The sequence below is a fragment of the Macrotis lagotis genome, chromosome 2, assembly GCF_037893015.1.
Source record: "Macrotis lagotis isolate mMagLag1 chromosome 2, bilby.v1.9.chrom.fasta, whole genome shotgun sequence".
Lineage (NCBI taxonomy): Eukaryota > Metazoa > Chordata > Mammalia > Peramelemorphia > Peramelidae > Macrotis > Macrotis lagotis.
In genome coordinates this window covers 116,238,174-116,310,262 of record NC_133659.1, presented here as the reverse complement: position 1 = coordinate 116,310,262, position 72,089 = coordinate 116,238,174, and positions in this window count along the sequence as shown.

Below are 72,089 nucleotides of genomic sequence, written 5' to 3'. Positions count from 1 at the left end.
GAGCAGGACAATTTTAATTCTTCCATAGGATACTCCTTCCAATATTTGAGATAACCCATCTGTCAGCTCAATTGATTAATTAAAGAAGCATTTATGGTATGTCAATTAGATGCCAGAACTAAACTCAATGCTGGAGATAAAATGACAAAAATGAAATATTCTTGTCCTCAAAGTGTTTACATTTTACTGGAAATATTTTACTGGGACATGATTACATAAACTAATTTACAACAAATGCAGAATAATTTTGGAAGGGGGAACATTAATAAATGGGAAAATCAGGAAGGGTTTATGTAGGAGGCAGCATGAGTTGATCCTTGCAGGGAATTTGGGGTTCTATGTGGAGACATTATTGGATGTGATCACTCTTGGGTCAGTTTATAATTAGTCATCTACCAGCATGAATTATAAACACATTCATAACATGCTAAAACACTTTAGTAGTGCACAGTAAAGAATACCTTTCATCAGCCCAACCTACTCATTTTACAGATGAATAATCTAAAACCTATAGAAGTTAAAAAAAACTTTTAGAATCCTGGAATGTGACTTTACACATTTAAAAATGATTATTCATATCCTTAGCTGAGCACTACTGCTGCTCAAAAATCCTAATCAGCTCTTTTTGGCAACCTGTCTCACTATATGAACAATTATTTCAACTATTCTTATCTATTTTTTTCTTCTAGCTTCAAATTCAAATCCTTGTATACTGTCCCTTAAGCACTCCTCCCACAGATAAGATTTAAAACTTTAAGTGCATGATGCCCCCTCCCAATTCCCCTTGTTGCAGTTCAACTCTTTGTGACTTCATTTGAGTTTTTCTTGGCAAATAGATTGAAATGATTTGCCATTTCCTTCTCCAGGTCCTTTTCCAAATGAGAAACTGAGGCAAACAGGATTAAATGATGCCCAAGGTCACACAGGTTTTAAGTTTCTAAGTCCATTTGAAAATGAGTCTTTCTGATTCTAAGCTAAAAATGTATAAATTATGTCCCCCCTTCCCCCCAATTCCCCTACTCCCTCAAAACTTCTTAACATTATCCTTTGCCCCTTCTTTCTTTCATCTTGTCTTAGGGGATTATTCTTTTTAATATTCATGCAGCAATCACTTAATTCCTCTTGGTTCTCCTTGATCATCACCTTCCTTTCCCCCCATCTTGCTTTAGTTAAAATTAATCGATCAATCAACAAGCATTAAAAAAATCCATTTACTATGTGCCAGACTGTGCTAAACACTGGGGGTGAGGTGGGTGGGAAGCAGTATTGGGAAGGGGAAATGAATTGCAAACCCATTCCTCTGGCCTTTAAGGAGCTTATACTCTATGGGAGAGATAAAATAAATTGGTACATACAAGATTAATGTTTTTTAAAAATTAATTCTTTGTTTCTACCTCAATAAATGACAAATTTATTTAAGACATAAAGCCTTACTTTATATTTTGCATGATTTGTTTATTGATGGGATATTCAGTTTATAATAAAAATAATTTCTCATAATTGAAGGTGAGTCTTTTAAGTATTATGTGCAAAGTATCACAAGTTTGCCATAGGACCTTTAGTTGTATAGATCAAATAATTGCTCAGAGTTTAGTAAATTGATGTCTAGAGTAATTGCCAAAGTTATGTCTGGCTTTGCGATTTATAATCATTATGAGCTTGAGCAAATCATTTCACATCTATCTCTAGGCAGGGTGGGGGCAGGACAGGGAATAGACTGATTGGTTTTCCCATCTGTAAATTGACAGGGTGGCAGTACTGGATGATTTTGAAGGGTTCTTCAAATTCTGGAGTTCTAAAATCCTATAAATGGGTAAAAGTTGGGCTGTTTTCTGGAATCCAAACAAAAGTCAGTGAGTTTTTCAGACTTAGTCATTGGTGCTGAGGCCAAGTGAGAATGAGTTCCAGGGTTGCTCCCTGGGGTCCAGATAGGAAATGTCGGTGGATGTGTATTGGTTTCCCCACCTTCTCTAACCAGAAGAACAAATAATTATAGTCAGAGTAAGCAACAAAAAAATCTTACTACTCTCCTATGAGCTGTCACTGAAATGAGCAAATGAAGGACTCCCCCAAAACATAACCACCTGAGAGATGGTAAAGTCAGGCCCATGACATTGGGCAAGCTATTCGGAGATGATCCAATAGGATGTTGGACTCACCACTAGCAGAAGGGAGCCAACAGAAGCACCAGTTGGGGGATCCAAGAAAGAAAAAAAAATTAAACAATAATCATCAACTGGGAATTACATCTTCTCCCCTCTGGATAAATGACTCCAAAGGAGCTATCCCAGATTACTGAACCAGGAAGGTAGTGAAGTAGGGCATATAATTCATGTTGCAGGCCATTAGGATGAATCAAGTCTCCCTAGTTTTATGGAAACTTCATCTCCTGAGCACCATTTAAATAGTCTGTGGAGCCCTAGTGCATGCAAACAGTAATATCCCGAGCCACAGCCAGCAAATAACCTTTTTCCCCCCAGCATTAAACTCCAAAGGCTCCAGAAATTAACGTAGAGTTAATTTTAGCAGAGACATAATAAATGAGGCTGCCTTGGTTGAAGGGAGAAGGGGACTATACATGTTGCCACAAAAGTAGGACAGCAGCAAGGAGGAAAGCTTAGGACAGCCTGCCAGAGCTTGTCTTTAAGGATACGTCTATTTGTGCTTGCACTACATACTTAATGAAGAGATTCTACTATTAGAATGTGAACTCCTTGAGAGCTGGTTTTGTTTTGTTTTTCTATCTGTATCTAGACTGTTTAACATATAGTGAAGGTCTTCCCTCCCCACCCCTCCTTCTCTTCCTTCCTTCCTTCCCCCTTCCTTCCTCCCTCCTTCCCTCCTTCTTTCCTTCCTTCCTTTTTCCCCTTCCTTACTATATAGATATTTATACAAATATCTCCTTTTACAGGATTCTACAGCAGAGATATAACTAATAATAACTGACATCTGTTATAGAGCTTTGCAAAATAATTTATATACAGTATATTTTGAGCCTCCTGATAACTCTGTAAGGTGATTTTTCCCATTTTAAATATGAGGAAACTAAAGCACTAATAGATAAAGGCTTTGCCTTTGGTCAGTCAGAGATGGGATATAAAACCAGGTCTGTGACTATGAGAATATAATACACTGTGCTTTTAATTTGGGGAGGGCATCTCTGTGTGTGTGTGTGTGTGTGTGTGTGTGTGTGTGTGTGTGTGTGTGTTGGTGCAGAGATGAAGTCTCAGGTTTGGGATAGAGATTTCCTAGGCTCCTCTTGACTCAGACATTGAAAACTCAAATTTTTATTTTATAATTTTTTAAGCCAAAATATTTTTGATGTTCTATTAGGACATTCATCTAAGAGCAGGGTTATTATAACACTGGGAACTCATTATTATTATTATTATATTAATAATTGTGAATGTTTATATAGTGAGAACTATATATCAAACACTATGCTGAGTTTTATAATAATTATCTCATTTAATCTTCACAATAACCCCTGGAGGTAGGTGCCATTTTTATTCCTTTTACAAATGAGGAAACTGAGGCAAGATTGACTTGCCCAGGGTCACACAGCTTTTAAATGTCTGAGGATGGATTTGAGTCTTCCTGATTCTAGGTCTTATGCTTTATCCATGTGCCATTTAACTGCCCCTAAAATTTTAAAGTCCCTAAAATATTAAGTGTTTTAATAACTATCTTTTAATATAATTGATTTCCTTTTAAATCATATATATGTACACACACATATTTATATATATATATAGATAGATATATATAGATATAATTTAAAAACGTTACTCTGAGAAGAGATTCATAGTCTTTATGGCCTATGGATCCATAGGCAGAAAGGATAAAAAATAGTCTTTATGTGAGAATTATAAACCAGGTTATTTAAAAAAAAGTTATTCTAATAACAGTGTTTATTTTGCACAAGCAAATCATTCAATTGTATTCCTTTTTTTCTAACACTTGCACCACTAGCTTTCAGTGAACCCAAATCTCTGACCTCCAAGGCCACCAGCCTCAACAAAACCAGTTGAATTATAAAGCAATAAGCAACCTCCTTTGACCACCTTGAGAAGGCAGCTCACATCTCACAGCTGAGCATCTTAGCAGTGTATGAAGGCTAAGATGTAGAACACACAGGAAAAAAAAGCATCACTGCCTTAACCACAAATTGGGACTTTAGATTAAAGTGTAAGATGAAGTTATTTGGCTTTGCAACTTGTTTCCAATTTTTAAGACCAAAACGTTTATTAGAGTAAGTGCAATCCAGGGCTGATAAATGGGAACACATCTGCTCGGTATCCCTGACACAAACCTCACAATATTAATTATCCTGATGGTTAAAGCTGAGAAGTGAGGAGAACATTATTTATAGTGATCTTTGCTAAGTAAATCATTTTAAAAATGGCTTTCTAAATGTAACATTTCCCTTTTAAGAAGCCCTCTAGAATTAAAGGGGCTTTACAATGGAACATGAAACATATTGCATCGGGAGAGACAGAAGCTGCCTTGATTAATGCACATGATTATCAGTGATGCAAATCACTTTCACTTATTAAGTCTTGTTTAATATCCTAATGAAGGCTTCCTGAGCAGATTTGGTAATTCCAGAGAAAGTGACTGTGAACTAATGCCCTTTCAACATGTTGAGAATGAGCAGCACTATAAAGAAAACCTCATTTACTCTAATTCCTCCCCAACACAGGATCCTTTTCTCAGCTTCTACTGCACAACAGGGGACAATTAACCTTTTCAGTACCAGAAGTGATTCCCAGCACTTTCCAGCTGTGAGCTGTGATCTCACAACAGGTCATGATGGATTGAGTTTGTCTTCAAGTTGTATTCCCATGAGAGAGTTTTGGGGAAAGAAGTGGACTGACTGGACATGTTGGGACTGGAAAAAAAATAAGAGAGATTATCCTGATAATATTAATGGAAATTTTTATGGTGTTTTATATACATATAGATATATATTATCTCATTTATAGTAGAAAAAGCACTGAATTTTGAATTTTATGATCTGAGTTTTAATCCCACCCAGCTCTACTACTAACTACCTGTGTGACCTCTCTGGGTCCCAATCTTGTCCCTGCTGCTGACAAAATATATCCATGTCTTCCCAATCTTAAAATAACCTTACTTCATCTGATCATTGCTACGAGGTATCATCCTATATCTCTCATCCTCATTCATAGTTGAACTCTTTGAGAAAGTTGCCGACCATTTCCTCTCCTCTTGATTGATTTTAAATTCTATGCAATCTGTCTTCTGACCTTACTGTTCAACTGAAATTGCTCCATCCAAACATATTAGTGATCTCTTAATTTCCAAATTGAATGGTATTTTTTTCCAATCCTTTTCCAATCCTTTTTCCCCAATCCTTTGATGCATTTGACACTTGATTATCTTCTTTTCCTATATAATCTCTCTCTCTCTCTCTCTCTCTCTCTATATATATATATATATATATATATATATGTGTGTGTATATATATATATATATATATAAATTTTGTGAAACTACTCTCTTCTGGTTCTTTTCCTATTTGTCTGACCATTCCCTTTTATCCTTTGCCTTATCTTCATTCAGATCATATCTAATAATCCTATGACTCTGTCCTTAAGTCCTTGACTTTCTATACCAGTGTTTCCCAACTTTTGTTCCTTCTAGTCTAGCCCCTTTCAACAGTAACAAAGCATGTATTGTGGACCCCCAAGGTTATTTAAAATACTACCACTAGATTTGGTAATTAAGAGGTCACTGATACTTTTGCTCTTTAAGAAAATACTAAGAGCAACAAGAAAAAATGATTCAAATATGTCAGAACCACAATTAGAATTAAACAAGACCTAGTAGTGGCTACTTTAAAAGAAGTCTTGGAAGGTAAGATATCAAAGAGCAAAAGACCTGGGGTTGCAGTTTAAAAAAAAATCATACGTAGCAGAGTTAAGCAAAATCCTGAATGAAAAAAATGGACATTCATCAAATTGCCAGACTTTCAGGATTTTGGTGAAAAATACCTGAGCTTAATAGAAAATTTGATATACAAGAACCAAAGAAAATATAAGGTAAACATCAAAGGGTAATTACAAGGAACTCAATAAGGACAGATTGTTTACTATCTATATGTGGAAAAGTAAACCATATGTCCAAGATTGTTAGGAAAGATGGGGGTAGAGTTGAGTAGGATGATATTCTTAAAAGCAAAATGGTCTAGGAAAAGATTTAAAAAAGAGTTACCATCTTATACAAATGAGGTGTGAGAAGAATCGATACAAAGGAATTAGATGGGGTAGGAGAGTTAGTAGTTCTGGAAATCTATTCTCATTGGGAAGGGGATAAAGAAGGAACAATACATATATACATATATAGATCTCTCTATACATGTATATGCATATATATAGTTATAAAAATTTTCTAAATTCAGAAAGAAATTGGAGGGGATAGGAAGGGTAATGAGCTAGGTCAGGAAATAGGATAAGAGGGTAAAAAAGGAATATGTAAATTAATTGGGGGGTAAGAAGGTATGAAAGAAAGGGATTCTTTGAAGGGCAGTTGATTAAGGAATAAGAGGACAAGTAGCAAGTAGAAATAGGGTAGAGGAGTGAGGAAGGGTTGTTGCTTTCAGGAAATGATATAAAAATCAGATACACAAACTAAATATATATCTCTGAATATGTATTCATATGTATCTATATATATGGGTGTGTGTATGTATATATTATATATCTATATATATCAATGTCTACATATAGATGGTGAGTATATGGGTATATATGCATATTTGAATATATGTATATATATCTATATACACATATATGTGTATATATATCTATATCTATATCTATATCTATATCTATATCTATATCTATATATATGTTTAATTATAGCTGTCCTGGGGGGAGGCAGAAAGAAAAACATAGTGCACAGCTGAGAATAGAAGAAAACCTACAAGGAAGCAAAGAATAAAATGGATGATTTTGAACACAATGTGTAATATTTATTATATAAGCTTTCTTGGTATCTTGCTTTATATTATGAATCCTCTCTTACATTTTGTTGAACATGTGATTTTTTAATTTGGAGAAACAAAAAAAGAAAAAATACTACCTATAATGACTTTTAGTGTTATTCATTAAGTCCTTACCACTACAATAATAAACTTTACCAAAAAAAAGTTCCAAAAAGCCACAGAAACAAACCTACAACCTTCAAACATCTATATACTTATTGTCACAGAGAATATATATATTCCTATATTTATATTTATATCTCTCTATATATAATATATATGTAACATAATTGTATAATTATTTACTACTAAAGTTTCCATAAAAATTTTTAGCTCAAACCCCTAAAACCATGGTCTTGAATTCCAAGGAGGTTTAACAACTATGAAATGAGAACCAATATGCTATACTATCTTACTTGTTAATTTGATCACTTTGCATGCATTTAATTATCATTTCTATGAAGATGATTTCCAGATCTATCTATCTAATCCTATCCTTTCTACTAACCTCCTCTTGAACATTTCAGCCTGGAAAACCTCTCAAACTCAGTTGGTCAAAACCGAGATTCATTATCTTTATCCCCAGGTTCTCCTATCCTCCTGACTTCTTTATTATTGTTGAGGGCATCAACATTCTCCTAGTTATCATTTGCTGATTCTTACTGCTTCAACATTTCTCATGGCCCTCCCCTTCTGTGCACTCTAGTATGGGTTCTGATGACCAAACAACTAGACTATTATTAAAACCTTCTGGTTGGTTTCCCTGCCTCAAGTCTCTTCCCACTCCAATGTGATCTTCCACTTAGCTGCCAAAGTAATCTTCCTAAATGTACAAGTCTGACCATGTCTCTAGGATCAAATATAGAATCTTTTGATAAAGCCCCTCAAATCCTAGCCCCTTCCTCCATTTCTAGTCTTCTTATATTTTACTTCCCTCCACATACTCTATAAGTGGTCTTTCTATGATGATAATTCATCTTCCAACCCAGGTCTTTTGACCTGCTAGGCTCTATGCCTCCATTGCCCTTTCTCCTTACCTCTGCTTCCTGATTTCAGATTTGTTTTTTGAAATTTCAATTCAAATCCCACTTTCTATAGGAGACTTTTCAAAGTCCATGACTCTCCATTTTACACTATATATCTTGGGTATCTAATTGCTTGCATGTTTTCTTCTCCATTAAGACTTAAGTTTCTTGAGGGTGTGAACTGTGGTGGTTTTTTTTGCATGGCTTTCCTTGTCTTCTTCATTAAGATTTGAGCTTCTTGGGGGTGTGAACTGAGATTTTTTTGTCTTTGCATTCCAAAAGCTTAGCATAGCACCTAGCAAATAGCAAACAAATTGAATGAGAGAGGAGTAAAAGGCCTCTAAGGTCTCTGGAGATAGGAATTATTATTATCCTCTTTTTATGGAAAAGAAAAGTGAGAGAAGACAGCTCCTGAAGGTTTCTTAGCATAAAAGTGATCTTCCCTCCTCTGCCCATACTAATTGGAAAGTAATAATGTGTACACAATGTGAATGGGTTTGTGACACCAGGACATCAAATATTTTAGTTTAGAAATGGCAAAATGCTAGTGTGGAGAAAAGGAGGATCCAGTTGTTGGGGGAGTAAGTCAAATGAATGGAATAAAAGTTTTTGTCTATTCTGTCTATTATATATATATACATATATAATATATATCCTGCCTATAATCCTTTTCCCTTTTCCTCCATATTCAGGGCTGTGTCCACATTGACTACCTCATCTTGGCTATCTAATACATTCTCAGTTCTTGAATCATATTCCTAGTGAAATTACAGAATCAAAGAACTTCAAACCTGGTAATTAAATGAACTTAATAATCACCTAATCTGATCCTTTTATTTTACAGAAGGAAATTGAGAGTCCAAAAGGTAAAGTCTTGTTCAATCAAGCTTACTTAACTAGTTAGTCACTGAGACCAAATTAGTACTCAAGTTATCTGACATAGTCTCATCTGGTTATCCAGTCCTCTTTTCATTTCATTGCATTGAATCCTTATTATACCAATTTTACTCAATCAAAAATGACAAGGAAATGTAACTCCTTCACCCCCATGTTTGCATTATAGATAGAAAAGAAAAAATTGTCAATTTTCTGGTTTTGTTTTTCCTAATACTGAAAAACCCCAAACTGACTATGCATCTAGGGAGTTAAATGACCTTCTCCCTGTCCTAACAGCTGTGCTTTAGCTGGTGGGGAATACCCTGACTAGGTCAAAATTGAAGCTTGGCAGGCTGGAATGCATCAATTCAAATGGGTCACACGTCTGCCTTCTCATTTGAAAATGCCAACACCATGCCAAAGACATGAAGAACTGCTTGATGATGGTGAAAAAAAATCATCATTTCATTTTGTGCTTATATAGAGATTTTCAGGGAAAAGCAAGATCTGTTTGGACATGATGAGTCCCTTGTGGGGTGGAGGGAGGGGAGGGGAGTATGGTACTTGGAGGGGGTGGGAACAAAAAGCTGGAACTGTTGTTTCTGTGACAGTAATGAAAACAAGGAATAGAGACTATCCCCTGGATCACTTTGCCCCCAGATGGCAAAGTGTCCCTGGACTTGGTCTCCTCATCTGGGGACTCCAGATGGGGATTTACACTTCCTATGAATTGCTCCTCACTTAGAGGAAATAAGGAATGTACCTTCTGAATTTATAATGGGGACCACTGAAAATAGGATGGGGTGCATGAAAAGGAGGTTACAGAAACAGAATCCCAGAGTGAGACATGCCTCAGAGATCAGTGTAATATATAAAATAGGAAAAGAGCCTGGCCTTCTAGAGGAGATTACAATTATGTTTGTAGTTCTGTCAGTGACTAACTGTGTGATCATGCCTCAATTTCCTTAGCAAATAGGGAATATTGCAAGACTTTTATGAGGAAAGCAATTTGTAAAACTCAAATTAATTCATTATCATTGTTATTGTTGTTGCCACTTTATTTATTTCAACCTAAGCTTGACTTGGAACATATTTAGCTAGTAGATTGGGAGATGAATTTTAAATCTTAAATTAATTGCTAAGTAAGCAGTCCCAGAGGCAGTTGGAATCTTAGAGAGCACATACCAGTTTAATCTTCCCATTTTGCAGATGAACAAACCGGGGAAAAACTTGGGTATGGTCACACAATTAGTTTGAATCGAAAATGGAATTAGAACCCACATGTACCAGTTCCCACTCTGGCATCATTTAACTTTACAAAGCATTGCTGCTAAAGAAGGTGAAGTGAAGCTAAAAGAAATGGGGATTTGGGGAAATTCTTAGAGAAAAAGAGACTGGCAGAGTGAATGGAGTACTGACCTTAGAGCTAGAACATCCTGCATTTAGGCTCAGCCTCTGACACCTACTGATGGGGTGACCCCTGGGCAAATCACTTCAACTCTCAATGTTTTAGGCAACTCTATGTATTCTTTTTTTTTTGCAAGGCAGTGGGGTTAAGTGGCCTGCCCAAGGCCACACAGCTAGGTAATTATTGTCTGAGGCCGGATTTGAATTCCAGTACTCCTGACTCCAAGGCCAGTGCTCTATCCACTGCGCCACCTAGCCGCTCCTAAAATAGGTATTCTTAACATTTTTATGTCATAGATCCTTTGGATGGTCTGATCAAGTCTATGGATCTCTTCTCAGAATAAGAAAATCAAAAACTAATGAAAATCAAGATGTCATTTTTTCTAATCCAAAAATTTTTCCCATCCAAATTCACATACCTCTGAAATAACCAGGGACCTTTGGTTAAGATTCATAGTTTTTCTGTCATTTTCAGTCATGTTCAACTCTTCATGACTCCATTTGAAATTTTCTTGGCCATGGGGTGGCTAGGTGGTGCAGTGGATAAAGCACTGGCTCTGGAATCAGGAGTACCTGGGTTCAAATCCAGTCTCAGACACTTAATAATAACCTAGCTGTGTGGCCTTGGGCAGGCTACTTAACCCCATTTGTCTTGCAAAAAAAAAAACTGAAAAAAAAATTTCTTGGCCAAGATATGGGAATGGTTTTTCATTTCCTTCTCCAGTTCATATAATAGATGAGGAGACTGGTAAGCTGAGTTCAAGGTCACATAGTTAGCAGGTCTTTGAGGCTTTGATCTAAGGATTTGAACTCAGAAGAGAAGTCTTCCTGATTCTATCCACTATACCACCTAGCTACCCCCAAGTTAGAAACCCTTGACCTAAAACTATGTTTCTAGAGACGATGCAACTCTACACTGGTAAAGGGATTTCCCTCATCTGAGACCTTCCTATACCAAAGTCCAGTCCTTATTTGTTAGAGAAAATGGCTAAAAGACATTGTGTAACTTCTGTTTATAGTCATTGGTGGCATTTACTTATAAGAAGATATTTTATTGTCTGTTGGGAGAAGGGAGAAGGGGGAGGGTATAGGAGACAGGAACAGAGACCATATTTCTTTGCTAGGTTCTTTCCCTAATGATATTTTTTTCTTATTTTTGTCTGGAGCTTTCACTGAAGAAATAAATACAAGTGTGGCAGGAATTTTGATAGGAGATGTCAAGTGGTTTGTAATGTAGTATAGACAGGTAGTATAAGATAAAAATAGAATGATCCTGAAATCAGGATTTCTGGGTTTGAGTTCTAGATCTGATTCTTACTAGCTATGTTGACCCTAGTGCAGTCACTTCAACCCTCTGACTGTTATTTTCTTTATCTTTAAAATGGGAGGGATACTAGTTATGTATGGAGTGCTATAATATTTACTTCTTTCCCTTCTGTAAAAATGGAATGAATTATTTCCTCAGGTCCAAAATTCTAGAGGTATACTAGAAAGAGTCAAAAATTAAAGAAATTAGTAAAAGCTACAAAAGAGGGCCTGATGTATTGCTTTATTGTCTAGATGTAATGAAATGATTGCCAAAATGTTAATCATGCAGATTAAATTTAAAAGTAAAGCAGCTAGGTGGTATACTTGATAGAGTACTGGTCCTGGAGTCAGAAGGACTTGAATTCAAATTCTGCTTCAGACACTGATTAGCTATATGATCCTGGGCAAGTCACTTTACCCCAATTGCCTCTCAAAAACAAAAAGTATATTGTTCTCACTTTTTTTTCCTGACAAGCTGATAGTTAAACATTCACCAATACAACCTTTGCAAAGTTCATTATCAATAGAAATATTTTAAGCAGAGCCTGGTTGACCCAGGTTCTGGGATTTGACAGACAGGCTCCATTTATAAAATGGAGAACTGGACAAGATGATATATAAGATTCCTTCCAGGTCTAGGTAATTATTAAGTGTCTGTTTCAGGTGCTATGTTGAAAAATATCTCTTAACTAATTTACATGCACTTTTCCAGAACATTTTACTGTCCAGTGAATTTTGATGGTGAGGGAAGAGCAAGTGAACAATTTAATAACAAAACATTAACTTGGAAAAGGAAAGAAGAAAAATGTAGCCCATCTCTCTAACCCTGTTTAAGGAAATAAGCTACCTTATATTTCTTCTCTGCATATTGAAAGAATTAAAAAATAATTTCTTATGATTCACCTTCACCCATTCCCACTATGCACACACACACACACACACACACACACACACACACACACACACACACAAACTACACCCAGATCAAATGCCAATTCCCACATCATTTTTCCTTGATCTTTCCAAGTCAATAATGACCTTTCCTTTCTGTAAGAACTTATAAGAGATCAAGGTTATGACCCTACCTACAGTCAGGCACAGATCAAAAAAAAAAAGTGATCCATCTCAAATTGGAATGCCTGATTCTGTTCACTGATTTCCTTCCTATAATTTCTGTATCTGAACTTACAGTCACCATCCCAAGCTCACTGGAGCTTAGTATTGTATCTGAACACAAACCTTGAACTTCTCATTTCTTCTTTTATAGCTAGATACTCTGATTCCCATATCCAGTCCTTTATTTTCTTCCTATCAATGCACTATTGCGTTCTAATGTACCTTTTTCTAGAGATTTATTCAGAAGGAAACAATTTATAAGATCAAAGGATTTAGAATTGGAAGGGACTTGAAAGACCATCCAGAATAATACTGTATCTTATTTTAGAGATAAGAAAACTCAGGGCAAAAAAGAGGGTGATTTACCTAGGTCAGGGAAAAATGAACCAGAAATCATATCTCCTGACAAGATTTTAACCCAGTCTTCCTGACTCTGCTGCTAACTCTTAAATAATATAAGGATGTGAAAAATCAGAAGTATGTGAAAGACTTCTATTCTATGGATGGGTCACAAATTTACTAAACCTGAACTCTGCTTATTTTGGTAAAGTTTCTGTGTTTGGCCAGAGAAGCCATTAGGAATGGATGGATCCTCCTTTCTACTCAATCTCTTGCTAAATTTCTAGACTTGTACTAGGATTTCCTCAGTGTGAGAAAAATTTTATCCATTTTTATCCAATGTTTAATCCATTGTTAAGTTTTAAAACTGAGCAAAGGTCTCTCCATTTAGGAGGTACTCTAGCCATATTTCAGAATTTTTCAGTCTCCTGAGTTATCCATCTTTCCTTCCAAACCAGGAGGGAAGGAAAAAGTAACTTTATATCAAAAATCAATAAGGAGAGCTAGGTGGCACAGTGGATAGAGTACTTAGCTTGAAGTCAGGGAAGACCCAGCTTCAGACACATAGTAACTGACCCTGGACAAGTCACTTCACTGTGTTTGTCTCGGTTCTTTTTCTGTAAATTGACCTGGAGAAGGAATTGGTTAAACCATTCCAGGATCTTTACCAGGAAAAGTCCAAATGGGATCATGAAGAGGTGAATACAACTGAAAATGACTGAACCATAACAACAAAATCAAGAATAGTGCATTTTCCCCAATCATCCCAAAGTATCATTGGAGCATAGAAGGGCACAGAAATACATTAAAGACTATTGAGGCCAACCCTCTCATTTTATAGATGAGAAAACTGAGACCCAGAAAAGTCAAATAGATTGTTAGGAGCAGAATTAGGATTCAAGTCTTTTCTGACTCTAATTCTACCATTCTATATTCTATGCCACCTAGCAAACTATTAATTCAATATTAATTCAAAATCATATTCAATTAGCTAACTTCCTGCAATTCACCAGATACCCTAAATTTCTCACAGTATCATGAAACATGGAGAGGCATATGGTGGAAGTGAACAGGAAGCTACATCAAGTCAATGAATAACATTAAAAAAAATAGGAGAGAGAGATATAATCAGGGATATGTAAGAGAGGAAAAAGATGGGTTGTTCATTTAGGGAGGTTGAGAGAAAACAGGTGAACAGCCTGAGGGCTCCATTGATATCCTTGAAATGTCAGGAGAAAAGGAAGAGGGACTTATGCATATTGGATAGACTCTCTATGGTGAACTTATGAGAAAATAAGGTCAAGAGTCTCACAAGATCAACAAGAATGCAATATAGAGGTAACATCAAACTTGATAAGAAGACAGATTCATCTGAGCATCACAGAACATCACATTGTTTTTGCTAATGTTTTACACACACATATATCTCTCATAGCCCATTTTATGTTATAGCTATTTTGCTTCTTAATTCCCTTTCTAGACCACTAACTTCTTATGGGCTGTGACTGCCATTGCTCTTTGTATCATCCAGTGTCTAGCACACTGCTATGTACACAGTAAGTAATTGATACATAACACTTGAATTGTCAGAGTTTTGTCTATATTTGATTGAGTATAATAAATTTCACACTTACAATCATATTATTAAAACAGTTTTAATAACTGGGCCATTGGGGGATTAGAAATCTTTTTTGTTGGAAACTTTCATTTTATTGACATTTATTATGATGAAATTTGAATTGTTTGAGGCTTGAGATGTTTGCTTTGACTGTTTTTGTGGTTGAATTGGAGTCTATTAAGTAGGGAGTGACATGGTCAGGTCTGTTCTTAAGGAAAACAATTTTAGCAATTATCAATGAGTTGGAGAGGGAAGAGACTTAAAACAGGCAGGATGTTTCAGAAAGAATTTTTAGCTGACATGTCATACTGTTGACTCATATTAAATTTGAAATCCCCAGAATTTTTGTTAGTGATTGAAAAACATTTATTATTTATCTAATATGTACCAAACATTGTATTTAGTGCTGGGGATACAAGCAGAACATCAAGATAGTCTCTGATCTCAAAGTGCTCTTATTTTAATTGAGAGAGAGATAGCACATTTAAGAGGCTTCAGAAAGAACAGGTGCTAATGGCCAAGGGTCTGGAGGCCACAATATCAGGATAAATGTAGGCTTTGGTGGGTCAGATGGCATGGTGACAGGGAAGATGGTATAGCTTAGTATAGGTACAAAGTACAAGCAAATTTCAAGATCTAATAACCAAAAGGGGAAAAGAGATTCTCTTCCCCTCTCTTATTTCTCTTTCTTTCTTTTTCTTTCTTTCTTTCTTTCTTTCTTTCTTTCTTTCTTTCTTTCTTTCTTTCTTTCTTTCTTTCTTTCTTTCTTTCTTTCTTTCTTTCTTTCTTTCTTTCCTTCCTTCCTTCCTTCTTTCTTTCTTTCTTTCTTATAGGCATTTAGGTAGCATGGTGGATAGAATGCCAGGCTTGGACTCAGGAAGAACTGAATTCAATTCTGATCTCAGTGTGATGCTGGACCGATCAGGGTCTTTGCCTCTCTTTGCCTCAGTTTCCTCATCTATAAAATGGGATAATAATAGTATTCACTCCCTAGAGTTCTTGTGAGAATCAAATGAAATAACATTTGTAAGTATATAGCACAGTGACTATAATATATGTTAAGTACTATATAATTACTGGTTATTATTATTTTTCTCTTTCTTTTCTTTTTTCTTCCTTTTCTTTTCTCTTTCCTTCCTATGTCTTTCTTTCTTCTTTTCCTCCCTTCCTTTCTTCTTCTCTCTTCTTCCTTCATTTCCTTTTCTCCTACCCTCCTTCCTTTCTGCCCTTCTTTCCTTCTTCCTTCCTTTTTCTTTCTTTATCTCTCCTGTATTCCTTTCTTTCTGTCTTTCTCTCTTTCCATCTTTCTTTCTCTTTCCTTTCTTTTTTTCTTTCTTTCACTTTCCTGCTTCCTTTCTTAAAACAGGCAGGATGTTTCAGAAAGAATTTTTAGCTGACATGTCATACTGTTGACTCATATTAAATTTGAAATCTCCAGATTTCTTCTTCTCTCTTCCATTTTTCTTTTCTTTTCTTTCTTTCTTTTTCTTTCTCTTTCTTTCTTTCTTTCTTTCTTTCTTTCTTTCTTTCTTTCTTTCTTTCTTCTTCTTCCTTCATTCCTTTCTCTCTCTCTCTTTCCATCTTTCTCCCACTTTCCATCTTCCTTCCTTCCTTCCTTCCTCCCTCCCTCCCTCTTTCTTTCTTTCTTTCTTTCTTTCTTTCTTTCTTTCTTTCTTTCTTTCTTTCTTTCTTTCTTTTTTTTCCTTCTTTCCCCCCTCTCTTTTTTCTCCTCCCCTAGATCTCTTTTTTTTTAACAAAAATGCTTGTCTGCTTATTCGTCTTCTATCCTGTATTTGCAAATTTAAATTTACGACATAGATCTTTATATTTGTCCCTATCATTAGAAGAGGTGGAATCGCATCTTTAAAATAAGAAGGTTGGACTAAACAGTCTCTGACACCCCTCCTGCTTCTAGATCTATAGTCTTAAACATCATTTTATTTAATTTGACTCATTATCCTTTTGGAGCCAAACAGTATCATCTAGGCATTTACTCTTTATTTGACAGATGAAACAACAGGCATAAAGAAAGGTTAAATGATTTTACTAGGGTAAAAGAGAATGTTAGAAGTAGAATTCGAATTCAAGACCTCTGTTATTCCATCCAGCATGCAATCCCTTAGGCCTAGGCAATACTGCCCTTTGGGTGAATGAATCACCAACATTATTATGCTTCCTGTCAAAAGCAAAACAGTGACTAGAACCCATGACTCTTGGCCTCTGGGTCCAGTATGCTCTTTTCTCCAGGACTTGACATGTTTTCTTTTTATAAGAAGCCCATAAGACCCCATGGAGTCCTAGTGGAAAATTCCCTGTTTCAGGGGAGGGGTGAGCAGGGATGGGGGTGGGTGAACTGCTATGGGTCACTGAGCAGATTTGTAAAGACACCCTGACTCTTAAGGAAGTAGTTTGAAAGCTCCTGCAAAAGGAATTTGAATTCATCATCCCTCACTGCAGATCTGTTGCTATAGTACCTTAAATAAATGAGTTACAGGGGAAACAAACTAGGAGATGGTGACAGGTATATGTGCAAATAGATTGTTGGCTTCCTAGTCAGCCAGCAATGATAAGCTTCCCCTTAGGCCATAAACCTGACCCAGCTGTGGGATGGGAGTAAGTCCATGAACCAGGAGGGTGAAGGCATACTTCCCTATTGGCATCAAGTCCATTTGAACCTTGACCCTTCCCAAACTGTATTCCTTTGATAAAGGCAAGATTTGAGAAGCCGAAGAAAACAAGCAGCGGTGTCTGATAAGATCAGCTGTGTAACACAACAGGCCTCGAAATGAGATAGGGGACAAATGCTTCAGTAAGAAAAGCAAAACGGCAGATGTAGGGCTTCCAGAAAGTGTGGGTTCCCGGCACTCGGAAAACTCCTTGTATGGATTAACCAATAACAAAGAGGTTTCCTTTATCTGGTCTTATTCATTTTTGTATGTCCAAATTCATCCATGATTAAGGAGAATAAACACTCCCTCTAGTCTATTAAATATTGTTCAGGTTTTTTGGTTTATTGTGATTGGCTAAAGGTAAAGTAGTAGCATATCATCCTCAGAGGAACGGTACTTATGGATCCAGAGAAGAACTTGAGATCACAGTGTTTTTTTTAATCAGTGGCAGTTTTCAGAAGAGGTGGGCTGACACTGCATGAGATAGCAGTAAAAGGGGGAATATTCTGGAAGCAAAGGGAGCAACCCCCTCCACCACCACTCCCAGCTATCATCACTAGAGGGAGGGTGGAGAGTTGAGATAAGTATTCAAATAAATTCAGTCTAAAGCCTATCTACTGGAAAGGAAAAAATAGGCCTTAGTCCTTTATTTTCTAGACAAATTGTGGATATGAATCAGAATTCTTGGATAATCATTTATTTCTTCATTTTGTTTCATTGTGTCTATATTAGAGGAAAAACAGATAAACAAAAACAAGAAGCACACAAAATCCTACCGAATGGATCAAAATGGCTGGTGCTTTCAGCCGAAGGCTCAGTTGTGGCATCCATTTGACTGCACAAAAATAAGTTAAAGAAAAAAAAAGATTTGTCTACTAAGCAGTTGATTAAATAACCATGTACTCATATAAAATGGGGTAGGGACTTGTGAGTTGTGCTTACTTGGGCAAAATGAAATAGAGAATTTAAGCATCATTTATATACCTCAACTCTTCTTTATTGGAAATGTTCAGGTAATTGAAGCAAAAATAAATATTATAGGAAGATGTAAATCATACTGTTGTTTACTTTAAATTTTGATATATGTATGTGTGTGTGTGTGTGTGTGTGTGTGTGTGTGTTTAATCATGAACCCCAGAATTTTGTTCCATAGCAGTGTTGCTTCATCTTTTCTGGAACTGAACAGAAGGTGAACATAGACCGAATAATGAACAAAACTCCCTAATTATAGAAATATTCTAGTATCAAGAACTGTGCCGTAAACACTATTCAGTCTGAGTTATCAACATTCTGAACAAGGATTATTTACTGTCTCTGTTCCAAAAGAGTCATTTCTTCCTTTCCTGAAATCTTCTCACCCCCAGGATCAGACCATCATTTCTATTTCTCCCACTTACCCTAGAGTCATTGGGGTCATTGCCTTTGGAACTCACTGGAGCTTAGGGCAATGAAGGAAGATATCTGTGAGAAGAGGAAGTAAGTCTGTAGCCCAAGGAGCTGACCCCCCCCCTTTCATTTTCCCCCTGATAAATGCCAGGCCATTATTTTTTTCTCTCCACGTTCTCTGAAAGACATGTGAATGATGTTCCTTCATAAATTTCCTTGTAGGAGTTTAGAGTAACAGAGCAATCAGTTAATGGTGCCCTAATGCTTCACAGTGGTAGTTAACTTACCTCAACTTGTATTAAATGGAAGGGAACATTGGAGCATCCAGTCTTTAGACTAAATTTCTTCTTGTTGTTTTCTTCAATGGTACATATATTTTTATTTATAATAGTTTTATTAATCCTTTCTATTTAGCACTTATCCATTTCTCTTAATACCTATATAATTCATTTGGATCTTATAGTAGGCTTGTTATTTAGAAATTAAGGATAGGGGGACAAGACCTGTAATTTTACAGGAGAAAGAGACCTCTGATGACAAAACTCCCTCACCAATGTAGGCTGAACATCTACCATATGCACAGAGCTCTACCTTTAATTAACCTAGAGAAAATGAAGATCATCCATGTGCTCAGAACTCTTTCAAGCAAAAGGAGTGAGGACAAGAAAACAGAAGTCCAAAGAATCCATGTTAATCTATCAATAAGCATTTATTAAAAACCTGCTCTGCACCAGTACCGTGCTAAGTGTTGGGCAACAAAGAAATGCAAAAGACCCGTCCCTCAGAGTCCATTCTGCAACAGAGGAGACAAGATGTAAACAATTGCACACAAACATGGTATATGTCAGATAAATGGGAAATAACAGAAGGCACTAGGATTAAGAAGGGGGTGAGAAAGGAATTGTAGAAGGTGAAATTTTATGTGTAACTTGAAGGTAGCCAGAGAGATGCCATGAACCATTACATACAATGTTGATGAGAGGTTGAGATGAATCAAACAGGACTAGGCTCCAAGACCAGATCTGGGGACCATATAGAGTGACTAGAAGCCCTCAGATAAGCTCCTGAAACCACCTCAGACACTGTGGCTAATGATAATTTGGGGCTAAGAAGGATGTTCTTCTTAGCCCTAAGAAGGACCAGACCAACCTGTGCCATGGAGGTATAGACCTATCTCTAGGAATGGAAAAGAACTCAGTTATGGTCTGAGAATATGGGAACAACCTATCAGGCACAGTCAGATTCATTTATTTACTAAAGTCTGTCTATTCAATGGCTTCCTTTAGGTCCTTAATGTGCCATTGCTTCTCCCCCACCCCCTTTTTTGCTAGAAATACTAAAGAAGAACTAAATATCTTACTCAATGGTACAAAGAAGATAAACAGAGAAAATACCAGTGGAGCATGAAGCTACATTAGTAAAATAATTTCTCACCTGGAAGTCTTCCTAAAGAAGGATCCCTAAGAGCAATAAATGTTCCTGGAAGAAATGATAAATGGAGTATTGTGATGCTATTTCCCAAGGCTGATTTTTCCTTTAGTGAGTCCCTTGTGAACAGTAAATGTTGCTCAACTATTACAATCTCCACTTGAATATTGAACACATTAGAGGCTGTGAATGTTCAAAGATGAACCTTATACTCTGGAAAATCTCAACAAGCAAGGATTCCACTTAATTTTGGAACCAGTTATTTGAGGCTTTGGGTTTCTGAAACTAGTCAGTTGCTATCAAACTAGTCAGATTTGACTTCTTATGAGCCCATTTGAGGTTTTCTTAGGCAGAGATCCTGGAGTGGTTTGCCATTTCCTTCTTCAGCTCATTTTACAGATGAGGAAACTGAGGCAAATAAAGTGAAGTGACTTGACCAAGGTACCACAACTAGTAAGTGTCTGAGATCAGATTTGAAAGTCTTTATGTCTGGCCAGCACTCTATTACCTAGCTGCACTGTAGAGAAACCAGGCAGTAGGTCCTTGTTCTCTCTACCTGAAGCTTTTCCATCATAAAATATTGAATACAATTGAAAATGGAGAAGTGTTATCAGAGTTTAAACCTTGTCAAATGACTTAGGATCTCAGATTCAGCATGGAGATTAGAGTTTGATAGAATGCTAGTTTTAGAGCTAGGAAGACTTGAGTCCCACCTCGGATACTTATTAAATATGTGACCCTGGAAAAATGACTTTACCTCTAGGTTTCCTATACTGTAAACTGGTTATAATGAAAGCATTTACTAACTTCACAAGGTTGTTGAGAGAATTAGATGAGGTAACATATAGAAAGGTAACATAAATAGAAAGTACTTTACAAACCTTAACATTTTTATTATAATTGTTAAAATAGGAGAATTATACTTTGATTTAAAAAAACTCAAGTTAAAATTTTTCATAATATCTACATTTATATAGTACCTTAAGGTTTAATGCAAAGCACTTTACAAATAGTTTCTCATTTTAACCTTACCACATCCCTGGAAGATAGGTGCTATTATTTTCCTCATTTTACAGATGAAGAAACTGAGGCAGACAGACTTTAGGTGTTTTGTTAGTCACATAACTAATATCATCAAATCCTGGCAATTTTTTTCTTTGAAGAGTTACTGCCTATTCCTTCTCCCGATTAATACTTCCATCATTATCTCTCTTAGAGGTCTTCTTAACTAGCAAACCTCTATCTCCTTCTTCCCACCCATCTTTACAGTCCTGATAGATTTATTTTTAATAAAATGCAGCTCTCTTATTTATCAAACCAGGAGTTTAATAGTTCTTCAAGTCCAAACTGAAGTTTGCCATTCACAGTCCTCTTGATCTGCCCCCACTGGACTTTTCTAGACCCATTTTCCATTGTTGCTCTCTATTTTTCCTATTTATCTCCCCAGGTTAAACTGAGGTCTACTGGTTTCCTAAATAGATTCCTTGCTTTCTTGCCCTTGTTCATAGCTGTTCCCTCCATCTAGAATCTCCTTTCCACCTCTTATCCCTGCCAAGGAAGAGGTTACCCATCCTTCAAGGCCTCAGTGAAATACTATTTCTTCCATTCAGGTCTCTATGATGATCTTGCCTGGAGATGATTTCTCTGAACTCTAGGACTTTGGCCTTTTTTGTTATTTTGGTATAATCTAAAAATACTTTCTATTCTAAATGATACTTGCATATGTCTTATCCCTTCTGGACTATAAACAGTTTGAAGGCAAGGGCAAAGGTATAAAAGAACTCTGACTCTGGAGATCTGAATTTTAATTCTGCTTCTGACGTTCCAACTGTAGACCCATGGTGAAGTCAACAGGTCCCAGTTTCCTCATCTGTAAAATAAGGGGTTGAACTAATAATCAAACATTTATGAAGGACTATTTATTAATAAATGACACTAGATGGCCTTTGACTAGCTTTATGAACTAGATGGCCTTTAATTAGCTCTATGACTTTTGAATCCTTGATAGGACCTGGCAGTGCTCAGCAAATATTTGTTCCATGATTGAATGAAGAAGGATCACTTTGAGGGAATACTAAACGGATTAGTTCCCCCACTGGGGGAAAAAACCCCCAAAAGCCTAAGGCTAGGTCACCCACCCAGAAGTGTCTCAGAATGTCATTTTTATATATGAAGGGCAACTAATTTGATCCTTATAGGGAAGATTTAAAAAGCATCATTAGATTATAGAATATTCAGCACTAGGCAACCAGAGCCCAAAGCAGGAGATGACCCTTTCTTCCATTTTGCAGTTTGAGGACTGGCATTTTGACAGAGGAGCTGGCAGCCAGGGCTTCAACAGGTGTGGCAAGTGTTCTGATTCTTCTGGGAGGAACCACACTACAGAAAGGTGAAAGGTTAAAATTGTCACTGAGCCCCGCACACACAGTCACAGGGCCCCTGAAGTTGATGCTTATTTCAAAATTTCTCTGAAGTCTTAGCTGGAAAGTATTTAGAGCATGGACTGCAAGGGTGACAGAGCTGGAGAGATAATGGTATCCTCTGCCATCTTGTTGCTTTGACCAGTCACCTTTTAAATATTTATGTTTTATTTTTATCTCTGTATTAGTGAGACATTATTTGTGCACAGGCTGTTAAAAACAGTTCTAAGGGAAACACACTTCCAGCTGGTTTCCTCCTGTTTTCCATCTGCTGCATTTATGTGTCTTTGTATGCATTTAACTGTTGCTTGTCAGTATAATTGGTATGGAGAGAGAGAGAGAGAGAGAGAGAGAGAGAGAGAGAGAGAGAGAGAGAGAGAGAGAGAGAGAGAGAAAGAGAGTCCCCTGAGGGGGTTGGTGGCTTCAATTGATTCCAGTGAAATTATCTGGGCTGTTCACTAATAAACATGAAACTTTGAAGCAGGAGAAATAAAATAAACACCCCATAACTTTAAGTTTTAAGAGTTAACTTGCCTATGCTGGATCTTTGTATTCTTCTATTTATGCCTCAGCTACTCTTTCCCCCATTTAATCTTAAATATGTAAATCCTCAATTTATCTGGAATTACTTAGTGAAAGGCTGATGTGTGAGTGCCGGCCGATTATAATATTTCACCGCCACCCCTGATCCTCTTTACCTCTTATTCTTTTCATAGCAGATCAAAAAAGCTGCATGCGTGCCACAAGAATATATTATTTTAAGAGACTTGGACTTAGAAATTGATTTCCTTGATGAGAAAAGGAAAAAGTCTCCTTCTGACCCAGAGGGTCACTTCATAATCCTGTCACTCTACATCAAAAAGCTTCCTCCCCCCCTTCTTTTAGGAGAAGATGAGAATATTTCTGAAAAGGAATTAATTTTTCAGCTACAGTGAAACCAAAGACTTAGCCAATGAGAGAAGGAGCTGTGCTATTCAGAACACATCTCCTGTGATTAGAACAAGGGACCAATATATTTTAGGGTCAGGCAATTTTAGATGGAGATTGGGATTAGTACTTCAGGATGAAACTGATCTTATATTTTTATCACCATACTTAAGGTTTAAGCTGGGGTCTTTCTGTTGGCAGAGGGATTTCACTGTATGGATTTTTTTTCATATAATGAGGATTGATGCATGCAGACAACACTTTATATACATATGTGGGTTTTACTTAATAGGCTATTAAACAGCAAGTGATTTTTATCACGAATAATTGGGTTCAATTTGCAAAACTTACCTTTGTACATAAAGAATGTTGCGTACTGTTTAATTGTCTGTTTATCCATAGAAATATTGAATAAATATTAAATGGATATTTTGATGTATTGAAGCCATGTGCTGTTTTAGCCTTATTAAGTATCTGTTAGGAGAAAATAACATTTCCATTTCTAGGGTTCATAATTTATTATGTTTTTAATTGAGGACTGCTAATCCCTTTTAGAACTATCAAGACTTAGATGGTTTAGTGGAAAGTACATTGATTTGGAGTTAAAGACTTGTGTTCAAATGCCAGTACTTCTGTTTGCTACCTGTGGAACTTTAGGATAATTAATTTTTACAGGTTATAGATCACCCTATACTTCCCCGGGTAAAAGGCAAAGGCGAAGGTGAGCTACATTCCTTCTGGGCTTCCTTCCAGCTATATATATATATATATATATATATATAATTCTTGGAAGATACTTATAATATGCTAGAAAGTTCCCTGGATTTAGTGTGAGAAAAATCTGGCTTTTATTCCCAGTCTTACTATTTACTATTGGTATTGTCGTGAATGTGTCACTTACTTCACCTCAGTGGGCCTCAGTTTGGAAAGTGAGAAGGTAGGATTAGATGAGGCAGTTAGGTAGCTCAGTGGGTAGAGAACTGGACCTGTAGTCAGGAAGACCAGCATTCAAAACTGGCCTTAGACTCTAACTAGGCTTTGTCATCCTGGGCAAGTCATTTATCTCTGTTTGCCTCAAATTCCTCATCTGTAAAATGAGATGAAGGAGGAAATGGCAAACCCCTTCATTATCTTTGTCAAGAAAACTCCAAAAGGGTCAGACACAATTGAGTAGCAATAGGATTAGATGATCTCTAAATTTTCTTTTTTTTATACATTTTCTATGGTCTCAGGCTGTTGAATTCTGATATTAAATGTTTTCATTGATCTTAATTATTTAGCCAGATGAGAGCATAAAAAGGTTTGAATAGCCTCTGAGACAAGAAGAAAATAGTGATAGATTCAAGTTTTGTTCAACTCAACAAGCATTTGTGCTAGAGGCTGGGGAGACAAAGATGAAAGTAAAATATTATCTACCCTCAGGGGAGTCATGATCTAACTGGGATAACTATATGAACACAAATAACAGTGGCATAAAGGTGACTGATAGAAATGCAAAGGAGAGGTCCAGATAATATGAGAAATTTGAGAAGAGAGAGATCATTTTCACCTTGGGAAGGGATAGAAATAGAGATAGGGAAAATTTCAGAGGTGAATTTACAGAGGAACGAGCCCTGCATATAGTGATAGAACCTGGGTTTAAAACTTGATTCTTTTATTTATTATTTGTGTGACTTTAGGTGAGTCAAATAACTTCTCTGGACCTCAGTTTCCACGTTTATAAACAAGGGGGTTGGACAGCATAGACTTTAGCATCCTTCCTAGTTCTATCCTTTGAACTAGTCATTAACCATACTGCTGCCTGTCCAATGCATTTAAAAGTACCCTCCTGTGATCACATTTCTCTTCTGGTTAAAAACATTCAAGGATGCTTTCTTACCTACCAAATAATATATAAACTTGTAATCCTGGCATTGAAAGCCCTCTATCATTGGGTCCTGATTGACTCTTTGGATTTTTATTTTGGCAAGGATACTGGAGTGATTTTCCATTTCCTTCTCCAGCTTATTTTTCAGATAGGCAAATTGAGACAAACAGGGTTAAGTGATTTGCCCAGGAGTCACAAAGCAAGTAAGTGTCTGAAGTTGGATTTAAACTCACAAAGAGGAATCTTCTTGACTCTTGGCCCAGAACTTTATCTACTGTGCCACCTGTCTATCTATGTCTCTAGTTAGGAGTCTTTATATGTATAAAAAAGAAAATCATAGAATATATATATATATATATATATAAAATATGCACATATCACAGACACATACATATATATATATATAATTTTTTTATAATGACAGCTAGCATTTTAAGGTTTATAAAGTTCTTTACAAATAGTACTCATTTTATTCTGGGAGGTAGGTGTAATCATTCTTATTTTATAGATTTATAGATAAAGAAACAGAGGTTAAATTAGTTGCTCAGGATCATACAAACTAGAAAATATCTGAGTCTAGATTTGAATTTAGGTCTTTATGACTCAAGGTCCAGGGCTTAGTCCTATGCCACATGGCTCCTAGTAACCTAGGCAAGGAGTGATAGGGATGAGAATCATGGTGATTTGAGTGGGTGTGGAATGAAGGCAGCAGATGCCAGGCATATTAGAAGCATCTTTTGCTCAGGGTTTTTTCCCCATGGTTGGACACCAAATGAATCTACTTTTCTGCTCACTTTCCATAGTTGTCATAGGATGAGAGTGTAGATTTCTCAAGCAAAGGTGTTGAAGATTCTAGCAATGGCAAATCCTTTTGTAAATCTAAATGAATTGAGGAAAAATAACAATAAAAAATCTTAGTTTTCTCAAGTGCAAAACAAAGGGGGGTAGACCAGACAATATCAAAGATTCTTTCTAGTGATAACTTTCTATGATTCTATGATTCTATGAGTAGCTTATCAGTTCAGGAAACTTAGAAGCTCATCTTTTGTTGAAAATAAGAGCCTAGTTAAATATGTGAAAAACAAATAGAGCAGACCCTCATCAATATAATGTTATTTCAGGATCTCCTCCTGACTAAAAAAACTCTTTTCTCCAAAGATCCTTTGAGTTAATCTTATCCTATCCTTTTTTCTTTAATAATACAAAAACTTCCAGATCTATAATTTTTGAGTGTGATTGGATTTGTCAGATCCTTTCTAGCTATTAGATACTATGGAAAGGTGTAGCAAGGAAAAGACATGCCAGTAACCTAGGACCTAAAAAAGTGAGACTATTGAAGGAAATTAATATCATTACATCTTATGTATGGAACTTCATCTTCCTGAGTTCAAATCTTGTCCCAGAGAACTGTTTCAGGCTATCTGGACCATCCTACATAAAATGATACATTAGCTATCTCGTTTAGTTATTTTCAGTCGTGTCTGACTCTTTATGACCCTATTTGGAGTTTTCTTGGCAAAGATATTGGAATCGCTTGCGATTTCCATCACCAATCCATTTTACAGATGAAGAAACTGGGGCAAACAGGGTTGATTGGCTTGCCTAGCATCACACTACTGGTATATGTCTGAGGCTGTATTTGAACTCAGGAAGATGAATATGTCTAACTCCAGGGTGGCTCTCTATACTGCTGCCCCATTATGTACTACTTTAAATAAAACAGGGGTTGAGCTCTTCCTTTGCAAACACTGTCCATTATTTTGAAATTTATCTTCTGGGTGCCAATTTAATCCCTCCCTGTCAAGGACCATCTATTGTATTTATAGATCATATGTCATAGAATATTTAGGTTGGCTCAGAATAACTAAATTTTCTGGCTTTTATCTTATTTTATATATAAGAAACTGATGCTCAGCTAGGTTAGCTGATTTGTTCAAGGTCACACAGTAAGTTCTTTGGTACGCTCATTACCTTGGATAGGACTTTGCATGCACATAGTGGGAATGCCACAGATGTTGCTGATGGATTGACAGGAGCAAATGTATTGGGTATGAGGGACACAACATGGAGAGAAAGAATATAGTCAATTGTTTGTGTCAGTGGGAAAAGATTTCCCCAGTGTTCCTTGAGCTTTTCATTTAGGGCTTATTCAGGTTTTATTAGCTGTGCTGTGGCCCTTTGTTTATCAGTCAATATATTATCATCAAGTTCCTCAAAAGCTTGTTGAAATACAAACTTAACACGAACCTTCCATTGGAAGCAGGATGTAGTTGAGCTTAGCTTTTATAGAAGGACCATCAGAGAGGTTAAGAATGTTAATTTTAAAGATCCAAAATGAAAAACTTGCCTCTTGTCTTGAGGCAATGACTTTGGAGAGAAGTCAAAGATTGGGGTGGTATGTAAGAAACAAGATAAAAAATTGATTTCCTATATTTCAACTAGATAGTAAATGTTTTTACAACATTAGAAATGATTTTAATACTTCATAAAACTAGAATGCTATTGACTTCTAATAAGATTAGCTAGCATTTCTATAACACTTTAAGGGCAATGGATGGTGATGGTGCAATGGATGATGATGTTTGTTCTTAGAGAAGACCATGACATCAGGGAGGTGATGATATAAGATGCAGTGAAATGATTGATGCTGTCATTAACTTCACTTTCTCCTCCAGAGCCATCAGTTCCATCCAGATATGGATCAAGGTGACTGGAGTTGGCCCTCAATTGGAGATAGTCAGGGTTAAGTGATTTATTCAGGGTCACACAGTTAGTAAGTGTCTGAGATAGAGATTTGAACTCAGGTCCTCCTGACTTTAGGGCTGGTGCTCTGGCCATTGTACAACCTACCTGTGCAATGGTTAGAACAAAGGTCTTGGAGTCAGTAGTACCTGAGTTCAAATCTCTGACTCATATACTTACTAGCTATGTGACCCTGGGTAAGTCATTTAATTCAATTTGCCTCAGTTCCTCATCTGTAAAATGAGCTGGAGGAAAAAAAATGACAAGTTTGGTGAGGCATTTGACAAATATTACTTAATTTTTGCTTTACAACAACTCTGGGAGGTAGGTGCCACTGTTTTTCCCTATTTGAGAGATGAGGAAACTGAGGCAGAGAGAGGGGTTGAGTGACTGGTCCAGAGTTACACAACTGATAAATATCAGGGAAGAGATTTGAACCTAGGTATTCCTGACTCTAGGATTAGCATCAATTCCAACTAACCTCCTCAGGGTTTTTAAAAAATCTCTTTTAAAGGGTAATTATTTGTTAATTTAATAATGAAGTCTTTAGAAAGATGAGTAAAGAGTAATTTACTAAGCCTAGACACCTCCTTTAAAGCGTGAGGGAGATAATTTTTTTTAAAGTGTATTCCAAACACCTTTGTCCTTATTCCAGGACATAATGTCTTTAATCAAGGGGGACCAAATACTGCAAATAGCCTGTGTAGCAGAAGGAACTCCAATTAGTGAATTTGCTAATTGTTCTTCTCTACTGAAGCCATAAGCTGGAGTTGGTCTTTAGCTGTGATACAGAGAAAGGCCTTTCTCTTTATCTTCCAAAAGAGAAAACTTGACTGGAAAGATTCATTTCAATACCCTGGTTTCTTTCCTGTTCTCTTTCACCCTCAAAAAAGGTATTCTGGCGTGAAAGATCACAGACTCAGCCCCAAACAGTGGACCTGGGTTGACTGAATTCAGGAAACTGCACACTCCTGGAGACCCAACTGCTGAGGCAAAGATAAATTGGCAGGAAGATTTCTTTGGAATAAGGTGAATTTAATGAATCATGAAAAATATCCCCAGCTGTTCTTAAATTTAAGGGAGATTGAGTGATAACAAAAGATAGTTTCCCTTCCTCTTAGATGTGGGATAGAGCGGAAAAAGCACTGGTAAAACCCCCAAGGGCAGAAGCTGGCCTTTTCTTTCCCATCTTTTCTATTGTTTAACCAAAAGAAAAAAAAAAGAAAAAGAAAGAAAGAAAAGAAAAAGTCTGCAGCCGGCAGCCAGGGAAGGGCGCGTTGAGCTGTGCTCGCTCTATTTGCTCATATCTGACTTTAAGTGTCCTCCACTCAGACTTCAAAGACCAGGCGGCCTTTCCGGCTGCAAATTTAGAAAGAGGGCTTTTCTCTTGCCCCTTCCCAACCTCCCCCACTCCCCCACGCCACCTCGGACTGTGGATGCCTTCTTCTCTTCTCTATGAGCACATTGATTGGCTGGAATTAAAAATAATGACCTTCCTTTTCTCAGCCCAGCTGCTGCATTCCTCCCCTCCCCACACCCCCCAACTCCCCCAGCCCCACCTGAACTTCCTGGAGTTCTGATTAATCGATTGATTTGTGTGGTCTCTCTGGAAGGAACCTCCGGGCTGGAGCAGTGGGCCTGTCTTTGTGGCTTTGCCTAAGCTTCTTAAACTCCCCATCGAGATCCCTGAGGACATTTAATCAGAGGTGAGAGGTCGAGGGGGAGAAGTCGGGAGTGGGGGGCCAGAGGAGAGCAATTTAGGGGACTTCCTTCTCCTTCCCCGTCTCCTTTCACCACGTTCCCAGTCTCTCCTAAGAAAGCCGGGATGCTATTAGCGCGTCCTCCTAGGAGGATGTCAGGCTTCTGGGGTCACCCTGGGGGGAAGGAGGGCTTTGGACCACTCTGGCTTCCATCTTCCATCTTGAAAGGGTAAACAATGCAGAGCCTCCTCTTCCTTCCCTTCTCCCCAAGACTCGAAATAAGCCTGATTCCCCACTGGCCTTGTCCCTTCCTCCTCCCTGTGGGATAACAGATTATAGAGAAGCCTCTGAATAATTCTTTCCATTCTTATGGTTTATAGTCCTGAAGAACTAGATGAAGGTCCCCAGCACGGCGATGAATTCCCCGTGGAGGATTTCTAGGAGGACAAGGGCAAGTGTTATACAGGATGAGAGGGCATGGGTGGGTTGGGATCTGTAGCCCTGAAGGGAGAGCACAGCTGCTGAAAGTTGGAGCCAAGATTCAGATGAGGCCTTCTGACCCGAAGCCAAGGATTCTTTCCACTACACCACTTCTAGCCTTACTCTGGCTAATTATTTCAGAACTTTTATATTCTTAAGCTCTACAACCAAAAATGTATCTGGGGAAGATAAGGAGGAAGGGTCAGCCTAAAGTCTGTAGATAGAATAATAAGCCAGAAGAAGCAGAAAAGGGCTTTAGGACTTGGGCATCACCGATTTTTCAATCTAGAGAAACAATTAAAGTGTTGTATTACTCAGCCTTTGGGAAGGTTTAGAAAAGTGGTAAAAAGTGAAAGTGTGCAAGCTGTAGGACCAAAGGAAAAGTTCTCTGGAATGAGGCCTAAAGGAGAGTTAGGATCACCTGACTGTAGACTAGAAGCTGATCAGAGCAAGACTGAGAGTTGAATCCCTTAGGCCCAGGGACCCAAACCCAGGTATTTTTGAATCTGGAACAGGTTCCTTAGCCCTTCCAGTCTTACCTCACTCAATTGCTATTACTACCTGTATATTTATTCATTTAATAAGCACCTATTAACTTCTATGTTCCAGATACTATGTTAAGCACCAGGGATACAAAAAAGAGAGAAAATGCAATGACTGCCCTCGAGGAGCTTATAATCTAATGGTGAAGCCAATGTATCTGTCATACAGAATCTTAAAGATGGAAGAGAATTTAGCAAAGTCTATGGATTAGGAAATTGAGCTCCAGGAAAATGAAATCACTTGCCCACAAAAATAGTCGGTGATAAATATTTAATGTAGCTTACACCATTAAGTCCCAGTATTCCAGAGGACAGTGACCTTCAATTTAATTCAACAAGTATCTATTAAAAGCCTACTGTGACCAGACTTTGAGTTAAGAGATGGGAATACAGGGCGGCTAGGGGGCGCAGTGGATAGAGCACCAGCCCTGGAATCAGGACAACCTGAGTTAAAATTTGACCTCAGACACTTAACAATTACCTAGCTGTGTGGCCTTGGGCAAGCCACTTAACCCCATTGCCTTGCAAAAATCTAAAAAAAAAGAAAAAAAGAGATGGGAATACAGAAATAACAATCTCTTGCCCTCAAGGAGCTTAAATGCCACTGAGGAGAAATGACTTTTACCTATATATCACCAAAACAAAGTAAATACATTATGAATTGGATGTAGGATATAGTGCTAAAAAAATTTTAAAGTCTTATATAGGTGATATTTGAGCTGAGTTTTGAATGGGGCTAAAAATTCCAAAAATTAATAAAGACAAAGATAATCAGAGAACCATAATAAATGTGTGACCAGTGGGCCCATTTCCACTCTGCTCCTTATGGATTTAGGCTTACTTGGATTGAAGACTACCACCCAAAAGGATTAATTTGTCTTTTATTATGCCTCCTATATATAGATGTTGCAAAACTTTTAGTGAAGTCCACAGTTAGAGATAAGGAGAGAAACATTAATTAAAACTAGCATTTTCCAGTTATTTAAAATTTTTTGTTGTTTTTTTTCCTCCAGTTTTATGCAGGTAGGGTTAAGTAACTTGCTCAGGGTCACATAGTAAGTCAAATTTGAACTCTGATCTTTCTGATTCTAGGACCAGTGCTCTAGCCTGGTACCTCCCTCACTGTCTTGTTATAGGTGTATTTTAATGTAAAGGCAGATGTGTATCTTAATGTGAAGAAAATCACCCAATTCTTTAGGGAAGAATGGAAGCTTTTGATTTGAGTAGGAAGGAGTATCATCACAAGGTTATGATCAAAGCATCCAGAAGATATTACCAACGTAGTAAAACTTTTGAACCATCCTTATAGTTCACTCTGCAAAAATTTTCAAATTTATTGAACTTAAGTTTCTACTCTTGTACATAAGTTCCTATTAAGAAAAGCACCCAAGGTAATTATCATATATGGGTAAGAATAGTCTTTATTTCACCCTTCAGAAAATATAGAATACTTGAAGGATTCAACAAAGCCCAGAAATAGATACAGAAACCACCCAAAGCATTTGAACTGAGTCTGGGGCTGCCATTCCAGCAAGCTCCTAGTTCTTCCTTTGTACCCAAGGAATGTAAACTCTATCTGGGGGCACAGGTAATACTCACATGCAAAGTTAAATTAAGGAGACCAGCACAAGGTCTTTGATGGAAACGTGGATGATAGCTTGTTGGTATAACATAGAAGGAATTCCTACTCAGGTATAGGCTACACTAGATGGCTTATATCAGTTCCCTCCCAGTTCTGAGATTCTGTGATTCTATAAAGAGGTCATGGATAATAATTTGACTTTTGCATAGGCTTTGAGCTTTCCTGGCATAACCTCATTTGATTCTTGTACAAATGCTATCAGGTAGGCAGGACAGGTGTTATTATCTCCATTTTACAAATGAAGAAACTGTCCAGAAGAGGTTAATAACAGACATTTGGAGGTCACACAGCAAGTAAGTGGCAGTCAGGTTTTCTAGCTTCAAGTCTAAAGCTTTTTCCACTTCACTACTGTGCAGAAAAAAGGCCCTACTTAACGTTTTATTGACACTTTGTATAATTTACAAATAAAGGGCTTTCCCTTTCTAGATGCTGATGAGCAAAGTTGTAACTATGACAGGGCAACTGGGATACCCCAAATTAGAGGGTGCTGACAACACTTCATTGATAAAACTTATTTGCTGAGGTTAAACTGAGTTTGTTGTTCAACTGTTTCTAATTCTTTGTGATCCCATTTGGGAGTTTCTTGGCAAAGATAATGGAATGGTTTTCCATTTCCTTCTCCAGTTCATTTTATAGATGAGGAAACTGAAGCAAATAGGGTTAAGTGACTTGCTCAGGGTCACACAACTAGGAAATGTGTGTGACCAGATTTGTATTCAAGAAGATGAGTTTTCCTGATTCCAGGTCTGGCACTCTATCTGCTGCACCATCTAGCTGTCCTTAAATTGAATCTAGTCCCCTGCTAACATATAATTGTTTTTAGATATCCAGAAAATTTAAGCTACCAGGTGACTCACAATCTCTTCTACTACTACCACCACATCTCCAGGTGAATTCTTCCAGTTACTCCATTTGTGTAAGGGACCTTTTAGGTACAGGTCTCCTGGCATCCTGCTCCACTAATGGAATTGGCCCCACATACAAAACTTCTGGTTATGATTCTGTTGCTTTAGGAACCCAACCTGCTTGCTATTTATTCAATTTTTATTTAACATCTTCCCTTCCTCTCCCACTAAAAAAACCCAAATGAAATAGTCAAGCATTTCCCAGAAAATCTTCAACAGCAGTCACAAACAATCTGAAATAAAAACCATTGCCTAGGCATGTCTGCTGAAATGGAGGGTGTTTCAGACTTGAAGTCATTGCAAACAGTGGGGAATAATGAAAACCTCTTTGCAACCTTAATTGCTACATTTGCTACTGCTGAGGCTCCAAATCATCCACACTCCATGTCTTTCACATATTTAATGTGAAACAATATGAATTGTTTTGTCATTTGGGAATAAACTCATTCATTAATATTATCACATTAATTGGGGCATACATATAATGCTACTTGATAAAGGGTTTCAACCTCCCAGTGGTTCTGCAGTCTGATAGACAAGCTTATTCATTGTGATTCAGTTGAATTTTCACCTAAATTGCTCATGCTGGGGGATGCACATGTTCATTGAGACCTGCCTAGAGTAGCTTATTAAGCGCATACCAGTTGATTCATCTATTAGAATTGACTTTGAGAGAGAGAGGTGCAAATGAGTAATGGTTGAGTTTTAGGTAGCGGTAGTGTGAGGGTTCATTCTCGATGAATTTTGTGATACTACCCCACAGGTGATGTTCATTATGTAGTGATGACCCACTTGGTGGATAGCAGTGTTCTACTCTCTTATCCATGGTGCATATTTTCTTTCCCTTACTACAAGCTGGTAAAGTAGTGCATAATGGATCTGGAAGACCTGAGTCCAAATCCTGCCTCTTACACATAAATATCTGACTGTGGTCAAATCATTTAACCACTCCTCCATTACCTTTATCATACTAGGATGTAAGCTTCTGGAGAACAGGGTCTGTTTGGTTTTTTTCTTTGCATCCCCAGGACTTTCATTCATAGTGGACGCTTAATGTGACTTGACTTAATTTTATGAGAATGAGGGTGATGAAATCTCTATTCTGGAGTAGACACAAGTTTTTATTGCTGCTTTTTCCTCCCTTCACAAACTTCACTTATTTGGTTCTTCCTCTGGAAAACTCTTCTCTCCATTTACCCATCTCCTTTCATTTTATCATATGCTTTAACATTTTTGGAATAATTCTGAATCGAGTAAGTATTAAAAAAAACTAAAAACAATTTATCTTCTATTCCCCATATAAAAGTTTGATTATTAAAAACTTTAGTCAATAGTCTTATTTGCACAGGACTTAAAACTATAAGAACATATGGGGGAGTGAGGAAGGAATAGGAAAAGTTCTAAAGGGAAAATAATGGATAAAAATTCAGCTATAGAAACGATAGAATGTTAAAGTTGCAATGGGTTTTAGAAATCACCTACTTCAAAAGCATTTTAAGATGAGGACATGAAGTCCAGAGAGGTGAATGCACTTCTTAATGACAAGTAGTTAATTATTGTCACCCTTGGGACTAGAGTGAGACATTTTTTGATTCCTGGTTCAATCAGTGCATTTCCCAATACTTTTTACTCCCTCTTATTTCATTTGGAAAAGACAAGAAAAACAACCAGTTAGTGAAATTTTCAACAACTACATCATGCCAAACATCTGAATGAATATAGAAGAATTCAGTCAAGTTTTTGGACATTTGATCTGCATGATAGTAAGCACTTAGATACTTGGAAAGCACCTGAATAACTTCCTAAAGATTCTTTTCAAGATTTTTCAACATTCTTCTTGCTATGTGTAATCATGTGGATGTTGACACAGAAATTTGGCTTGATTTCTCTCTCTCACCATAGGTCATCCATCCCTCCCTTGCCTGCAGCTCTCCTTCCCAGCTACTCTGTCAAATATAATCCACATATACACAAAGGTGATCAAGGTGGCAAATTACCTCAGTAAACCAGATTTACTTTCTGGTCAGCATCATTCCTCATCATTCCTTCATCAACCTGCCTATCATATGTGATGTCTTGCTGTGTACAGAATCATATTGGTACTACTACTGCACCTAGAAACATACATATACCTTTATAGTTAGACAGATGTAGATACACATGTATAATGTAGACAAATGGAAGGATGAAGCTCTCAACCAATAGATAAAGGAAAGGAAAGTGTTTGATCTCAGTACTAGAACAAATGGAATGTTGGAGGGAGATGGAGAAAATAGCCTTTGAGGTTCCCATCCATACTGGACTGAGGGGAAGCAACCAGTTTTTCTAATAATGAAATCTATCTGAGAGGATTCCATGAACTATATTCCAATTCCTGCTCCCCTAGCTTTGGTCTGATGTCCACCTGAGCCATCTAACTCTCACCTGTGCTCCAGGAAGTAGCTACACTCTGGTAAACTGTTTCAGTAGATGGGCTAAGCCAGGTTGAAGGTAATGGAGGGATCTCAAACCCATTGACAAATTGGGAGGGGTATCTACCCCAAGCAAGTGAAGACTTCCACTAGTGGAATGGGTAGATGAGAACAATTCATTCCAGTGGTCATGAAGGCAGCTGAAGCAGGTGCTTGGTTAGACATTGAAGAAGCCAAGGTCATCCACTTCTTCTAGAGCCATCACCAGGTGTCTTGTCACTGGATGATGATGACTTTGGAAGAGAGGGTGAGGCATACAACTTTGTATAACTCTGCCCCACTGAAATCCACTTTATTCACTAATTTAAAGATATCACCCAAACCACTTTATCATTCCCAGGCATGGACTATTTGTGCCTGACCTGTGGTAGAGCTTCTGAGCATATATGGGTCTGATCAGTCACAGTCAGACACACTGAAACTCATATATCTAACAAAGTGACGTCATTTGGTCTTCTTCAGTAATGAAGGACAAGAACCAATCAACCATGTACAACAGACTAGTTCTTTTCAACTCCAGAAAGCAGAACTAAGAACAATCATCAAAAGCTGCAAGGTGAGATTGTAACTGGCTATAAGGAAAAATTTTCTAACAATTAGAATTATCTCAAAGTAGGCTACTTTGGAAGGCACTAGAAATTGGATGAAACTGCTGGAGGGACACTGGAGTAGGGTATTGTTGGGATCTTTGAGCCTTGTTCAAGTCTTAGGACTTCGATTTTGTGAGGTGGGGAGTTTAGGAAACTATTTTAGATGGTTGGAGAGAGTCTTATAAGGGTATCCTAGGTATGATGATACCAATGTGATATATAGAATGATATTCTACTACATTTTGGGCAAATTTAGGTAAATGGTATAGTTCACTTGAGTCTGTGTTGTGTGAGAGGGGAAGAGAGAGCATAGATGTTATAGATAACAATATTCCTTAAAGAACAGAGCTCTTAGCTTCCTAGAACTAACCACATTTACTCTCTATCCCTGAGTATGCAAGTCAACTCTGACCCACCCTGATCTTTCTACAAGCAGATTCTCTTTGAATAATTGAGGTTCTTGGCAGAGGGCTGTCTGCCATTGTACTGATGATCTGGACTCAGAGCTATCCATATGCTTGATTACATTCATTCAGAAATAGCAATCGAGCCTTGGCAGCTGGCTCAGCAGTTGGGTGGGAGAGTTGGGTCAAAGGAGGGATAAAGGTGGTAGATATGGAGCTAGGTGCTGATACATTCAGTTAACAACTAAATATTTATGAAGTGCCTACTTGTGCAAAGCCTTTGTACTTGATACTGAAGAGGCAACGGTGAATTGAAATGATCACTACCTTCAAGACTTGCATTCTACTTGAGGAAGGAAGTAGACAGAGATACAAGATAGTTGAATAAAAATGATAGGAAGTAAAATGAGGGGGTAAAGGAAACTTAAATAGCCTGAGGGATCAGGAAAAGCTTCACAAGAGGTGCCACCTAAACTGATCCTTGAAATGAATTTAAATAGAGAAATGGCTATCATCATACTGGGATTTATAGTTGCATTTCCTTTTACAGTAATTCAAATGACCTGAGACCCTTGAGCACAAAGCAGACTTGATTGACACTTTAGAGTTTTTAAACACACACACACACACACACACACACACACACACACACACACACATCTGTGAGAGAACAGACTGAGAGGAAGTAGCCACTGAGCAGCTACAGTAATGAGATTTTTATTCTTCCAGGATTGACAATGATAGAGAATTTATTAAGCACTCATATATCAGCCATGGTCCTAAGAAGTCGGGAGAAAATTTCAAACAAGCAAGGAAATTTCCTGCCTTCAAGGAGCTTACATTCTTTTTTAAAAAAAATTATTTATTTTGAATATTACAATTTCCCCCCTAATCTTCCCTCTCCCCACCCCCCAGAGAAGGCAGTCTGTTAAGTCTTTTCATTGTTTCCATGGTATACATTGATCTAAGTTGAATGTGATGAGAGAGAAATCATATTCTAAAGGAAAAAAATAAGGTATAAGAGATAGCAAAATCATAAGATAACGGTCCAGGAGCTTACATTCTAATGGAGGTAGATAATATGTATAAGGTAGCTAGAATTGAAAAGTGAAGTGAAAAGATGGTGGTGACAAAGCTGATGAAGACAATTTTTCAAATGCTTATTACACATGGATTCAGAGAGACAGAGAGAAGGGAGAATATTGAAGGTGCATGTGAATGTAAGGATGTGGGAAATAGAAGGTGAAGCTTGTGGAGCTCTTTACCATTGGGTCTTATAGATGATGAACTTAGGCACTTGAATTTCTTATGAACAAGGCAAAAATAGGAAAGAGAATTAAGCTAATATTTTAATGGTACAATTTTATTAGTCCTGTTGTGATTTTTATTTAACTAATTGGGAGAATCATGACTTATCCCCTCCCTCAAGACAGCTGCCACAATGTGTAGTTGGTTGATCAGGACCTCTCCCCGATGATCTCTTGAGGAGTCTTTTAACATTAGGATTCCAGAATTCTGTGATTTTAGATTTTGTGACTCCAGAATCACCACTCAGCTTGAGTAATGTTGCTCTGCTTTGAGGGTCTTTCACTGCTTGGCATACCCCCTCTGCTTTTAGTCCTGACAGCAACAGAGAACTCCAAACTACTCTCCCTTTCTAGAAGGAACCATTGGAATGCCACCTAATAGGATAGACTTCCTTAGAATAAAATGCAGCATGGATAGGGGAGGATGTGGGATAAACAAACAACAAATCAAAAAAACCCCAAACCAGTACTTTAACATTGGGACCTTGAGGAAGTAGGAAAGCAGTTGGGAATAATGGCCCAGATACTCAGCCTAGCAACCTGGATCCTTAGAAATGTCCTACCTGATTCAGGGAAAAGGAATTCATCTTGGTTTCAACCTTTTGTGAAGTTAAAATGGAAGGTGCTACAACATGACATATAGAAATATGTTAAACATGATTGTACATATATAAACTATATCAGATTCCTCACTGACATGGGGAGGGTGGAGGGAAGGATTGGAGGCAGAAAATATGGTATTCAAAAAAGTACAAAAATATAAATGTTGAAAATTATCTTTGCATGTATTTGAGAAAAAATAAAATAACATTTAAAATTGGAAGATGCTAGAATTTGTTATCTGATGATACTCCCTCCCTCCCTTAGCTTGAGAGTATTGGATAGTAATATCTGAAATGTTCAAATGTTCTTTTCTTTAACTCCAAATTGGTTGATTTATATGGTCCACTTGTGTCTGTCTCCTCCTCTCATTATCAAGAAGTCTCTTCATTTCTTTTCCTCCCCATCTTCTTCCACAAAACCCTTAATTAATGGCCCTTGGAAAGGCAGTGAATCTTTCAGTGGTCGGTCTCTCTCTCTCTCTCTTCCCCTTTCCATAACACAATCATATATGTATATACATACATGTATAATATGCACATAGATATATATGTACATAGATATATGTATATAAGATATATTCTTTAAAAATGAATAAACCAGCTTTATGAAAGGTTACCACAAGATTTCCTTAATTCAGAGTCCTCTAATTGGGACGTAGGACAATGTAGCTAGGAGAAGGCTTAAGTGCTTGTTAAGGTCATTAACCCTTGAGTGCCAGGTTATAAGAGAGAACATGGAGAACCCCAAAGAGAACTACCTTGGTTTTAGGAATATATAGGTTCAAGTTTCAGTTCTGACATACATTGGCTGAGTGACTCCAGCAAATCACTTAACCTATTTAGAGAGTGGCCCAGGAAATTCTCTTAAACTATAAAATCGTGGTAATATTGCTTCTGCAATTGTGAGATAGATGTTTATGAAACCAACACAGGGCATAGGACCTGAAAACTGGCTCAGTACAAGGACCAATGTCAGAGGGACGACATTAGATAATAGTTACACTTGGATCATACCTCCTCCATCCCCTACCTAAAATGATAAAAGGAATTTCTTCAACCTGAGCTTCATACACCAATAAAACTTCACAAGCATTAAAATAAATTTGTCTAGTAAACTAGTATATAGTTTAGCTGACTATAGACTGATCACAATTGGCTCTTGCTAATTCATTAAAAAATGCTCTTTGAGATCTTAATTGCTAATACTTGCTTAGCTATGTATGTTTCTCCCTGCATTTGAAAATAATAAAACTATTCTTTAAATAGTCTGTAATTCAGATACTTCATCTGTGCCTAGATTTTCCCTCCATCTCCCTGTGTATTAAAAACTGAACAATTCAGTCAATTTGTCAGTCTTATTGTTATTAATTTTTGAAACAGTTTTCCTTCTATCTTTCTGGGAGATGTATAGGGGGGCAGGCACATCCAATTGACATCTCGGGGAGTTCCCGCTTCTGAGCTCAGTGAACTCATCTCAGACTTTTGTTCTTTCAAACACTACTCACAAGACCAAGGAGCTGACCTGCCTCTGCCTCTGGATCATCTCTGACCAATGTGGGACACACCTATGATTCCAGTAGGAGAATAAGTCAGTGTCATATTATATAACAGATCTGCAGCTGTTGCTGTGGTTTTGTTTTTTCCCTTTTCTACTCAGATCTGGGGCCAAAACTGGGAAGTTCACTTTTTTTGATGTGTTGTTGATTTAAAAAACAAACACTATTATCATTTCCCAGATTACTTCTTCCCTTCTTCCCCTCCTCTCCCATGACCTAGAAGGATACATTTGATTGAGGCTGGTCTTCCTAGGAGCTTGGGCAGACTCCCTTTGTTATCTTGCAAGCAGCAGCATATGGAACTGATGGAGAGTGATCCTGTACTTGTTTTCTAGAAAGAAATGACAGCTTACTTATTTAGCATTTTAAAAAATTTGACCTGTGATTTCACAGGTTTAATATAGGGAGTCCCCAGTGGGGGGGGATCTTCTTTACCAAGGCAGATGGACACCTGCTTGGTGATTTAGTGTCTGGAGAGGTTGTGACTTGGCCAGGGTCACACAATCAGTGTGAATGACTTAAGAGACTAACTTGCTATTCAGTTCTCTAAGCTACTTCTATGATTTAGGATCATAGGATGTTAGAACTGAAAGAAAATTTTGAGATCTTCTAGTCCCCTTTCTCCCCCTCTTCCATTTTGTTTTATAAAGGAAAGTGAAGCACAGAGGAATTCATGAAACCCCCAAGGTCACACAGCTGGCTCATGTCAGTTCTTGGATTAGAATCTAGATTTCCTGATTTCTGATCCAATGTACCTTTCACTATGGGAGGTATGCAATATGCTTCTTTAGTTCTCTACAGAAGGTTCTTTTTCTGAGACTGATTGGAAGCAAACATGAAAAGAATGGACCTTTTCCCTTCTTTTTGCATATAATTCCAATTTCTCTCCCCTCCTCATTCCCAACTTAGGGAAAGTTAGGGTCAGTCATAGATGGGGAAGAAGAGTTGGATTTGCAGCTCTCCATTACCATGTACAGACCAACACTTACTAAAAACTGGACTGCCTCAATGGCTAAGGTGATAAAATTAGGAAGGTGAGATATGTCTCCTGATAAATCTCCAGATTCCTCCTCACATTTGATTTAGGCTGGCACACTGGAGATAGTGTGTTGACTTGAAGTCATGAAGACATGAATTCAAATTCTGTGTCAGATACTATGTGACCCTAGGCAAGAGTCAACCTTAGTATCCTCATCTGTAACGTAGAAATAATAATGGCAGTTAGCTCAAAGGTTGTTTGAGGAAAAATTGATAAGATGCTTAAAGTGCTTTGCAAACCTAAAAGAGCAATACAAATGTTAGTTATAACAATGATTTGCTATGCTCTGGTATACTCAATAAATAATCATTTCTGTGATAATGATGGTGATATGTGGGATGTGGGATACGATTCCTTATCTGAAACCTTGATGCTTCTAAATTCTTTATTTCATCCTGACTTGTGATTTCATTTTGCTTTATTCATTTTGTCAAGAACATTAAAACCAGTGTATTCATTTTGATATATTAAAATGAGGTCAGATTATTTTCCATCTCTGTTTACCTCTTTCTTGTTTTCTTTTCCACTCAGAGATGAATGATTGATAAATGGAATGGAATATTCCATTACTTAAATTCTTCAATTCATTTATTAGCTAGGTAGTTCTCACAAGTCATAGTTTTAGGAAAGAATGGCTTTCTTTGCTTCTGGAGACATTTCTTTTATAATTACAAGGCATCAGAAAGGGGGATAAGAGTTAAATTTTGTGAAATTGTAGTTTCTGGATTTTTAACTTAGACCACTGCTAATGGGAGACCAGATAGGCTTTGTTGAGCTCTTTTGGGCTTTTTTTTTGGATGAAACTGGGGTTTCATGAACTGGGGTTCAATCTTGATCCCTGTAAACCCTGAAAGCCTCTGTTCATGTCATTGTTACATATTCCTTACTGCTTATTTTGTCTCTTGGAGTTGCAAAGGGATTTGGGAGTTTCTACTCTGTCAATAGTCTTCACTTTGTAGAAAAGCAGGACACTTTTTTCTCTACTGGAATTTTTTTATTCCTTTTTCTCCTCCTTCCTCATTTCCTCAGGAAACCATTTAGCTGGAGACAGAGGGAAAGTTTTCCAACACACTTCCCCAGGCCCCACCGAGGCATGTGTATACAGATAGCACATACCACCAAGAGCTCACTGTAGCAGTTCTGGAAGTTTGTGCCTCAAAATCCCAGAGACATTCATATATTTTTCTGACTTAATACAATCTTCCCTCTAGTCCCCTACTCCAAACCTTTCAAAGTACCTGTATTATTCCCTCTGGAAAATGTTAGAATGAAATTGGGACAACATTTGATGGGTCACTGGACTAGATTTGATGTGTACGATCTAGAGAGCCCACCTTGGAAAAATCCCCAGCTTTTCTGCACATCTGGTATTGGAAGGCATGATTGGGGGGAACTATGTATTACTTTTTCTTGGGATAATTATGGTGGGAATAAGGTTGAAATACATAACCCTTGTTGCATATACATTTCCAAAGAAGTTTCTGAAAATTTTCCATAAATTGGGACAGTCTAGCAAGGCTTTTGGCTTAGAGAACCACACTGAGAGTTCTCTTATTTCTTTGAGTTATGTCTTTCCTCTCTACCTTTTTTCTCTCTGAAGTTAGGGCAGTGTTAAGCCCCTGTGATTTATGTTTGGGGTCTCCATTCCCCCTCCAAACACATTGTGCTGGGGAAACAGAGCTGAAAGTGCCTTTTCATAATACAAGGATGCTTCAGAGGGCATCTTCAGTCTTGTGAAACTGATCTTTCTTGTATCAAGAATTATTTCTTGAAGGAGGAAAACATTTTTCTTCATGAATGATAATTTCTCTTTCCTTTAGAGGCTGATCTTCATTCAAGGGTTCTAATCTGAGGAAGGAAGGAATAGTCAGATCCACAAAGGTTATTGAATACATCCAGGAGAGGCTGCAAATTCTCAAGTCCATCTTCTCTACTGAGGGAAATTGTCACCTTCAAATCTCTGCCTGGGCTGGAACCCATTTAGATTCTGGAATGCACCCAATTTAGTGTAGGCTTTGGGGAATGTGAGACTTTGAATAAGTTGCTTAAAATCCCAGTTCAATGTGGTTCCAAGCCCAATGTTACACTTTGCCCAACAACCACCAGATGTCAGTAACTCCTCTGATTTCAACTCTACAGCAATGGAGAAGGGAAACTCACAGCATGGTTAAGACCCTCGGGGTCCTGTCAGCTGGCGTCAGCTATTTCTGAGTTCCAAGTGTGAATTTGGAAAGTTGATCCTCTTGGAAAAGGGTATGGACTGTCTCTGGAAGTTTGGAGACACTGCTTTGGGAATACCTTGGTTCCACTCCCCAGTTGGGATCTCCATCACATCCTACTTTCCTCCACCCAAACACAACCATAGGACATCAGAAAACTTTGAGATATAAATTTTAGTTTATGCTTTAATGAATTGTGAGGTTAAGCAAAGTATGGTGTAGTGAGGACCTCCGTGTGCTGTGTACTGAATTTCTGGTTCTATGACTTACTACCTATATGACCTTGAACAAGCCCGAGCCTGGATCTATGGTTTCTTCATGCATAACCTCTCAAGTTCATTTCAGACCTAGTCCTAAATGGCCCAGATGATAGATGTTTATCAGACTCTCAGATTTGGAAGGGACTTCTACAATCTGTATATGACAAGTAGTTTTCCACTCTTTATTTGAAGATCTCTAGTGGGGGGGGGGGGGGTCTCTAGTTTCCAAGACAATCTGCCCCATTTTTAGATAGCTCTAATTGTCAGAAAGTTTTTTCTTAAATCTTAAGTCGTCATTTGCTTCTGTGAATTCTACCCATTGCTTTAAGTTCTACCCTCTGTGAAGAAGTGGAATATATCTAACTTCATGTGATATTCTTTAAAATATTTCAAGATGACTACCATATGGTATGCTAGAAAGAATAATGGCTCTGGATTCAGAAAGTCTGGGTTCAAATCCCATTTCTGACACTTAAGCAAATCTGAAGTATGTGACTGACAGTGGGCAAGTCCCCTAATATCTTTTTCTAGTCTTCAGTTTCATTCTCTGTTAAAGGAAGGAATTGGGATATCAGAGGATCTCTGAGGTCTAGCCTTAGATCTAAGGTCCTATGTCCTCAAGTCTTCTTCACTCTATACATCCTTAGTTCCTTCAACATATCATTTAATATGAAAAATAGACCCTTCTTCATAAGTTCCTTAGAAAATTAAAGAAACGTCTTTTAGATATAGGCTGCAGTGGGACTAGAAAATAGATTTACTTTCAAGTATTAAAGATGAATCCTGCCCAGAACTTTAAAGAGATTTATAGCCAGGAGAAGGAAAGAATATTATAAGAATATTTCAAAGAAGAGATTGAAAAATAATGATAACTCATATAATCTTTTATGCCTTTAAAAGGAAACATGCATAAGTATAATTATCTACATTTTATGGATAGGAAAACTGATACTCAGATTTAGACAGTAAGACTGCTTTGAGATAGGCACAATAAATAGAGTACCTTATGTAGAATCAGGAAGACCTGAATTCAAATATGATCTCAGATACTTAAAATTACCTGGCTGTGTGATCTTGGGCAAGTCTGGAGAGCTGGAGAAGGAAATGACAAATCATTCCAGTATTTCTGTCATGAAGAGTCGGGAACACTGAACAGCAGTTGAATTGAACTCTTTTCTTTGAAAGATCCAAGTTAGGATAACTTCTAGAAAGGCTAGTTTGAGATTTCATGTTAAATTGAAGGAAGGATTGCTCCATGAAGGTACCTCTTCTCTGTTGGTTATCCCATCAATATCTTGTTTGCACATAATTGTTTTCAGATGTTTTTTTCCCCCCCATTAGACTGTGAGCTGCTTGAGGGAAGGGACTGGCTTTTGTTTATCTTTGTTTCTCCAGAACTTAGCATAGTGACTGGCACTTTTGTTGTGGTTCAGTCAGTCATGTTTGACCCTTTGTAAGTCAAACCCATTTGGGGTTTTCTTGGCAAAGATACTGGATGATTTACCTTTCCTTCTCCAGCTCATTTTACAGATGAGGAAACAGGCAAACAGTTTAAGTGACTTGTCCAGGGTTACACAGTATCTGAGGCTGAATTTGAACTCAGGTCTTCATGACTCAAGACCTGGAGCTCTATCCACTTCACCATATCACTGCCCTTTGTTGGCACATAGTGCTTAATCAATCACTAAAAACTTAAGTTCCAGGCACTATGTTAAACTCCAGTGATTAAAAAGTAGCCAAAAGACAGTCCCTGCCCTCAAGGAATGTATGATGGAGTGGAGGAGCTTACAATCTAGTAAAGACTTATTGACAGTTTCCAGTTTATCTTCCAAATTAACTTCTGAGAAAGTGTAGCCAGAGCTAGGAATCATAGACCAGAATCAGCTAATAATAGATGTTTGTCTTCATGTATCTAGCATGTATGCTAGGGGTTGAAAGGAAGAAAAATAAGCACTCTCCCTGGACCTAGAATGTTCTCTCTCTCTCTGCTTTTGTCTCAAGGTCTCTAGGCTCCTTTCAAGACTCAATTCAGGAGCCATCTCCTACTAGGGATTTTTTAGTTATTAGCTCTTCCTCACAAAAAACAAAAACAAAACAAATGGAAAAACCTTGTATATATTTTATATTTACTGTTCTATCTACATTTTGTTTCTTTCAACAATTAATTATTGGGTTACACGAAGAGGCAAAAAAGATAGTCCCTGTCCTCGAAGAGCTTATGGATTAATAAGGAAGATGATGTGCAAACGTTTGTGTGTGTGTGTGTGTGTGTGTGTGTGTGTGTGTGGAGGGGTGTGTGGGGGGGAGGAAGAGGGAGACAGACACAAACAGAGAGATAGAGACAGAGAGAGACACACACACAGAAAGAGGGGGGGGCGAGGATAAATAGGAAAAACTTAACAGAAGACTGGCATTAAGAGAAGTTTGAGAGAATTAAGAGAAAGTGAAATTTTAGTCTGGACTTAAAGGAAGCTTTGGAGGTCGCTAATGATAGCTGAGGAGGGAGAGTATTCTAGGTTGGAGGAGGAAGGGTGCAGTAGAAAGTAAACTTCTTGGGGACCAGGATTGTTTTTCATTGTATTCCAGTCAGTACATAAACATTTTTATGTTCTTACCATATGTGAGGTATTGTGTTAACCAAGTATGGGTGGAGGGGGCTAGGTATAAAAAAGACAAAAACACCGTCTCTTTCCTTCAAGTTTTCATTCTAATCGTGAGCTTCTCATGGTGGGGGGGAGGGAACATCACAACTAATAACTATTTGTTGTATCTAGTAATTGTTTATTTAATTGAATTGAGTAAGACACAGCTCTAGCCTTTAAAGAATTGAAAATCTAGGTAGCTAACAACAACAGGAAGTATATTAGTCTTAAGTGAATATTTGGGCAAGAAGTGTTATAGAAGTTTATGTAGTGGAAGGAACCCAAAAAGGAGTTGGGTGACCTGGATTTTGGCTCTTCTCCCAGCTGAAGATCTTCTTACCTCCCTGTTCCTTAATTTCCTTATCATTAAGGGAAAGCTTTAATGTTCTCTAAATGTCCCTTCCAGTTCTAAAATTTCTATTCTAACAATACAGCTATATGCATTCCTTTCTTTGTTCATTTTAAGTGTCTTAGTGTGTATTTATGTATGAGGTGTGTGTGTGTGTGTGTGTGCGCGTGCTTAATAAGGCAACTTTGCTCAAGAATTGGATTCAATTTAATCATAAATGATCTTTTTTCAGTATGGGGGTCTTGGAAAAAGCACTGGATTTGTAGTCAGTTGGAGAAGGTAAGATATGATTAAATGCAATTCAATTCTTTAGCAATGATATATGTGAAGACCAGCTCTGGGTTCAGTATGCTATATTGGAAAAGGAAAGAGATGATGAAATGGAATCTAATTCTTTCGAAGTTATTTTATTGGAGGAAAAAAAAACAAAAGCAAGACCAAAAAAAAAGCCCCAAAAAACTATCAAAGAAAAAATAGCTATGTATATGGATTGGAATAGAACTTTTAGAACTGGATGGAATATTAGAGATCATTTATGCTTTACTGATATGGAAATCAAGGGACAGGAAGGTGAGATGCTTCTTGGCAAGGTGGTAGAAGAACTGAGGCTGGAACTCAGGCCAACAGACTCAACCTACTCTGTTACCTCAATCAGTATCTCTCATTAACTCATGAACTTTTCTCTCCTTTCCATAAGCTCCCTATCACATCTAGAATCAAATAAAAATTCTCTTGTTTGGCATTTAAAGTTCTTCATAACCTGTTCCCTTTCTACCTTTCCAAACTTTATATACTTCATTTTTTTCCATTCACCTTTTGATCACCTCTACTGTCTTTACTTTCTCTCTGAAAATAACATTCTATCAACAGTTCATCTCCTATCGCCATGCCTCTGAACTGAGGGTCCCCCATGTTTGAAATGACCTGCCCCCTCTCAACTCTACCTCTGAGATTCTCTGACTTCCTACAAAATTCAGTTCAAATATTATATTCTGCCTAGAGCCTTCTCCAGGCCCTCCAGTTGCTAGTGCCTTCCCTTCTTAGTTTACTTCCCATCAACTTTGTTTATATTTGAGTATATCTAATTATTTGTGTGTTAACTCCACTAGAATGTAAGATCCCTGAGAGGAGGGAGTCTTAATAAATGATTATTGACTCTAATAATTATTATTAGTGCTAATATTTATCATATCAATGATCATATAGTATTAGTAAATGAATATTGACTATTAATATCAATAATATCTTATTATATAGTATTCTATCATATTATAATGATTAATAAATGACTTTTGACTACAAAAGTAGTAATTGAGCACTTTGTTACTATGCTCATGATTAGAGGCTGCTTGGTATCGTAGATTGAGAACTAGCCAGGATGACTGGGTTGCCTCTGATACATACAGGTAAAATATTTCACTTCTCAGGTCTCTCTCCTCTATCTTTATGAACAAAGTGCTATGCTTGAGCATAGGGGAGATATTACATTAAGTAGGACAGGACTTTTTCCTATGTTAATGATCTTGTCTATACTCCAGACCAAACTCCTTGGATCTACTTCTTCAGTCTTATCTCCCATCATTCTTAATCCAATTAGATAATTCATGATATGCTTGTACTTTCCTAGTTTTCTCATTTTTGCTCATGGCATGTTATTCTTTGCCTTTTAAATGCTTCCTGCTTCCTTTTCCCAAATCAAATTCTTCTGTTGATTCAAAGCCCCCTATAGAAAGGTTCAAAGCCCCCTTCTCTCCAGTGAAGTTTTCTGAAGACTAAAAATGCATCAATTTTTTATGACTAAAAATGACTAAATTTTTTTGCTTTTGAATATTCATTTAGTACCTAACATATACTTTTTTGTATTGGTAATAACTCAAATAGATTGTAAACTTCTTGAGGGCCATGTCTTTTTTCTACTATTCAATTTATTAAAGGAGGCAGTTGATAGAGTACTGATCCTGGAGTTAGAATGCCTGGATCAAAATCCAACTTCTAATGTTAATTATCTGTGTAACATTGGGCAAATCACTTTACTTTTCTTGGCCAGAATTTCCTCATCTGTAAAATGAAGGAGGTGGCTATGATGCAGAGATGTACTAGTAAAACTAGTACAACTAATTCTACAGAAAAAATAAAAATATGCAGAATAAGTTTATAAGTTTGAGCTGCACCATTACATTTTCTCCTTTGGTTTATTAAATCCTTAAGTCCAAACAATCCACAAAACAACATATCAAGTCCTGATTTGTAGTGTTTGCCAATCTAAACACTGACACTGAAAATTTAACAATCCACTTTTTTGGAACTGATTTTAACACATCCCTGATTAGAGCATCTCTATATAGGTTATAGACTTTTCTATTGGTTAGATTTTCAAGTCTATGATCCTTAAAGCTCCTACTTCTCTCAAGGAGCTTTCCTGAGGGAAGGACTGTATACCCAGAAAACATATTCAAGTTATGTACAAAGTAATTGGGGGAGGAGAAATCATGAACAACTGAGACAATCAGGAAAGGCCTCCTACAGGAGATAGCATCTGAACAGAATCTGGAGGGGAGTCAGGGATTCTAAGAGGAAGAGGAAAAGAAGGAGAATATTTTAGGTATGGGGATGTGCTCCTTTGCATTCCTTTTACCCCTCAGAACAGTGCCTTACATAGGCTGGTTGTTCAATAACTACTGATTGGAGGTGGAAATGTCCATTCCAATCACTACTCTGGTTCTGACCACTCTTTCTTAAAAAGTCATTTTAGAAGATAACTGACAAATGACATCTTGGATCCTCTTCAATCTTTACCCCTAAATCTTCATTCTCTTTTTAATTATTATTATTGTTGTTATTGTTATTATTATTATTGTTGTTCTTTACATTTTGGAGGCACTCAGAGTTGAGTGACTTGACCAGGGTCCTACAGCCAGTAAGTGTCTGGGGGTGGATCTGAATTCAGGTCTTCCTGACTTCAGGGATGATGCTCTATCCTTATCCCTGACTTTTAAAACTTCCTTCCAGGTGCTCCCAATATGGATTTTTCACAGCTAAAGAAACAAGGAAGTGAGAAACAGCTCTCCCTTCCTCCATCAGAAGATCCCTTTGATAAAGACCTGCAACCTTTCCAGGCTCAATTCCCCACGGGTAACTTGACCTCCTAATTATAAGCAAAGACTCAGATCCCTAAAATATGGCTCAACTTTGTTGTGACCTGGGAAATGTCAACATAGGCTCTATTTCCCTTTGAGCCAGCACAATGACTTATAGATGGGAAAGGTGGGTCAATGGGAAAGATTAGTGAGTCAAAGTCTTTTCAGAGTCACCTGGGAATAAGATGGGTGGGGATTTTTAAGACTCAAGATAATTCATTTTTTTAAAAAAACTTTATGACACAGTTCCTTTATGAGGAAAGTCCTGGAAGAAAAAATACTTTCCATGTATGTTTTTCCCCTCAGATTATGCAGCATCAAAAAGCAGCATTGTACTAGTGAGCAAAATTTAAAGCAGTGGGCTCCCTTTGAGAACAACTCCTCTGTCTTGGGGGAGGAGGGAGCATTTGAACCCAGGACTTGGACTTCAGAGTCAATGATTGTTCCTCACATTTCTGTATTTTTAAATTGAGTATCAGAGAAGCAAATGAGGGTGATTGTGTGGGGCTATCCTTTGGGTAACACTACTGAAAACCAAATCACCCAGTCAAGACAGTTGAAAAATTCCAGTAGATAACTTATACAAGGACTGATTCTCGCTTCCCCTGCCCCTTTCAATTATGGCTTTGTGGTCATAAAAAAAACAGCCCCCAACTAGAAGATGAAAAATCCATTACTGATTATAATAAAGTCTGTCTGATTTGGTATATCTCCTCAAATGATACAAATATTCCTTCTGGTCTCAGTTTCTCTTTCAAAACATTATTAAGAAGAGGAGGCAATAAACAGTGCTTCATTTGCAAATGATTTTAAATAACTGAGAAGACTACATTTAGACAAATGATATCTCACATTAAAAAAAAAAGATTTTTATTGATTCTTTTGCTTGGTTTTTCAACATCTAGATATCCCTCTGTATTCCTTCCCCTTCCTCCTCCCAAAGAGCTATCTCTTATAAACAGGGTTCTTAACCACTTTTGTGCCAGTTTGGTGAAATCTGTGGACCTTTCTCAGAATAATATTCTTAAATATATAAAACACATAGGACATAGTTATATTGGAATGCAGTTACCAATTTTTATAACATTTATGGATCTCATTTGAATGCAAACTGAAGTACCCCCCCCATTTCATTTCTCTTGAGATTTCTCTCTTTTTTGGGGAGGAGGGAGGTTTATGTTTACTTTCACAAGATTATTGTAATAATGTGAAAATAAATTTAAAAAACAAGGTTTATGGACCTCAAGTAAAGATCTATGTCTTATAACAAATACTATTTCAAAAAGGAAGAGGAGAAAAAATAAATTCAGAAACATCAAACTATATTTTAAAAATCTGACATTATATGCATTTTAATACTCATTACCTTAATTGCTCACATAAAATTGGTTACATTTAAATACATCTCAGAACAACTCTATGATGGTTTCCATTAATTCTTGAAGCTTCTTGTTCATCCTTCATTTCTCTTAGTATAATTATTTCAGTCTAGAATATCCCTTTCTCACAGATGAGGAAATGGAGACCCTGGCAGGTTAAGAAAGAAGTAGAAAGGGCAGTGACTCTGAATTAAGAGGGTCTGGGTTCAAATCCTGCCTCTGATATTACCTGTGAGATTTCAATTGAGTCACTCCACCTCTAAGGGTCTCAGTTTCTTCATCTGTAAAATGAACCTGTTGAACTAGATAATTCATTTTCCAGATGAAGATTTAAGATTCCATTTTATGAAATCAAATTCTGTGCTCATTGTGTTGAGCTGAGTAGTCTTAAAATGGATATTTTTTAACTATTCCAAGATAATTAGTCATTTTTGGAGGCCAATTCCCTTAATAGTTTCTAAAATATTATATATATATATATATACATATATATATATATTAATACTAACTCTTTAGAGTCTTGTAGTTAAAGGCATTCATCAGGATAGAAAGAAGCATTTTAGAGCATAATAAATTAGGTCAAGCAACTGGGTAAATACTGAGAAGTTCCCGTTATATAAATATGGCCGTGAAAGAATAACTAAAGTGAGGAGATTAAGATCCATGTCCTGACTTTGCCACTTAATAAGTGATCCTGAACTCCTCTCTGAGCGTCAGTTAACTTATCTTTTTTTTTTTACTTTGAGGAAAACTAATTGATCTCTCAGCTCCCTTCTGTCTTTAGTCTTGTATGACTCTATTTCCTAATATCTGGGAGTCATATCAACATGCAATGCAGATGGCAGATTTCAGTCTTTGTCTGGATGAATGAAACACTATGTACCAAAAACTGTACTGGGGTTCAAATACAAGGGCAAATCCTTCCCTTTGGATCTTATATGTTAATAAGAGAGACAACATGTATATGTCAAGGGAAGGTTGTTTAGATCTGTGAAGTTGGAGGTTTGATGAGGGGCAGCACAGATTAAGAATTGTGGGACAGTTGAGCAGCCAGGATTAAATCCTTATACTAGGTATTCAACATTCCTTAGACATGTCAAAAGCTATCCAAAGCATCCCAGCCCTCCCTTTAGAGGGGTCGAAAGCCATTTAGAGATAGCTACCTATATATAGCAGCACGGCTTGATGGTATATCGTTGGAATTAAAAAAAAAAAAGGATCCTGGAAAGAGAAAAAAAAAGTCACATATCTAATTGGAAATAGAGGGGAAATTTTAGTTTTTTATTTATTCAACCAATATTTAGCATTTTTACAAGTTCTATTGGTGTCTTTAGTTTTTATAACATATTTTTTTCCTGATCCAATGCTGTCCCTCTGTAATAACAATGAAAAACAATGAAAAAAAACTAACCAAATAACCAATCAATCAATAAATATTTATTAAGCATCTACAAGTTTCCAGACATTAAGTGCTGGGAGATACCCAAAAGGGGGGGGGACCCATTTCCTACCCTAAAGGAATTTATAATCTAATGGGGGAGACTACATGCAAACAAATATACACAAAATGAGTTACAAGTTAAATAGGAAATATTAATAGAGGGAAAGGCCCTGGAATTAAGGGGGGGGGTGAGTAAGGTTTTCTGTAGAAGGAAGGATTTTAGGTGGCACTTAAAGGAAGTTAGGGAGGTCAGCAGTCCAACTGAAGAGGGAGAGTGTTACAGATAACCAGAGAAAATATCTTAAGAGAAGAACTGGAGGGTCTGGTTCATCCAGGAGGCTAATGTCACTGGATCAAAGTGTAGGTATCAGGGAGAAGGTGCAAGAAAAACTGAAAAAAGACTAAACTGGGTAGTATAATGGATAGATTATTGTACATGGAGTCAATGTAGAACTAAGTTCAAATCCAGCCTCATATATACATTGGCCATGTGACCCTGGGAAAATCTCTTAACTGCCATCTTCAGTTTTGTCATTTGTGAAATGGGGATAATAATATTGTCTACTTCCCAATGTTGTAAGAAAATTTGAGAATATTTGTAAAGTATTTTATAAGCCTTAAAGTGCTGTATACACCAAGAACTATGCTAAATGACAAAGATATATTACAAAAAGCAACACCATCTCTGCCCTCATGAAACTTCCCTTCTAAAGAGAAGACAGTATGATACTATAGACAACATTCTGCTTTAGTGACTTTTCTACTAAAGAAAAAGGAATTTTAAAAACCATCTGGGAGTGACATGAGTTATTAGAATTATCAAACTTGCTTTGAGCTTTATGTTTATTTATATTATCCTAGTTCTTGTACATATTCTTTTCCTGATTCTTCTTGTTTCATTCTGTACCAGTTTATGAAAATATTATGTTTCTTTGATTTTTTCTCTTATTTTTATGGCACAATAGTATTATATTATGCCAATATATATTTTATTTATATATATCACAATTTATTCTCAATTGATAGGTACTTTGATTCTAGTTTTTGCTAATTCAACAGTTCTGTTATGAATATTTTTCTAGATTTGGGGCCTTTTTGTCTCTCTTTGAGACAAAGATTCCTTATTCCTTAGAGTGTCTTATGATGAGTTTTGTTAGTCACAGATTATGGACAATTTTACAATTTCTCACCAATTTCCAAATTATTTTCTTGAATAACTGGATCAACTGGCAGTTTGATCAAGCATGTGTTGGTTTGTCTGTCTGTCCGAAAGTATTCTACTTCGGACTTTTATCATCTTTTAAAATGGCTTTCAAAGGAAAGTTTGATCTGCTGGGATCCACAATAGCATCATAAGAACCTGTAGGAAAAGGGTAATACTAATGGATTGTCATCTTCATTGAAAGCTAGCACGTGCTCTCTCTCTCTCTCCCTCCCTCCCTCCCTCTCCCTCCCTCCCTCTCCCCCCTTTCTGTATTTTTCTCTTGCTCTCTGTCTTTCTTGTTTTCTCTGTTTCTCCATCTCTCTTACGTACATGCTCACTCTCTTGCTTTATCTCTCAATTTCTTTCTCTCTCTCTCAACTTTCTTGTAAAAGTTGGTATAGTACTTAGAGATAGGCAAGTCCTAGCCCACTCAGCAGAGGTAATTAGCTGGTTCAGTGGATAGAATGTTGGACCTGGACATAGGAAGACCTGAGTTCAAATTTGACCTCAGATGCTCACTTAGCTGGATGACTCTGGACTAGTCACTTAACCATGGTTTGCCTTAATCCACTGCAGAAGGAAATGGCAAACTATTCTAGTGTTATTGCCAAGAAAACCTCATAAAGAGTCATGAAGAGTCAGACACTAATGAACAACAAGCCCACTCTTCCTAGCAGGAAAAAAAAAGAGTTTGATTTCAGCTGTAGCAAAGGTTGTTATTTTTACAACAGTACTTCAAAGAATTTGAAATCTCATTCATTGGGAAAAGGAGCACAACCCTTTTATGCTTCATCCTCTACAATTCTTGTTTTTGTTTCCCTACAAAAATTTCTACTTGTTCTGGAAATTTCCCTTTGATTCTTTTAATATTTCTTGTATGTCAGTGAAGCTCTCAGCCTAGCTATCCCTTCTCCTTTTCTATTACTACTTGAAGGATCCAACTCTTTCCCCCTTGTTTTAACTTTTCCAGGGACAGGTTTCAATGGAGATAATAGTCAAGGAGTTGCCAAAACTTTCTGCTCAGAGGGAGAAGCAATCCTACTCTTATTCTTTGAACAAGGAGAAGTTTCTCATATTTCAGGACTGGGAAGTTTGGAATACTGTGGTTTTCCCTCTAAACTATTAACTAATATTTATATAACTTTTTAAGATTATAAAGTGCTTTACATCTATTACCTCACTTCTATCCTTATTCCACCCTGGGATGTAGGTGCAATTGTTGTTGTTCAGTTGTGTCTGAATCTTTGTGATTCCATGGATCATAACATGTCAGCCCTCTATTCTTGATGTCTGTCCAAGTTCATGTTTGTTGTTTTCTTGACACCATCTACTCATCTCATCCACCGCCTCCCCTTTTCTCCTTTTGCCTTCAATTTTTCACATCAGGTTTTTTTCCTAGGTGTCCCATCTTCTCATTATGTGACCAAAGTATTTAAGTTTCAGTTTTAGTAGCTGACCTTCCAGTGAATAACTTTAATTAATTTCTTTAAGCACTGCTTGATTTGATCTCTTTGCTGATCAAGGGACTCTCAAAAGATTTTGCTAGCACTACATTTTGCAAGCATTGATTCCATGGTGATCAGCTTTTCTTATGACCCAACTCTCACAGCCATACATTACTACTGGAAAAAACCATAGCTTTGACTCTAAACAGACCTTTGTTGGCAAAGTGATGTTTCTGCTTCTGAGTCTGTTGCCCAGATTTGCCATAGCTCTTCCCAAGAAACAAATATCTTTAAATTTCATGGTTCTAGTCATGATTTACAGTGATCTTTGAAACTAATATAAAGTCTGACATTGTTCCATTTCTTCTCCTTTTGTTTCCTGGGAAGTAATGGGTCCAGTTGCTGAGCTCTTAGTTGTTTTTTTTAATTATTATAAACTTCAAGACAGCTTTTACACTCTCCTCTTTCACCCTTTCAATAGCCTTCTTAATTCTTCTTCTTCATTTTCTGCCATCAGAATAGTATCATTTCCATATCTGAGATTATTGATATTTCTCCTGATAACCTTAGTTCTGGCTTTTGATTCATCCAACCTGGCTTTTTTTTGCATGATGTAGGGTACATATAGGTTAAATAAATAAGATGATTATATGTTACCTTGTCTTACTCCTTCCCCAATCTTAAACCAATCAATTTTTCCATGTTCACTTCTGTTGCTTCTTGTCCTGTGTAGAGGTAATTTAGGAACTAAGTAAGATAATTTGGTAACTCCCATTTCTTTGATGACTTGCTACATTTTTTCCTTTTTTTTTTTTTTTTGCAAGGCAAATGGGGTTAAGTGGCTTGCCCAAGGCCACACAGCTAGGTAATTATTAAGTGTCTGAGACCGTATTTGAACCCAGGTACTCCTGACTCCAGGGCTGGTGCTTTATCCACTGCGCCACCTAGCTGCCCCGACTTGCTACATTTTGTGGTGATCTATGTCTTTCCAGAACTCTCTTACTTCCTCCAAAATCCAGTGTATGCTGGCAATTTGGTCTCAAGTTCCTCTGTTTCTTAGAAAACCAGCCTGCTTGGCTTCACATATTGCTGAAGCTTGGCTTGCAAAATCTTAAACATAACCTTGCTGATGTGTGAAATGAATGGAATTCTTCAATAATTTGAACATTCCTTAGTATTAACCTTCTTTAGGATTGGGTCATAAACTGATCTTTTCCCCAGTATCATCTGCATTTTTTTAGATGAGGAACTTGTAGCTGACAGAGATCATGACTTACCCAAATACTATAAGTATTTGAATTCAGGTTCTAATTATTTACCTATTGATCAATCTAGCTGCCTCCTAGTACCATCAGTTATTCAGGCTTGAGGTTAGTGTTCCTTTCTGTCTGCTTTAAAACTGAAGTGCTAGAGATAGCAATAATAATAGATATTTAGTACATCAATCAAGGTTTTTAAGGAACTATACATCTATTATCTCATTAGATCGTCACCACAACCATGTAGGTACTACAGGTATTACTATCCTATAAAGGGAATTGGTGAGGGCAGCTTTATAGGGAACTTTCACTTTTCTCAGTACTCCTTTCCATGTTTCCTACAGATCCTCTGCAGTCCAAGTACATTGGACTTGGAGGCAGAGTTTCTGGGTTCAGATCCCATCTCTGTTACCACCTGTATGACCTCAGGCAATCATTTAATTTTCCTGGGTTCCATTTTCCTCAATTGTAAAATGAAAGAGTTGGATCAGATCCAATTCTAAATCAGTCATCCTATGATTCTATGGCCCCATTTTGCACCTGAGGCATCTGAGGATAAAGGAAATCAAGTGACTTACACAGAGTTATATAACTAGTATGGTTCTAAGGTGGGATTTGAATTGCCCATAGAGAGATAACACTAGGAGGATCTGTAGTTTGAAAAAGAAGAGATGAGCTCTGAAGTCCCTTGATTTTATAGGTTTGATTTTTAGAGTAGGAAATAAAGAGCTCATGGCTTGGGGGAAGATGAACTGGTTGGGTGAATCATGAGACCAGAATGCCAGTGCTTTACTAATTACCTGTGTGACTTCAGGCAAATTACTTAGCTTTCCTAGGTTTTAATTTCCTCATCTTGTTAAATCTGGGCATTGGAATACATGTTCTTTGATATCTTTGATCCCTATTTATTGTGAAGAAATTTTCCTGCCTAGCCTCTTTAGGTTTTTGATAGCCCTTCCATATTCAGGTTTGTAACAAACTGTCTTGCTTAGAATGGTTATAAAATTAGAACTGAGGAAAATGGAAGAATGAAGCAAGAGAGAGAGAGAGAAAGGATAACAATTTCTGTTGGAGATATTGAACTTAAAGAAACCTAGATGATCACAAATTCAAAGTTCTCTTTTTTATAGTCTGGAAAGCCCTTTATAATCTAACTTTCCCTTACTTTTTTCAGTCTTCTTACACCTTTTTCTCCTCCAATCTGGAATACAATGACACTGATTTCCTTGCTATTCCTCAGTTTTCCAATTCTATTTATTTTTACTGGCTCTCCTCTGTACCTGAAATTCTTTTATTTCCTTGGCTTCATTCAAGTCTTTGTAAAATCTTAACTGTAAGAAGTCTTTTCTGGTCCCTCTTGATATTAATTCCTTTCCCCTAAAGTTATCCCTAATTTACCTCATGTCTTGTTGGTATTTAGTTGTTTTCATGTCTCTCCCATTAAAATACGAATTCCTTAAGAGCAGGGAATTTTATGCCTGTTGACTTGATTTGGAATAAATTTGATTATAGAGTCCCTATGATGGTGGGGAAATACCATTTTGATAGGAAAGAAAGAGAATCCTTGAAAAGTGAACTCTTGAAGGACCCCTGGGTCAAGTCTGTTCAGCTAAGGAAGCATAATTTGAAGGAGATCATTTTGGGCCACTTTCGCCTCTCTAGGATAACAATTTCCAAGAGCCAATTGGAGACTTCTTTCCTTCTCTCTTATCCTTCCATTTACCCCTTGCCAGAGTCCCTTGGACTTGGCTGACCATCTCTTGCCAGGGTCACTGCCTTTCCCAGAAAGGGAGTAATTCCTGGAAAAGATAGAAGCCTGTTGAGAAACTCTGAGGGGGCAGATGGTAAGCCATTTCTGGGGCAGCCCTTGTGTCACCCTATATTATTTGAAATTCCGAGGATATTAGCATACAGGTATCTGTAAGCTGGAAGTCAGCACTGTCCTTAGCACAAACCCTTCTCTGGATTGAGAAACAATCAGTTAGCCAAGGGACCTGAGAGGATCTGGCTGTGTGGAGATGAGTGGCAAGCTAAATCTTACATTGAACTGAGAGGTGTGGTTTTTTTTGTCCCATAGCACACACATTTGCCATGCTTCTTCCTCCCTCCCACTTCTCTCCGTCAACCTCTGTCCTCACCCCTTGCCTGGAGTGTCCCTGTTTTCCCTTGTTTTCTTTTCTCTTAACCAAGGGGAACTCAAGATAAAGACATGTGTTTACCTGGCCCAGAGGGCTGGGCTAGGTGCATTTGTCAGAGCTGGAGATGAAGTTCAAACAGGACCTTGTCACAATAGTTTGTTTATCCTTCTTTGGAAGATTTCTTTTTTCCCCTATGAAGAATTGTATAAATAGGTCTAATGAGCCTTGAGGCTGTTGTTTGCTTTCAGAGTTTAAAACAGCTTGCAGAATTTCAAAGAAAATTTGTCTTCAAATATATGTATCTCACCTAAAGTTGGAGTTGGAAAAGACCAAAAAAAAAAAGGAATTTCTTTTTTGGGAAGGTCCTTTTGGCATGAGAAGATTTTAATTCTTCCAGTCTGGAGGGTTGTAGTTTTGAAGGTTTAGTGAAAGTCACTTAACAACAATATTTTTACAATAATCTACATAATATTTCATTTTTATACTTGATGGAAGTTAGAAAAGAAGGCATTTTTTATTAATATATACCTATAGAAGGGAAATATAGGGAGTTACTTGATCTATCTATCTTCTTTGGACAAATTCCATGACATATTCTTTTGTTCTGGATCCTTTGGGAGAGTGACAATTCACTTCTTTCACTAAAGGTTAATCAATCAAGCTACAAACATTTCCTAGTCAATCAACAAACATGATTAAAAACACTGTGTGGAATGCTATCAGTAGAAAATAAAGCAAAAAGAAGTCAAGTCAAGCTATCTATATGTATTGATCTATCTTTTTATCTATTTTTCAATCATCTCTCATCTATCTCTCTAGCTAACTCTCTACCTGTCTATCATATGGTACTGTGTGTTCCAGATATTGTGCTAAATGTTAGGGATACAAAGGAAGGGAAATAAAACCCAACTCAAGTCAATCAGTACATATCTATCTGTCTATCTGCTAAGAAATGTGCTAAGTGTTGGGGATATGAAAAGAAAGGAGGAAAGAAAAGAAAGAAGAAAGGAAGAGAAAAAAGGAAAGAAATTGGGGAAGGAAGAAAGAAAAATAATGGAAAGAAAGAACAGTTCCCATCTCTTATGGATCTTGAATTCTAATGAGAGACAACAGATAAATTACTAAGAATATGAAAGACATAGGCTGTGTAAATCTCAGAGAAGGCATTCCAGTTGTTAGACTCTGAAAGGTATCCTGGGTAGAAGCTGGGATTTGATCTGAAATTTATAGGAAGTCAGAGAATCTAAGATCTGGAGGTGAGAAGGGGTAACATTCAGGGCATGGGGACATCAACTTGAATGTCCTGAGTGTCAGGGTATGGATCACCACAGTCATAGAACAGTTAAAAAAGGAAGCCAGTGCTACTGGATTGTGGAGTGCATGAAAAGGAGTAAATTATAAGGAGAAAGGGTACAAGTGTAGGAAGAGATTTATGTTTCAGAGGACTTGATATTTAATTCTGGGGATAATAGGGACATAATCATATCTATTCTTTAAGGCAAATCACTTTGACAATGAGAAAGATATGAGGAAAGGAAAGAAGAGGAAATAAAAGCAATGGCTGGAGGATAAAGGAAAAGGAGTGTTGGGGTGGGAAGCAGCAAGGAATAGAGAAGAAAAACTGCAGAGACAAGAACTTGAGTGGAATATTCCCAATAAAACCATTTCAGGGTTAATATTCCTAGCGAAGTCCTCTCAGGGTTAAGAAATATTAAAGAAAGAACAAACTATTATTCTTAAACTATTTCTAGAAGAAAGCCCATTGTACTCCAAACAGGTGGCTCACTCTAACTTTTTTTTTTTTAGATCTGGGAATCATCTTTCTTTTTTTTCTTTAGAAAGATTTTATTAATTTTGAGTTTTACAGTTTTCCCCCATTCTTGCTTCTCTCCCCCCACCCCCCACACAAGGGAGTCTGTTAGTCTTTACATTGTTTCCATGGTATATATTGATCTCAGTTGAAAGTGATAAGAGAGAAATCATATCCTTAAAGAAGAAAAATAAAGGATAAGAGATATCAAAATTACATAAGATAATGTCTTTTTTCCCTAAATTGAAGGTAATAGTCTTTGGTCTTCGTTCAAACTCCACAATTCTTTCTCTGAATAGAGATGGTATTCTCCATTGCAGAAAGCCCCAAATTGGGCATAATTCCAGATTGCTCTCCAGAAAGGCTGGATGAATTCACAACTCCACCAACAATGTATTAGTGTCCCAGATTTCCCACATCCCTTCCAACATTGATCATTGTCCTTTCTGGTCATATTGGCCAGTCTGAGAAGTGTGAGGTGGTATCTCAGAGATGCTTTAATTTGCATTTCTCTAATAATTAATGATTTAGAGCATTTTTTTCATATGACTATGGATCATTTTGATTTCCTCATCTGTAAATTGCCTTTGCATATCCTTTGACCATCTGTCAATTGGGGAATGGCCTGTCTTTTTTTTTGAAAATTTGACTTGGTTCTCTGTATATTTTAGAAATGAGTCTTTTGTCAGAAATGCTAGTTGTATAAATTGTTTCCCAATTTACTACATTTCTTTTGATCTTGGTTACATTGTTTTTATCTGTGTAAAAGCTTTTTAATTTAATGTAATCAAAATTATCTAGTTTGTTTTTAATGATGTTCTCTTTCTCTTCCTTGGTCATAAACTACTTCCCTTTCCATAGATCTGACAGGTAAATTATTCCTTGATCCTCTAGTTTGCTTATAATAATGTTTTTTATGTCTAAATCCTGTATCCATTTGATCTTATCTTGCTTTAGGGTGTGAAGTGTTGGTCTAATCTAAGTTTCTTCCATACTGACTTCCAGTTTTCCCAACAGTTTTTTATCAAAGAGAGAGTTTTTATCCTAATAAGTGAACTCTTTGGGTTTATCAAACAGCAGATTACTATAATCTATTTCAATGATCTACCACTATTTCTTAGCCAATACTGATGCTTTATGATATAATTTTAGATCTGGTAAGGATAAGCCACTTCTCTTGCACTTTTTTTCGTTGAATTACTGGAAATTCTTGACTTTTTATCTCTCCATAGGAATTTACTTATAACTTTTTCTAGGTCATTAAAGTAATGTTTTGGAATTTTGATTGGTAGGGCACTAAACAGGTAGTTTAGTTTTGGTAGAATTGTCATTTTTATTATGTTAGCTCGGCCTATTCATGAGCAGTTGATGTTTGTCTCCTAACTTTTGATAAGACTACTTTTACTGACTACTAGAAGGATAGTAGACTTCTTCCCATGAGAAAAACCTTGCATTCCCAAGGAGCTCATAAGACTCCTCTAGTTTGATGATAAGTAGACTGTTCCTAGACCTTGCATTCCAAGACAAGTTACATTACTTCAATAAGATAGTTATAGTCCTAAAGGTTATTCTCACTATCTGGATGATGAGGTAATATTTTATGAAAACGTCTTATTCTTTTCTTTGTTGCTGGGGTAGATTATCACAAGTAGAATATAACTCTGAAGACTAACCAATGAGTCAACAGAGAGGGACGATAGGGAGGAGGAAGGGATTGTTTTAGGTCATATAATCTTGCTTTACTGTCAATTCAGGGCAGCTCCTTGATCTTCACTACCTTTGTGAGACTTGGAGAGTGTGTGTGTGTGTGTGTGTGTGTGTGTGTGTGTGTCCTTTTCTCTAGAAAAGCCAAAATAAACATATTTTTTTTTTGCTTAGAGGAGTCTCTATATTTTTTTAAAGTGGATTTTTTATTCCACACAAACTGAATGCAGGTATAACCAAATTTCAGTATTCTTTCCTCTATAACAAGAAGTTTTCATACTACGTGAATGTTGGTTGAAGGAACTAGATGTCTTAAGCCTGGAGAAGAGAAGACTGGGAGATATAGGAGTTGTTTTCAAATATTTGAAGGACTAAAAGTGGAAGAGAGCTAAATGTTGGACTATTTTGTTCTAGAAGAAAGAATTAGAATCAATTAGTAGAAATCACAACAAGTTAATTTTAAGTTGGTGTTAAGAAAAACTTCCTTCAATTAGAGATGTCCACAAGTAGAACATGCTACTGGGAAATAGTGATTTACTTCTCTTTAAGGAGACACAGTGCAACTATTTGTTGGGAATATTGTAGAAGAAATTGTTTTTCAGGAGCAGGTTGGCATAGATGATCTGTGAGGTCTCTTCCTGCTCTGAAATTCTTTGATTTCCTGATTCCGAGAAAAGACAAGAGAAACAATGAAGGAAAAGAAAGAGAAGGATGAGAAAAAAGAAATTAATTTTTGTAGGAGGAGTGATTGTGGAGAGGAGTTTAGGAAGTCATCTAACAAGGAAGGAATAAACTCTTCCCCTCCCTAATGCTTCTCACCCTTGCTTTATAGTTACTGCTTCTGTTTCTCTGTCTTAGTTTCAGCCCTCATTAGAACTCTTCTGACTGGGCATCAAGGAAAGAGAAACCTTCCTCCAGCCTTATACTGTATTTCCCGAAAATCAATGCCTGTCAACCTTGGCACTGTCTTTAGCTCTGTGTCCCAAGATCCTTTTGGTTTCTTGTCTCCTTCACCTTTCTATATCATGAGACTGAAGAAATATAAGCATCTGGTAGCAGCACCTACTTTTAGAGTTCTCAAGTGAACAAAATCCCTTGAAAAACATGAGAAAAAGCAGATACAGAGAAGTTGAAGTTTCTTTTCTGCCCCATTCCCAGTTTTCTTTGTATCATTCTGATTTTTTTTAAAGTTGTGGCCTATTTACTTATTCACTCGTTCATTTAATAAATATTTGTGTGTTAAATACAGTACTGTGTTGTGGGGAGGGAGATGTATAAAGATGTGTAAAAAAACAATCCTACTCCAGGGGTATACTGGAGTTAGCTGGTGAGAACTGATTGTTAATTTTCAGTGTGAGCATTAACCTTGGAATTCAGCAAACACTACAATCTACAAACTTTCAAGTATAAATCACATTTTCAACATTTTCTCTATTATTTTCTAAAATCTAGACAATAAATGCAACACTAAAAGAACCCTGAATTCTGAGGTGTTAAATAATGCTCATACTGAAAATTTTAGATTTTTTTTGTTTGGAAAAGTGGTCGTTAAACATTATCATAATACACCTGTGCTACTCTTAAGACACTTAGAATCTAGGAAAGATTTGTTTAATTTTAAGTTTACCTTGATCTGAAGTCAAGTGGTTAACTGAGAATTTTTCTTTTGTACCTATAAATTCTAAGAAGAATTTCATTTATTTCTACCCTGGTTCCCTCCTACCAATAATTATGACCTGCAGACATGACTCTTGCCAGACCATTCTCATTAGAATCAGAAAAGAGGAAGTGAGAAGACTGCGGTAGGCTTCTTTCTATTTCTTCCTTCCTTCCTTCCTTCCTTCCTTCCTTCCTTCCTTCCTTCCTTCCTTCCTTCCTTCCTTCCTTCCTATCTTTTTTCCTCTTTCTTTTTTCATTCTCTCCTTCCTTCCTCTCTCTTTCCTTCTTCCTTTCTTTCTTTTTTCATACTTATATTCTTAGTACCTAGGACATAATAGGTATTTAGTAAATGGTTGGTGACTGTTGAATAAGCTTCATTCTTCAGGCTGTAGTATCTGTCAGAGATGAGTTTTCCTGCAAACTTCAGGAGGATGCTGACTTCCCTCCAATACTGTGCCTGATGAGCATTCTTTATCCCATGAAGCATCTTGGATTGGTTAGTGCAGCATTTCTCTCCTTTAGAGTGTGGGGCTGCCTGTAACCCTGAGGTCTGACAAATGCTGACCTTGCACCTAAAATGAATACAGTGTTTTCAAACACAGCTTCCTATTCCTGCCAGATAAACCACCACATTCACAAAGCATCCAGGTTGTAAAATGTTGGCTGGGATTTCAGGTTTCTTTTCATTCTTTCTCTTTCTTTTCTTTTCTTTTCTCCCCCCCCCTTTTTTGCAACAAACTTTTTGTCGACAGATTGGCATTTTCTTCCCCATTGAGGAGAGCCCGGCTTCCCTTTCAGAGCTGGGCAATAGCTCTTAGATACTCTTTCTGAGACACACACATAGATTTCAGGCTCAGTATTACAGCCTTGATAACATTGTTATTATTAGATGTGGCCCCTGGAAGCAGGGAGTTCATTCCTCAACAACAGCCCTTCTTGGTGCAGGGAGAGAATAGTTGCGCGTTATCTCTGCGGTGTTCCCAGATCCATTACTTAGCAGAGTCCTGGGTGCTATCAGACAGACCCGTGGAGGCCTGCCTGCTCAGACTTTCTCAAATGGCTTCCTTTCAAGACAACAGTGTCCCACTGAAACACAGTACACAGATGGTAGTTTTCCCTTGTGCTGAAACAGTGGAGCCCATGACTTAGTAACTGAGTTAAGCCCCTCACCTCTCCCTCACCTCTCCTCTCCCCTCTGTCTCGACAACACTATTTCTCTGCTGCTCCTTGATTTTGAATAATGACCAACTCTAATTGCTTACATTTAGACACATGACATACATTTCTTCTTTTGATTCTCACAACTGCAGGTAGAATTACTCCCATTTTATTATTTGGGGAACTTGAGGCCTAGTAAAAGGGAAGAATTTACCTATAGCTGCTAGTGACTCTTTCCTGTCAGATTAACTGCCATTATTCTGTATGTATGTGTGTGTGTATATATATATATACACACACACACACACACACACACTGTATGTGCCTAATTATTTACATGTTATATCCCTAATTAAAATCCTTGAAGGCAAGAGCTACTTTTTAATCTTCATTTTCTTTTAGTTTTTTTTTTTGAAAGGCAAATGGGGTTAAGTGGCTTGCCCAAGGCCACACAGCTAGGTAATTATTAAGTGTCTGAGACCATATTTGAACCCAGGTACTCCTGACTCCAGGGCTGGTGCTCTATCCACTGTGCCACCTAGCCATCCCTTTGATCTTCATTTTTATATCTTTATAGTTTGTCTTTTTTACTTTTGTTTTTTTATCTTGCACAGTCTGGCACAGTTACTAATCGGTCTTGTTGGATTCTTCATGACTCTAATTGGAGTTTTGGTAAAGCTAATGGAGTGGTTTGCCATTTCCTTCTTCAGCTCATTTTATAGATGAGGAAACTGAAGCAAAGAAGGTTAAGTGACCTGTCTAGGGTCTAGCTAGTAAGTGTTTAAGACCAGATTTGAATTTAGGAAGATGATTCTTCCTAACCCAGCATTCCATCCACTGTAATATCCAGCTGCACCTTGAGACATTGGGTAAGCAATTAATAAATGCTGGTTAACTAATTGAATAAGTGTCAGAGGGAAAGCCATACCTAGGGCATAGTCATTGGAACTTCTTCCCAGGATATTGAAATATAGAGAGCTCTGTTTTTTTCACCTTCAGCTGGTAAAATCAACTTAGTTTAGAACCTAATTTGCAGGATTAATTGTTAAAACCTGCTGGAGGATACTTCTTCCCTCCACTCATCCTAGCTTCAACTTCCTCAGAACCTCAGTAGTAACTATAGCTATCTGAGTCTTTGTTTCTGCTCCTTTCACCCATATATAGTGAGGTCTTACCATTCTATTCTAAAATCTTCTTCTTCAACCTGAATAAGTTTTTGCAAGTTATATTGAGGTTGCTTTTCTATTACTTGCCCCAGAGTGTGGTTTGTCCCTTTTGTCCTAAGGGCAATAATTTTGTTATTGAGTCATTTCAGTCATGTCCAACTCTTCATGACTTGTTTTAGGGGGTTTTTTTTTGGCAAAGTTACTTGAGTGATTTTGCCATGTTCTTCTCCAGCTCATTTTACAGATGAGGAAACTGAGGCAAGTTGGGTCAAGTGACTTACCCAGTATCACATAGCTATTAAGCCAGATTTGAACTCAAGAAGCTGAATCCAGTCCTCCCTACACGTTGGCACCACCTAACTATCTATGTAGATTCATTAGCATTGGGTAAAGAGTATGGACCTGAGGTTTGATTAGGTGATCTCTTCATTCTTTTTTTTTTAGATTTTTCAAGGCAATGGGGTTAAGTGGCTTGCCCAAGGCCACACAGCTAGGTAATTATTAAGTGTCTGAGGCCGGATTTGAACCCAGGTACTCCTGACTCCAAGGTGGTGCTCTATCCACTGCGCCACCTAGCCCGCCCCTCCTCATCTCTTTTTTTCTTTAACCTGGGACTGCAGTGCTTGGAATGAAAGGCCTGAACCTAGGAAGACCTGGATTCAAAATACAGCCTCAGAAACTTATTAGTTGTGTGATCCTGGATAAGTTCACTTCATCCTGTTTGCCTCTCAGTTCCTCATCATTAGAATGACCTGGAGAAATAAATGACAAGCCACTCCTGTAGTTTTGCCAAGAAAACCCTAAATAGGATCATGAGGAGTCGGATACAACTGAAACAAATGAACAACAACCTATCTTTAAGACCAGACTGAGAGGTCACTTCAAGATTTTCCCTGACTAATTTCCTCCTGAGTAATTCATATTCCTTGCATGTCTTCATGTCTTCTCTAAGACTTATTCATGGTACTTTATCAACCTTATTGTATTCATGTGTGTTGGGAAAGTCCATGTGCAGGAAAATTAAGTGTTCTTGAGTTTTTTCTTTGGTCATAAATCATTGAAGTTGGAAGACATTTTAAGATTATCTAGTGTATTGATTGAATACAGACTGAAGCATGCTATTTTTCACTTTCATTTTTTTCATTTATTTTAGTTGTCTTGTACAAAATGATTAATATGAAAATGTCTGACATAATTGTACATATATAGCCTATACCAAGGGGCGAGAAAGGAAGAGAGGGATGGAATTCGGAACTTAAAACTTTAAATAAAAATGTTTTAAAAATTTGGAAAAAATAAAGGTAATAAAAGAGATTATCTAGTCCATTCTTGGATTTTACAGATGAGAAAACCAAGGATCAGAGAGACAAACTAGTTGTTCCAAGTCATCCATATATATATATGGAGTTAGTGAAAAAGGCTGGATAGAAGATTGGATTCTTGACTGAATACAATGCATTTTCCCACCAGGAAGTGTCTCTACTGTAATTCCTTAAGGTAACTGGTACAGAGCTTCAGAATTGTAAGGAACCAGAGGTTCATTCTGTACAGAAATTCTCTTCACAAAATCCCTAATAACTCATCATCCAACTTGTTCTTGAAGATTTCCAACAATGGGAATGTCAATATCTACCAAGACCTCCCAGTTTCACTTTTAGGAACTTTTACTTAAGACTAATAAAAAAATATTGTCAGCTACTCTTTCCTAATATCAAGCTGAAATTGTTCTGTCTACAACTTTAATCCTCAGCTCTTATTTCTGGTTTCTGGGATCAAGCATAATGAGTTTATACCCTTTCCCATATGCCAGATTTTCAGATATAGAAAGTCAATTATTCTATACCTCTTTGCCCCCCCCCCCCATTTTTTTCTTCCATTTCAAACAGCTCAGTTATTTGACTGAATGCAATAGCTTTGAGTAAAGATCATCCTGATCTCCCTCCTCTGGTCACTCTTCTGTGACCTTCCTAAATAGCATCACCCAGAACTTCAGATATGGCTTAAGACAATTGTTAACATCACCTCCTCAGCTTAGATTCTGTTCCTAGCTCATGTCACCGTAGCTTATTTTGACTTGTGGGTTTTCTGCAGCTTGCTGTTGATTCATGTTGAAGGATCTTCCAGTCTACCAAAAAAAAAAAATCCCCACACCCAAATCAAACCAAACCAACACCCCTCTCCCATTATCTCAAACCAGATCTTTATTGCATGAATTGTCCCCTCAATAAGCTCCTCCAGGGTGAGGTCATCCCTGCTATTTTTACCTCCTCATGGTACCTGCTACCATAGGCTGCATGCAGTGCAAACTCCTTAGGGTGTACCCATAATTAAGTGAGTGACTGACATTTGGTTCCTAAACAGTTAATCCTGTTAGCCTGAAGTTCCATTTTAGCTGCTTTCCTCTGTGTAGGATTTAAGCACAGCTAAAACCAAGTTAAGGGTAGTGTTGTACAGTGTGTCAGTATACCCACTGAGCCAAGGAGATCCATTTATTTTTAATTGAATTAAATTGCTCACAAAATTAAAGTAGCATACTTTCATTAATATTTAATTGCATACGATGTTAAACAATGATCACAAAGAAAACTTTGCAGCTATCTTTTCCATCTCTACTTTTTTTTTAATTATTACTCGGCCAGATAGGATATTCCTCATAGCTCTCATGTTTGGAATTGTAAGGACTGGGTTCTGATACCATGTAAGAACTGATGGGTTGGAGTTAAATGATATAGTCTTGGTCAAGGGCAATGGTATCTCTGTCCACTTGAAAGCCCTGGCATTCAAGAGTGGCAGTCTCATGGTATGATTAGGGGAGGGGGCACTCTAGGTAAAACAAAGAGATGAGCAGTGAGTCCAAGATTAGAATCCTAGACACTTTGAGGTTATTTAATCTATTTAATCTTTAAATAAATCCTTCTATCTTCTATGAACCTCCTACCACCATACTCTTACCTTGTGGCAGGTCCGCAGCTAAATCACCTAAGATACATTATTGACCTTTTCTCAAAGGACTGGTCAAAGGGGCCAGTATGTTTCTGTGTTTCCCTTTCCTACTGTCCAGAGTAGGTCTTCTTAATTTTTTAAAAATATCTTAGACACTTTGGGTATTCTGATGAAGCCTATGGACTGCTTCATCTATTTTTAAATGGACAAAATGAAATACATAAGATTACAAAGGATACCAATTATTTTGAAATGGAATATAAATATATTTTTAAAAAATTCTTAGATTTTAGGTTAAGAAGCCAAGGAAAGGTTCTTCATTATAATAATTGTCATATCATCATCCTTATTTTTATTATTGATTTTACTAAACTTAAAATAACTTTTTTTTGGCAAGGCAATGGGGTTTAGTGACTTGCCCAAGGTAAGTATTAAGTGTCTGAGACCAGATTTAAACTCAGGTCCTCCTGACTCCAGGGCTGGTACTCTATTTACAGCACCACCTAGCTGCAACTAAGCAAAATCTTCACTGTCTTGCACCCATTAGGAAATGGTCAATGCTTGGGAACAGAGAAGAATTGGACTACTCTAAAAGTATCTGTGACAGGGGCAGCTAGGTGGAGCAGTGGATAAAGCACCGACCCTGGAGTCAAGAGTACCTGGATTCAAATCTGGTCTCAGATACTTAATAATTATCTAGCTGTGTGGCCTTGGGCAAGCCACTTAACTCCATCTGCCTTGCAAACCCCCCCAAAAAGCAAAACAAAACAACAAAACAAAAAAAGTATGTGTGACAATATAAAAGGCTATATAGTATATTTTTTAAAAAGATAAGAATGAAATCAGGTACTTTTTGCAATTGAAATTGAAGAATTTTTAATCAAATATGAACCTGAGGACATAATATAAGGATAATTAGAGGATCATAGAATTATAAAGAAAGTAAAGTTTTCAATATATAAAGTTAAAAGTTTCATGGTATAATGGGAAAATATTAGCAATAAATATTACAAATAAGAGTCTGAGCTCAAAAATAATCAAGGAATTGATACATAAATACATAAAATCATTCCTCAGTATACATGGTCAAAAAATAAGAACAATGTTCTTTCTTCTTGCAGCTGGCTATTTCCTTTATTTTATACAAATAGTGAACCATGATATCTTGGATGAGAAAGTCTATGGTTTGAAGTTTAAATAAATCCTTCTATCTTTAAGTGTTTAGATTGATGGCTTAGATTTAGTGATTTTTGCTCCAGGCACTTTAGCTTTGGCATCTTTAGGTTTGTCTATCTTAGAATCAGTGGGTTTGGGAACCTTACAGTTCCTAACCTGCATGACCTCAGAGTCAGACTCAGTAACTCTGTGATCATAGTTAGTGAACTGAGTGTTCGTAGGCATAGCTATCTTGGACTTGGTAGGCTTGGCAACTTAAACTTAGCAGTCTTGATTGTGGCAACCTTAGAATAAAGTTTAGTGTTTATTTGGGGTCTGGGCCTTAGCATTAGTTTTAAGGCTGGGCAGTCTGGTGGTGATCTTAGTGTATTTATTCTTGGTCATGGGCCATTGTTCTTGGCAATCTTGGGCATGAGGAGTTTCAACTTGGAAACCTTGATGCCAAGGACCTAGGTGATTTCTTCTCAGATACTGATGTTTAAGACATTCTTGCCCTATATCTTCTTTATTCTCTTGGTTTTTTTTTCCTGGCAAAACATTACTTCTTAAAAGTTGAGGTAAACCCCTTTTAAAGATTCATATCTCTATGACGTGGGTTCCTTCTTGCCATTTTCAGTATTGATTGTAGGTGACATTAGTTTTTGACTTGGATGCCATTTTTACACCACCATTTTTGCTTTCATATATTCCAGATGAATACAAACCAGAAAAGACTGACAAAAGAGAAAGCAAGAAGAATTTTTAAAAGAAGGATTGCAAACTATATAAATAACCACATGAAATATGTTCCAAATCAATTATACTGGGAGATAGGCAAATTAAGCCAATTCTGAAGTTTCACTTTAAACCATGCAACTTGGTGAAGAATGCAAAAGATAACCAATGCTGGAGGAGAAGCAGGAAAAATAACCATTTTGATAGACTAAAGGTGGAGCTGTGAAATTATCCACCCATTCTGAATTTCTTTTTTTTCTTTTTTTCTTCTTTTTTTTTCCATTCTGAATTTCAATCTGGAATTCTGTAAGAAAAAATGATGAAACTATTCATAGTCTTTGTGCTGAGAAGCCCAATACTGGACATATATTCCCCAAGAAAGTCAAAGACAGAAATGAAAGCTCAATATATATCACATTAGTCATTTAGCAAAGACTTGGAAATAAAGTGAGTGATTGGAGAATGGCTAAAAAAAATTTTATGATATATAAATGTCATGGAATATTACTATTATATATTAATATTATATAAGAAATATAATTAAAAAATTCAGAGAAGTGGAGATTTATTTGAACTGAAGCAGAATGAAAACAGAAGCAAGAGAAAGTTATATTCAATTATTGCACCACTGAAAGGTGATTGAATTCTGAATTCTGAGAATGAAGGTCTAGAAAAAATATAAAGAAACATCTCTTTTTCTCTATAGGTCTGCCTTTCTAATCCATCCATCCTTCCTTCCTTCCTTCCTTCCCCCTCTCTCTTTCTTTCCCTTTCATCTATCATCTATCATCTTTCATCCATCTATCTAATCTATCTATCTATCTATCTATCTATCTATCTATCTTCCTATCTTTCCTTTCTCATTGAAGAGAGGTAAGAGACTAGTGGGAGTGAATATTTTCAGATACATT